The sequence below is a fragment of the Nicotiana tomentosiformis genome, chromosome 10 (genome assembly GCF_000390325.3).
Source record: "Nicotiana tomentosiformis chromosome 10, ASM39032v3, whole genome shotgun sequence".
In the NCBI taxonomy this organism is placed as follows: Eukaryota; Viridiplantae; Streptophyta; class Magnoliopsida; order Solanales; family Solanaceae; genus Nicotiana; species Nicotiana tomentosiformis.
In genome coordinates, this window is record NC_090821.1 from 51,045,381 (window position 1) to 51,117,469 (window position 72,089).

At 37.4% G+C, this 72,089-nt stretch overlaps 1 protein-coding gene across 2 annotated transcripts; it reads left to right on the top strand.

The window, feature by feature from the left end:
• Positions 1-14,062: 14,062 nt before the first annotated feature.
• Positions 14,063-33,322, top strand: LOC104101458 (disease resistance protein RPV1-like). Of its 2 annotated transcripts, none has more exons than XM_070186283.1 (5): positions 14,063-14,626; positions 28,489-29,596; positions 30,181-30,558; positions 30,912-32,510; positions 32,652-32,876. In XM_070186283.1, the coding sequence occupies exons 1-5, from the start codon at positions 14,148-14,150 to the stop codon at positions 32,730-32,732; spliced, it is 3,645 nt and encodes a 1,214-aa protein (XP_070042384.1). In that variant the 5' UTR covers positions 14,063-14,147; the 3' UTR covers positions 32,733-32,876. The 2 variants fall into 2 exon arrangements, with proteins under 2 accessions (XP_070042384.1, XP_070042383.1); XM_070186282.1 differs by having other exon boundaries at positions 14,066-14,626; positions 32,615-33,322.
• Positions 33,323-72,089: the final 38,767 nt, after the last annotated feature.

Sequence of the window (72,089 nt, forward strand, 5' to 3'; positions counted from 1 at the left end):
ATACTAACTCATATACTCATGCTCGCCATTTGTACGCTCAGGTTGAGGGTGTGGAGGAATCAGGTCATATCCCTGGTCCCAAACCTCAAACTGGGCCTCTAGCTAGGCCAAGTATGTCTCTTCATCCCTGCAATGGTCATCTCGCTGGTAATGTATCCTAACACAAGTGGGCAGAATAGGTACAAGTTATGGTCGACCAAACTGGTGAAGGACTCGCTCGGTGGCATGATTCTAGACTATATCGAGACATATCAGTGGGACGGAAGAGCTCCACATAGCTCGGCCGCGGGAGCAATAATCGGGTAAACCAGCTATGAGCGCGTCGTTGTATGGCCTCCATACGAACTATTTATTAAACACAAGAATCATGAGTAAAAACAACACATATTGTAGACGTCAAATTTAAGGTATAATTTTTACTATTTAAGTTATAATCATGAAAAGAATTGACTATATTTTCACTTGCAGCAGCGGTACAAATCTGGCAACATCTCTCTGGGTGCCCATGCACGCCCGACACATCTACCTATACATGTAACCTAGAACAGCTGCACCCTAACTGTAACCAGGTAAATCATCTAGCCGCTCCAGATAATGTAGAAATCTCAAGCTGACTAGGTTTCCCAAAGTGTTCAGGAACAGTACACCACCAAACATCAGCAGTAACAACAATCTTGTGTGCCGGTCGATATCCTCCGACGGTGAATCATCTGTAATCTCTGCATCCATCACCGCCATATGTTGCCATATGTGCGTCAGCTGCAATCGGCTGGCCCCACTCAATGCAGTCGGCTCCGCTGGATGGAAATAGGCAAGCCGCTGCAACATATACAGGTAATGCACTCCCTTATAGTTTCTAAGAGCAAGTGGGTAAGCTACAGGTAATCCATCGACAGGCAGCATGTGATGACCCAAAATGTCATCTTTAAATTTAATAATTAATTTTGTATTCTAAGACATTGAAAAGAACTATTTATCATTCCTCGACTTGCGTGTGTAGTCCGTAAAATTTTCCAAAAAGGTTTTATATGAAAAATAGATTAAAATGTGAATTAGAGCTTAAAAATTCAATTGAGTTGACTTTAGTCAACATTTTGAGCAAACGGACTCGGATTAGTATTTTGACAGTTCCGGTAGGTCCGTATCATGATTTGGGACTTGGACGTATGCCAAGAATCAAATTTCGAGGTCCCTAGCCCGAGATATGGAATTTTGATGAAAACTTAAAAGTTTAAGTTCAAATAGTGACCGGATATAAAATTATGAGCAAATAACCCCAGAATAGAATTTTGATGATTCCAACAGCTCTGTATGGTGATTTAGGACTTAGGAGCATGATCGGAATTTTATTTGGAAGTCCGTAGTGGAATTAGGCTTGAAATGCCAAAAGTTGAATTTTGGGGAAGTTTGACTGGGGGTTGACTTTTTGATATCGAGGTCGAAATCCAATTCTGGAAATTGGAATAGGTCCGTTATGTCATTTATGACTTGTGTGTAAAATTTAAAGTCATTCCGAATTGATTTGATGTGTTTCGGCACAAGATATAGAATTTGAAAGTTCAAAGTTCATAGATTTTGATTTGAGGTGCGATTCATCATTTTGATGTTGTTTGATGTGGTTTGAAGCCTCGACTAAGTTTGTATTATATTTTTGGACATGTTGAAATAATTGGTTAAGGTCCCGAGGGTCTCGGGTGAATTTTGGAAGGTAAACGGAATGGATTTCGGACAAAGAGGGTTGCTGGAAATTTCTGCTATAGAAATTTCGGAGCCAATTTTGAAAGCTTATATCTTGCAATTCATAAGTAAGCAAAAATGTTTCAAAACATGAAAGTTGTAGTCATTTGATTCTAGTTTCCATAAAGTTAAGCCATTCATTATTTGGACATTTGTACAGAAAGTTATGATGGATTTAATGAAGGCTGGTAGAGCAGTTTTGCCAGAAATTTCTAATGCGTGGAGCCGATTTTGAAAGCTTATATCTCGCAATTCATAAGGAATCAGAAATTTGTCAAAACATGAAAGTTATAGTCGTTTGATTCTAGTTTCCAGAAAGTTAAACCATTCATCAATTGAACATTTATTCATAAAATTATGATCGATTGAAGGAAGGCTGGTACAAGCAAGTTCTGGTGGACTTTTAGTGACGGAAAATGGACTTTTAGTGACGGATGTGCAGAAACTTAAGGACAAAAAATGGTCATTTTCTTCATTTCGTTTTTGATTTTTGGAGCACGGTTCTAGGGCGATTTTTGGGTGATTTTTACGGAAAAACATTGGGGTAAGTGTTCCTTATCCTATATTGATTATATTTCATGATTCCATACTCATTTACATCATGAATCTGTGAATTTATGGAAGCAAAATCAAGATTTTTGCAAAAATCTTACAAAAACGAAAATATAAGATTTGGAGTTCGAGTTTTTATCGGAATTTGATAAAATTGGTATGGGTGGACTTGTAATTGAATGGGTTGTCGGATATTATAAGTTTCACCGGATTCCGAGATGTGGGCCCCACGGGCAAATACTGAGCTAATTTCGGATTTTTATTGAAAAATATAATATTTGTTTTATGAAATTGATTACTATAATTTTTGTTGACTGTATCTAATTAATTATGACAAGATACGAGTCGTCGGAGTCGGAAAATCGAGAAAAAGGCATAATACTTGATTAAATTGGAGCAAGTCGAGGTAAGTGACTTGTCTAACTTTGCGTGGGGGAAATTCCCCCTAGGATTGATAATTGTAATGTGTGGAAAGTCATATACACGAGGTGACGAGTGTGTACAAGGGCTAAATGTGAAAGATTGTATTTTAAATTGTGTAGATCACTGTTGCGCATTAATTAAATTATTTCATTTTGTTATATTCTTCATTATTGATTTAATGTTTATATTTTAAATTTGCTTGACCTTTTTCTGCTAATTGTTTTATCTGTTTAGTTGGAACTCGGTTTCTTTTATTCTGTACATTATTTGAAGGTTGATTTTTTTAAAATCAAATATTTTTAATATGAAGTATTTGACATTTTTAAACTTGATATTGAAGCAACGTATTAAAGATTTTGAAATATTATTTTTCTGAATTATTTACTTCTGAATATTTTTGTAAGATTTTCGTACTCATTGTGATGGAGCAGTGAGCTCTTTATTGTGAAAAAAATATTATTATTGAATTATTTTAACATGAGCCGTGAGCTCTTTATTGTAGAAAAATATTATTGTTGAATTATTTTGACATGAGTCGTGAGCTCTTTATTGTGGAAAAATATTATTGTTGAATTATTTTGACATGAGCTCTTTATTGTGAAGAAATATTGTTGTTGAATTATTTTGGCAAGTTAAATTATTTGAGCACTTGAGGTGCAAATTGTGATATATTGTGATATTGATACGCATGCGGTGGTATAAGGTTTGGGTATTGAAACGCATGCGGTGAGATAAGGGTGGCTTGATACGTGTGGCTAGTAGGGGGAACTACTAGAAGTCATGCGGTATGATAAGGATGGCTAAAACGCGGGATGCTATTTCGGAAAAAATATTTTCTTTCAAATAAATTGTGAAGGCTCCCGCAGTGAGATAAGGAAAGGAGATATTGTGAATTTATTTATGATTTGGGACTACGAGACGGTACCTCGGGAGTGCCGTTGTTGATATTTATTTATGGCCGTAGTTGCCTTTGATTTTTGTTGTGATCTTTCTTAAAGTTGAAAAGAAATTTTATTTTGTTTCCACGAGGTATTTATTTGCCATTATTTAGGTGTAATTAAATGTGACATACTACTTGATTCATTTTCATTGTCATTTTATCTTATTATATTGTTTAAACATTTTTACCATGTCATTATTTATTCTCCAGTAGGGCCTGACCTGACCTCGTCACTACTCTACCGAGGTTAGGCTTGGCACTTACTGGGTACCGCTGTGGTGTACTCATACTACGCTTCTGCACATCTTTTTGTGCAGATCCAAGTACATCTTATTAGACCAAGTATCAGTAAACTAGCTGTACGAGGAGACTTCGGGGTATATCTGCCAGTGCCCTCAGACTCCGGAGTCCCCTTCTATTCTTGTTATGTTGTTTCCTTATTTTCTTTAGACTCTATTATATAGCGACATTGGGGATAAATTCTTAGAAGCTTGTGACTTATTTGTACTGGATTTTGGGAGTTGAAATTGTTTGAATTGTAGTTTATTTATTTCAGATATTTATTATTATTTTGCATTGATAGGCTTACCTAGTCTTAGATACTAGGTGTCATCATGACATCCTACAGAGGGAATTTGGGGTCGTGACAAGTTGGTATCAGCGCTCTAGGTTCATAGATGTTATGAGTCACAAGCCGGTTTAGTAGGATCTTGCGGATCGGTACGGAGACGTTTGTAATTATCTTCGAGAGGCTATGGAACTGTTAGAAAATATTCACTTCTTTGATTCCTTATCGTGCGGCGTTGATTTAGCTTGAAATATATATCTTATATTCTTTTGTATCCACTCGTGTATGACATTGTGCACTCGGTATCAGTAGTGCGTCGACGGTTCGTGATGCCGCAGATGAACTACGAGGGAGCCAGAGATGCTCAAACATTGCCTCAACGTGTGGTTCAGACTGAACATACAGGCGTATTGAGAGATCACCTAGTGAACCAATGGGTGGATTGCGGGGTCATGTGTTATATCAGTTTTGGCCTAAAATGTATATATGTGGTACTGAAAGGTTCCCTAAACTTTACACATGTTTAAGGCCTGTGATTTTTTAGAGGATAAGGTTGGGACTTGTGGTATAGAAACAACTCTAAATTACAGAAGGTCTACTCAGCGTGGACGTTACGGTTGCAGAATTTGGGGTGCTTTGGAGGAAGTACAATTGTTGGCGAGATTCTGGACTATGCGGTTCGTGCCAAGATTTGTCTGTATGGAGATCTACTTTTGTGATCGTTGTGTATAAATAGGGGTAAGGGTTACCCCAAAGAAGAATCGAAGAGTATGTTAAGAAATGGGTCAGCTCAACAGTGTTGAGTCAGCATAACAAAAGAAGAAATTTGCCTTGGGAGAGATAATTCTCCATCGGTGTTCGTGGCAAGCCTATGAAGAGGGAAGACCAGCCAATGCAACACCGCCCATTTAGCTCAGTTCTCAGAAACACTTTTGAAAGAGTTTGTTTTCCGGACTCTCCGTAATGCGTGGCGCATAGGGTTTGAACGGCTGCGTCAGGTCACCATTGACGGTGTCAGAATATGCCATCAAGTTCAATACCTTATCCCGTCATACTCTTACTTTGCTTCCTACAGCCAGAGGGCGAGTCCACAGACTCATTAAAGGACTGAATTATGATCGTAAAATTTTGTACGACTCGGGAGCTACAAGCTGATACTTCATTTCTGCTAATTGTACAAATTGCCAAGATATTAGAATTTGTTCGGGGTGAGGAAAAAGGAAACTAAGGATACCAAGACATCTGGAGGTTCTGGGGGATTCAGTGGATTCTACTCTGCAAGTATAAATCATTATGGCGGGGGCTCAGGCAGTCGGCCAGCCCAGTCAGCACATCGGATTACTCGAGGTGCTCCAGTAAGTTCTTTTAATGCACCACCGACATGAGTTCCTACAATAGTTATTATAGTTATCTGGAACAGACTCAATATGAGCAGCCTAACCCGCAAAGGGGTTGTTATGAATACGGTGATACTAGGCACATCATGAAAAAATTATCCCAAACTTGGGAGAGACTTATTTCATTAAATCACTCGGGTTATGTGCCCCATTGCAGTTACTACACCACCCACACGACCAGTAAGGGGTGGAGGACATACGGGTAGAAGGCGTCCTAGAGGTGGAGACCCAACCGTTGATATATTTGTTTTACGGTATGGCGGAGGTCACTACATTAGATGGTGTTGTTACAGGTACGACCTCGATTTAATATAAAGGAATAATTTTCTTAACTTGATTCGGTTTTCAGTATCGAAACGAGTCCTGCTATGATGCTCCACTTATGAGTGAGCTTCGTAATTCTATAATATACTTATGTGTTTACTCCTGTTGGGAGATTTCATGGAGATAACTACGCCTATCATTCCATGTTGGTCACTAATAAGACCTGTGAGGCTAAATGTGGCTTTCTGTTACTCATTTTGGTAAATTTTGATGTAATTTACGGATAATTAATTACAAGTTGTGAATTATATGCCCTACCGGTGTGGGGTTCATTATGTGTTGTGATTTTGTTTAACGGAAATTATTTAGAAGGAGCAAATGAAAAGTTTCGATTGGCACGATGTGCATATTACTTGTGATTCAGAATCGAGGACGAGATCCTCGCATTTTAATATAAACTGATATGTTTTAACCGGGCTACGAGTTGCGGTGAAAGTTATATAAGGACGAGATCCTTGTGAGAAAAATTCTTGTGTTTAAGTTCTCCCTTGTGAATTTTAATTTGTACTATATTTCTAATAGGGAGTCATGCATGTTAGGCTTATCTTAAAATTCTATATGAAATTCTTTGTGCATACTTGCCAATTTTGTGTTGTAATTATTGAGTTTTAACCTACGAGGTAGGTTCCTGCCCAGGTGACATTAAATATGACTCATTAATTCGGGTAAATAATTATGAGGTCTTCATGCCTCGTATCTCGTTATCAGTATTGTGAAGGTTTGAAATGATATTTTTGTTAACATGAAATTAATTGACGATTTTGTAATTGATTATGAATAACTATTAAGACCAGATTGACCCAGAAGGGTGCTCCGTTCATATGGACCGAGTAATGTGAGGAGAGCTTCCAAAAGCTCAAGACAGTTTTGACTACAACCCCAATGTTGGTATTACCTACAGGTTCAGGGTCTTATATTGTGTATTCTGATGTGTCGTGTATTGACCTCGGCGCAGTGTTGATGCAAGATGGTAGGGTGATTGTCTACGTATCCAGACAGTTAAAGGTGCATGAGAAGAATTATCACGTACACAACCTTGAGTTAGCAGCTATTGTTCATGCCTTAAAGATTTGGCGGCATTATTTGTACGGTGTCCATTGCGAGGTCTACACCGATCACCAAAGTCTACACCATCTGTTTAAATAGAAGGATCGTAATTTACGGCAGCAGAGATGGTTGGAGATGCTTAAGGATTATGATATCACCATTCTCTATCATCCTGGGAAGGACAATGTAGTGGTCGAGGCCTTGAGTCGTAAGGCGGAGAGTTTGGGCAGCTTAGCATATTTACCGGTAGCAGAGAGGCCTTTAGCCTTGGATTTTCAGGCCTTGGCCAACAAGTTTGTTAGACTGGATGTTTCCGAGTGGAGCCGAGATTTGGCTTGTGTGGTTTCTTAGTCTTCTCTTTATGACCGTATCAGGGAACGTCAGTATGATGACCCCCATCTGCTTGTCCTTAAGGACACAGTTCAGCACGGCGATACCAAGGAAGTCACTATTGGAGATGAAGATGTATTACGGATGCAGGGCAGGCTATGTGTGCCAAATGTAGATGGTTTGCGTGACTTGATTTTCCAGGAGGCTCACAGTTCGCGGTATTTTATTCATCCGGGTGCTGCAAAGATGTATCAAGACTTGAGACAACATTATTGGTGGAGGCGGATGAAAAAAGACATAGTGGAATATGTAGCTCGGTGCCTAAATTGTCAGCAAGTGAAATATGAGCATCAACGACCGGGTGGATTACTTCAGAAGTTGGAAATTCCAGAATGGAAATGGGAGCGGATCACTAAGGATTTTGTTGTTGGGCTCCCACAGACTCGGAGGAAGTTCGATGCAGTATGGGTGATTATGGATAGATTGATCAAGTCAGCTCTTTTCATTCCTGTGATTACTACTTACTCTTCAGAGCAGCTGGCTCAAGTATATATTCGCGAGATTGTCAGACTTAACGGTGTACCAGTATCTATCATCTCTGACCAGGGTACATAATTTACCTCACGATTTTGGAGGGTTGTACATTGAGAGTTGGGTACTCGTGTGGAGTTGAGTACAACATTTCACCCTCAGACGGACGGGCAATCCGAATGCACTATTCAGATACTAGAGGATATGCTTCGTGCGTGTGATAGATCTTGGGGGTGCTTGGGATCAGTTCTTACCACTTGCGGAGTTTGCTTACAATAACAGTTGCCAGTCAAGCATTTAGATGGCTCCGTATGAGGCCTTGTATGGTAGGCGGTGCCAGTCCCCAGTGGGTTGGTTCGAACCGGGCGAGGCTAGGCTATTGGGTACAGACTTGGTTCAAGATGCCTTGGAAAAGGTTAAGTTGATTCAGGATTGACTTCATACAGCCCAATCTAGATAGAAGAGTTATGCGAATTGGAAGGTTCGTGATGTTGAATTCATGGTTGGTGAGAGGGTATTGCTCCGGGTTTCGCCTATGAAGGGTATGATGAGGTTCGGGAATAAGGGCAAGTTGAACCCTAGGTATATTGGGCCTTTTGAGATTCTTGAGAGAGTTGGAGAGGTGGCTTACAAACTTGCACTACCATCTAGTCTCTCTGCGATTCATCCGGTATTCCATGTTTCCATACTTCGGAAATATCACGGCGATCCGTCTCATGTGTTAGACTTTAGTTCGGTTCAGTTGGACAAGGATCTATCTTATGTTGAGGAACCAGTGACTATTTTGGATAGGCAAGTTCGAAAGCTGAGGTCAAAGAACATTGCTTCCGTGAAGGTTCAGTGGAGGAGTCATCCGGTCGAAGAGGTGACTTGGGAGACCGAGCATGATATGCGCAGCTGTATCCACACTTATTCATCAGCACAAGTACTTTTTCTAACTCCGTTCGAGGACGAACGTTTGTTTTAGAGGTGGAGTATGTGAAGACCCAAAATATCATCTTTAAATTTAATAATTAAGTTTGTGTTCTAAGACCATGAAAAGCACTATTTATCATTCTTCGACTTGTGTGCACAGTCCGTAAAATATTCCAGAAAGGTTTTATATGAAAACTTGATTAAAATGTGAATTAGAGCTTAAAAACTCAACTGAGTTCACTTTAGTCAACATTTTGAGCAAACAGACTCGGATTAGTATTTTAACAGTTCCGGTAGGTCCGTATCGTGATTTGGGACTTGGTCGTATGCCAGGAATCAAATTCCGAAGTCTCTAGCCCGAGATATGAAATTTTGATGAAAAATTAAAAGTTTAAGTTCAAATAGTGACCGGATGTCAAATTTTGTGAAAACGTCCCTGGAATTGAATTTTGATGATTCCAACAGCTCCGTATGGTGATTTTGGAGCATGATCGGAATTTTATTTGGAAGTCCGAAGTGGAATTAGGCTTGAAATGCCAAAAGTTAAATTTTTGGGAAGTTTGACCGGGGGTTGACTTTTTGATATCAAGGTCGGAATCTGATTTTGGAATTTTGAATAGGTCTTTTATGTCATTTATGACTTGTATGCAAAATTTGAAGTCATTCCGAATTGATTTGATGTGTTTCGGCACAAGATATAGAATTTGAAAGTTCAAAGTTCATAGATTTTGATTTGAGGTGTGATTCATCGTTTTGATGTTGTTTGATGCAGTTTGAAGCCTCGACTAAGTTCGTATCTTATTTTGGGACATTTTGGAATAATTAGTTAAGGTCCTGAGGGTCTCGGGTAGATTTCGGAAGGTAAACGGAATGAATTTCGGACAAAGAGGGTTGCTGGAAATTTCTGGTGCGTGGAGCCAATTTTGGAAGCTTATATCTCGCAATTCATAAGTAAGAGGAAAATTTTCAAACATGAAATTTGTAGTCATTTGATTCTAGTTTCCAAAAAGTTAAACCATTCATTATTTGGACATTTGTACAGAAAGTTATGATGGATTGAATGAAGGCTGGTAGAACAGTTTCGCCAGAAATTTCTAATGCGTGGAGCCGACTTTGGAAGATTATATCTCGCAATTCAAAAGGAATCGGAAAATTTTCAAAACATGAAAGTTGTAGTCGTTTGATAATTTCCAGAAAGTTAAACCATTCATCATTTGAACATTTATACATAAAGTTATGATCGATTGAAGGAAGGCTGGTACAAGCAAGTTCTGGTGGACTTTTAGTGACGGAAAATGGACTTTTAGTGATGGATGGGCAGAAACTTAATGACCAAAAATGGTCATTTCCTTCATTTCATTTTGGATTTTTGGAGCACGATTCTTGGGCGATTTTTGGGCGATTTTCACAGGAAAATATTGGGGTAAGTGTTCCTTATCCTATATTGATTATATTTCATAATTCCATACTCATTTACATCATGAATCCTTGAATTTATGGAAGAAAAATCTAGAGTTTTGCAAAAATCTTTCTAAAACGAAAATTTAAGATTTAGAGGTCGAGTTGTTATCGAAATTTGGTAAAATTGGTATGAGTGGACTTGTAATTGAATGAGTTGTCGGATTTTATAAGTTTCGCCGGATTCCAAGATGTAGGCCCCACGGGCAAATTTTGAGCTAATTTCAATTTTTTATTAAAAAATATAATATATTTTTTATGAAATTGATTACTATAATTTTTGTTGATTGATTACTATAATTTCCTCGATCGGAGTAGGAAAATCGAGGAAAAAGCATAATACTTGGTTAAATTGGAGCAAGTCGAGGTAAGTGACTTGTCTAACCTTGTAGGGAGGGGGAGAGTGGGGAGAATTCCCCCTAAGATTGATAATTGTAATGTGTGAAAAGTCGTGTAGAAGAGGTGACGAGTGTGTACACAGGCTAAATGTGAAAAATTATGTTTTAAATTGTGTAGATTATTATTGCGCATTAATTAAATTATTTTATTTTGTTATATTCTTCATTATTGATTTAATGTTTACATTTTAAATTTGCTTGACCTTTTTCTGCTAATTGTTTTATCTGTTTAGTTTAAACTTGGTTTATTTTATTCTGTGCATTATTTGAAGGTTGATTTTTTTAAAATCTAATATTATTAATATGAAGTATTTGATATTTTTAAACTTGATATTGAAGAAACGCATTAAAGATTTTGAAATATTAGTTTCCTGAATTATTTATTCCTAAATATTTTTGTAAGATTTCCGTACTCATTGTGATGGAGCAATGAGCTCTTTATTGTGGAAAAATATTATTGTTGAATTATTTTGACATGAGCCGTGAGCTCTTTATTGTGGAAAAATATTATTGTTGAATTATTTTGACATGAGCCGTGAACTCTTTATTGTGGAACAATATTATTGTTGAATTATTTTGACATGAGTCGTGAGCTCTTTATTGTGGAAAAATATTATTGTTGAATTTTTTTGACATGAGCCGTGAGCTCTTTATTGTGGAAAAATATTGTTGTTGAATTATTTTGGCAAGTTCAATTATTTGAGCACTTGAGGTGCAAATTGTGATATATTATGATATTGATACGCATGTGGTGGTAGAAGGTCTGGGTATTGAAATGCATGCGGTGAGATAAGGGTCGCTTGATACGCGTGGCTAGTAGGGGGAACTACTAGAAGTCATGCGGTATGATAAGGATGGCTAAAACGCGGGATGCTATTTCGGGAAAAATATTTTCTTTCAAATAAATTGTGAAGGCTCCCGCGGTGAGATAAGGAAATGAGATATTGTGAATTTATTTATGATTTGGAACTACGAGGCGGTACCTCGGGAGTGCCCGTGTTGATATTGATTTATGGTCGTAGTTGCCTTTGATTTTTGTTGTGATCTTTTATAAAGTTAAAAAATAATTATGTTTTGTTTCCACGAGGTATTTATTTGCCATTATTTGGTGTAATTAAATGTGACATACTACTTGATTCATTTCCATTGTCATTTTATCTTATTATATTATTTAAATATTTTTACCATATCATTATTTATTTTTCAGTAGGGCCTGACCTGACCTCGTCACTACTCTACCGAGGTCAGGCCTGTCACTTACTGGGTACTGCTGTGGTGTACTCATATTACGCTTTTACACATCTCTTTGTGCAGATCCAAGTACATCTTATCAGACCAGACATCAGTAAACTAGCTGTACGAGGAGACTTCGAGGTATATCTACCAGCGCCCGCAGACTCGAGAGTCCCCTTCTATTCTTGTTATGTTGCTTCCTTATTTTCTTTAGACTCTGTTATATTGAGACATTGAGGATAAATTCTTAGAAGCTTGTGACTTATTTCTATTGAGTTTTGGGAGTTAAAATTTTTTGAATTGTAGTTTATTTATTTAAGATATTTATTATTATTCCGCATTGATAGGCTTACCTAGTCTCAGATACTAGGTGCCATCACGACATCCTGCGGAGGGAATTAGGGGTCGTGACACAGCCCGAAAATAACTTTCACGTCCTCAAGCGTGATGGTAGCCTCGCCCATGGGTAGATGAAATGTGTGCATCTCTGGTCGCCACCGTTCTATCATAGTCGTGATCAACGCCCAATCGAACTACAACCGGTCGATCTCTATGATCCTGTAGAAACCCGTATCCTAAAGGCGTCTATCTATACGAGGATGGACTAGGTTGTCCCTAATGAACTCCCACATATCGTCTATACGTCTGGGGCGGAATGTCTGGGCCAGACACTGCCCATCCCAGATGTATGAAAACCTATGGTTGCCATGTAGAAATAACAGCTCTCGAGATGCAGGTCCGAGATGCATAAGGGGAACCTACATGACAATGTCTGTAAACTAAACAATATTAATTAGAGTATTTATCTTTTTAACTCCTTAACATATTTAAACATATTGCAATATCTTTTATATTAATATTTAATCGATATTTTTAATATATTATTACTTAGGTTGATACATTTTCTATATTATTATTTTATAAGTTAGTTTATTACATTATTTTATATGTTAGTTTATTATTTTATATGTTTGTTTCTTACTTAGTTATTTTTTGGGTATAATAGAATTAAATAATTAATTTTTATAACTATATATGTTATAATTAAGTATTCATATAAAATACTTAGTTTGACAAATATTGTTGTTTTTATGTTATTTTCTTACATTTGTTAACTAAATTTCGAGAGATTTTGTGTTTGAACTATCATTTATTTCGAGATATTTTTGGGGTTAAGAGATAATTAAATGATTAATTTTAATAATTTAGTAATTATTCATATAACATATACTTAGGTTGATAAATTTTCTATATTAATATTTCATATGTTAGTTTCCAACATTTTCCCACTAAAGTAACACTACTCAAAATAGTCATGAACAAAGTCAACTACCAATAGCTAAAATTTATTATCACTTTGATTACTCTAAAGGGCACTACATTATAATTACGGGTACTATATTATAATTACGGGCACAACATAACACAAAAGGGCACTAAACAACAATAAAGTGACATATTAATATGCGTACAACAACAAAATCCAAATAACATTAATTATTCAGAAAATAATAATTTATCTAAATTACTAATGTTTAAGCACATAAATAATTTAATCCGTATAAATAACAACAAATTAATTAAATCACAAAAAAATCACGAAAAAATATAGACCATAGTAAAAAATAACTAATAAATATTTTTTTATAACAACTAATAACATTAATTAATTTATCTATTTTTAGCACATAAATAAACTAATCTGGTTAAAAAATAACAAATTAATTAAATCACAAAACAATCATGGAAAAGCATAGACCACAGTAAAAAATGACTAATACGCATTTTTTATACATAAGTTTTACCAAAAAGTAAGGCAGAATACATCGATTTAAAAAATTTTGAAAGGTGAAAATTTGATGATTTGGGGGCAAAAACGAGCAATCCACTACGCGATAACCACTTAGATCCGATGTTAGCTTGCTACAATACGAAGAAGATATACTTTTTGTGGGACGAGTGAGCTCGCTTTTTTTTTATGTAGGTATAGCCCATATATAGGATGCGCTATACTATAGTGCGTCCTATATGTGCGCTATACCTCCCGGCCTTTTTGAGTTCAAATATAGCGCGATACCTTAACGATTAAACGTGCCGATAAGGTATAGCGCGGTGAATAACCGCGCTATATATAAAATGATACACAATATTTTTTAATACCCATTATTTATGTCTTTTGAGTATAAAAGAACCACAATTTCTTTCAGCAATCTTCATTTTCCCGCTGTCATGTCATGTCTGTAATAGTACATATGCGTACAAGTTTCAAGTGGGCCAAAACCAACTAATGGACTATGGCGGAAGAAGAAGAAGAGACGTGGTCCTTGACCTCAGGGCATAGGTTCAATTGGGACATATTCCTCAGCTTCAGAGGAGAAGACACACGCCACGGATTTACCAACAAACTCTACAATGAACTCGTACGGAATGGTGTACGGACATTCATCGACGACGAAGGCCTGGATCGCGGCGAAGAGATCGCTCCGAATCTCTCGGCCGCGATCGAAGATTCGGCAGCTTCGATCGCCGTGATTTCACAGAACTACGCCTCTTCGAAGTGGTGCCTCGAAGAACTGGTGAAGATCTCGGAATGCAAAAGGCTATTGCTGCCTGTTTTCTACGGAGTTGACCCGTCGGACGTGCGAAGACAGAAGGGTCCGTTTGAGGAGCACTTTAGGAAGCACGAAATTGTGGTGGAAGCGGAGAAGGTTTGTCGGTGGAGAGAAGCTATGAAAAAAGCTGGTAATATCTCCGGTTGGGATTCCATGATCTGGTATGTATATATATCCTTCATCCCTCTTTCTCTTCAACTGTTATCTACAAACAGCACAAAAAATAGTAAATGGAGCGGTACTGGTAAATAAAGTGGACGGACACTCATGAGGCATCATTTTCAAATTTTAGCCAAGTCAAACTAATCTGTGATTTTTTCACATATGCCTAAATTTTGATCGGTGACGAGTAACATATATGCATGTACTGTAAAGGTAATTGAGGTGCGTGCCTAAAAATAGATTAGAATTTGTTTTTGTTATGAATCGACTGAATTTGAATGTCTAACACTAAGTATGAGCTTAAAAATCAAGGACGATAGCAAAAAGCTAAACACTTCAAATTGCATTGTGTGTGAGATAGTAATATTTTACACTTTTTCGTATAAATCTTAAAGAGTTTAACTTGGGAGGCTTAAAAATGAATTACTTAACAGGTAAATATATATAAGAAAATGGGATTAATAAAATGAAGGAAAAAAAAATAAGGCAAGTTGCCAGCAAAGAAATAGGTTAATTTACATTGATACAATAGAAGTTTTTTACACTATTGGTGTTTATAAGTTAGATCTACGAAAGAATTCCCTGTTTAAAAAACTAAATTTCAGATTCTTCATTCATTTTTCTAACTTCCACTGGAAGTGATTTAGAAGTTATATCGGCCAATTATGAATTCCCTGTTTAAAAAGGTAGATTTCAGATTCTTCATTTTTTAACATCCACTGGAAGTGATTAACAACGATTTCCTACTTAACGGTGTGACTAACCCTATTGGTCGGAGGTGGAGGAACTTCACCATTTAAAAAACCGTTACTCCTTTCACATTCATCAAATTATTTTTTGTTTATTGGTGATGGTCACGCTTTTCCTATCATTTCATGGTAACCAAAAGGCACGTTTCGGAAAACGTGACAAGTAATTGACTTTCTCTAGTTGTTTTTTGAGATTGGAACGAGGGCCAATGGTTTGGTTTAGTGTTATTCTAAAACATTATATTATACCTACTTTTCGGTTAATTTATCGTGTGTAATCAATCATACCGTTCGATTTGATTTAATTAATTTTTAATATTTTATTTTCAAAAATTTAGTCTGGATACTAAAGTTATTAGGATTTTCATTTGTCATCTACAGCTAGCAAATTTCATTATACCAGAAAGTTTTTATAATTCTCATGTTAAGAAACAAATAGAAGAAATTATTGTAAATTCTGTAGGAGCATTATCCTTTACCATCAATCTAAGTTGCTCGGACACATTCTAAGATTCAGGAATACGGATCTTAGTGCAGATACGGGTGCGAGAATCCGGCTAAAAATAATTAAAAAATTAAAAATATAAAAATATATCTAAATTATGAGAAATTTTGTGAGAACTTACGTATAACTTATAAAGTGTGAATTTCTTTTTTATTCTCAAACTGTAAATTAATAAAGAATTGATCCTAGATAAAATATGTTATTTTTTTCAAATTTGCCCGTAGTTTTGGTTTTGATTTCGAGAATCAAATTATATTTTATCTCGAAATTTTCCATCCGTTATGGTCAAAGTACCCAAAATTATTTGACCAAATCCGATAGTATCGTGTCGATACGGGTGCGGTACTTAAACTGACATGTCGGGGCAACTTAGCCATCAATGCATATCAATGAAAGTTAACCTGAAGCTGATTGTGGTTTTTGATCTTGTTGCAAGAGAGATCAACAACCAGTTTCATCTTCTTATTGTAGAAGTTTAGACCACGACTAAAAATTTGGATTAGCATACACATACACTATGAGAGTGAATATTTCTTGATAATAATTTTTCATCCATTTACCAGCTGCATTGACCTGTGGTTGACTGGCGAGGAGCGTCAAAATTGATAGAATCATATTCAACTTCCGAAAATTGTTCCCACAGTGCAGCTTTGATGCAACTGTTAATCATTGCTCTACAATTCTGAAAATGTTCAAATCCATTGAACCCTTTCCAACTTTAATCATGTAACGTTCAAAGCTTCGATATTAAGAAAAGCTTTTGAATATACAGTGATAGTCATGTAAAGAATTTTCACTCTTATTTAATTACTTGAGAAACTAGTTATACATATATATTAACAATGGATAATAAGTACAGATATTTTTAGTGGGACCGAAAGTAATTTGAGAAAGAAATTATAATTATGTTATGTATTAGTTGAGCTATGTACATAGTGATTTTCACTATACATACTCCAATATATACAAGTTAAAGCATAAGAAATACCTGTAAAAAAACTGATTCATTTTATACTCTCATTTTACATTGAGGCTGAGGACTTGCCACAATTTATAATCAGCTGAGCCAAAGTTTTGCATTCATTATCCACTATCTTATGCATGAATAAGGTTTCTATAAGTTTAGTACACTACTTATACACTATAAGGGAAGTAAATAGACTAATAGAGTATCAACCAATTAAAAAGCTTTCACCAAAAATTGCATGTTGTACCCAGACTAGGTTCTTGATCTGGTTCTTCGTGACAAAATAAAAAAAAATGGAATTTTAGTTGGAAAATGTCACGATCCCAAAATCCCACCTTAGATAGTCGTGATAGCACCTAGTCTTTAATGCTAGGTAAGCCTAACACACATTGATGATTTAACAGAAATAATGACTAAAATATTAAATTAAACTGATAAATATCATAATAACACCAAAGGGAATAACAATCACAAAATTTTCAAAATCAGTGGAACTTAGTCATAAGCTCTACTGATATGTACTAGAATCTCTAATACAATATTGTTTTGAAATGAAAATAAATAGTAGAAAAGATAATAACAGAAGGTGACTCCAAGGCTTGCGAGTGTCAAGCAGGTATACCTTGAACTCTCCGAAATATCTAGATCAACTCACTAGCGTCCGACATGAGCAGAAGTACCTGAATCTGTACAAAAATGTGCAGAAACATAGCATGAGTACACCACAACAGTACCTAGTAAGTATCAAGCTTAACCTTGGTAGAGTAGTAACGAGGTCAGGTCAAAACACTTATTAGACATAGAAAACTAAGCAGAGTATTAATATAATCTAATAATAAAAAGTAAAGAATTAAATAACAACAAACAAAATATGATATAAGGCTAACAACGGAATTTAAGGCAATAAAGAACATCAAAGGGTAAACATATGATAAGAACAACAAGTAATCAAATACAATCAAAACTCAAGTAAAACGAATGAAGGAAAAACCACAACCGTTCAAATCAACTAGCCTTTTCAACATAGAGTGTATAACAAGACCCACATCCCACGTACCGCACCTCATATTCACATTTCACAAGTCGCAATCACAATCTTCCTTATATCGCCGCGTGAGCCTTACATTTATTTTTAAGAAAATATTTTTTTTCTGAAATAGCTACATACGCTTTAGCCCCCTTATCTGCGTGGCTTAAAGTAATTCCCCTACTAACAACACGCGTATAAATCCCACCTTATCTCGTCGCATGTGCATCAATACCCACCCTTATACCACCGCATGCGCATCAATATCACAACACAATAATTGACTCGCATCATATGTGCCCATATGCCACAACATTACCAAAATCAATAATACCAATATTTCCATAACACATAGCTCACAGCTCAACCATAATGTGTACATGAGTCTCAATAACAACAAAAGAACGAGAAATAACTCAACAACGAAAGATATTCCAATAACCAACAAATTCCAACCACAAACGTATTAATAGCTCTCAACAATTACAACTTCAATAACTCAACAATGAATGTATTTCCATAAAATAGCAATTTTAATTCTAATGCATAACATCAGATTAACAATAAAAGAGATAGTATGAGATAGCAACTACGACTATATGCATGAGAATAACTCAAAAATAAAAAGATTAGCAAGTAACAACAACTATTGATAAATACATATAAGAGTAACCTCGACAATGAAAACTAAAACATGTAATAACAACTTCAATTAGATGCTTATAAGTAGCCAAAGAGTCTAAACCAGTTAACTTTCACATATAAGCCTGTGCACATACTCGTCACCTCATGTACACGTCTTTCACATAATTTAAATAGTACAATCAATCCATACAAAGTTAGGCAAGATACTTACCCAATTAGGTCAAATCAATACTCAAAAGAAGAACTCGTTTCATTCTCAAAACTTTTTTTTCTTTTTCAAGTTCAAAAATGCAACATTAATTTAAGATTGTGGTATTCAAACTTAACTATTGAAAATTTATTGAATAATAGTTTAAAATCCCTCTGGCCATGTTTGTTGATTATTTTCTTCTGTTATGGCAAACGAGGACAATGTCCCGTCAGTCTTTTCATCTTCATCGTGATCATCATCATTTTCATCCTCATATGCAGCCAAGTGTGTTAGGATTTTAAACTTGTGTAGCTTAAAGAGCGTGAATGAGAAATGGAGGGAAAATGAAATATTTGAGTTTTTCTCCTTGGCAAAGGGACATATATAATTGGAGGAAGAAAAGGCTTTTGATGGGTATATATATAATTGCTCTTCTTCTAGCTCTTAAAGAGTTAAGAAGAAGGCAAGCCTCGCGCCGTCGTCATCGCTCGCTCGGCTTCGGATTTGGTCAAAGATTGATTGATTAATCTTTTTGGACAAAATTCCTTTCAATTATTTAATTAAGTAATTAAATAATTAACGAAAAATTCAATCCGGAATAACCCATGACCCGCTACCCGGTCCGATCAGGCCCGTTTTCTTTCCCGAATTATTTTAAATCTGTTTTCCCGCAATATTTCAAACAACCTGTTCCAACAACCATGGCTGTTTCTGAAAGGTTGCAAACCTTTTCAGAAACAATGCCAGCAACTCTATAAATATACTTTGAATCCCAGAATCTTTCCTTACGAAATGTTCTGATCTTCTTCTGCACAAAAATTCCAGTGTGTTTTACAGCCTTCGAGTGGCTCGTTGTTCACCGGCGTTTTTGGTACCAATATTCCGGTGAGTTAAATCGTTCTATCCTGGGAGGATATATTACAGCACCTTGGGTACTTGAGGGGAGTAATTTCTTGAAGGACATACTGTATATTCAGTGGGCTTGATTTATTCCTATACTATTTTTTCAGAATTTATTTCGTTAAACAAGTATTACTAACTTTCTGTTTTGTTTATATATTTCAGAAAGTTTAATGGTTTAATTGTTTATTACAGCAATACAAATTTATAACAATCTTAAGGAAATTATTTTATTATATTCTGTATTTTATTTGTGGAGATTAAAATCTGTGTGATTTTCTACTCCTTTTGAATTTTACTATTCTGATTTGAAGATATAAAAACATCATTAGAGTATTGAAATTCAGAAAACGATTTAAAAAACATAAAAACTTCATTGTTTTCTGTGAAACAATATATAAAAACTTCAATTTTATTTATTATACATACTGTTTGTTGTTAATAACAGTATTGTTTACTGTTCTGGTTTTGCCATTAATTGAACTCTTCTGTTGTTTACAGTGAGAAATGGCAATTGATAACGAAAATTCTTCTGCGACTATTGCGGCAACGACGATAGCCTCGTCAAGCCGGACTGTTGTTCCACCGGTAGAGAAATCGGGAAAATTTTCCGGAGCCAACTTCAAAGGATGACAACAAAGGTTGTTCTTCTGGCTTACCACACTTGGTATGCAGAAATTCACTAGTGAAGAACCTCCAGTGCCTGCTGCGGACATGCCGGACAACGAGAAATTCATGATTGTTGAGGCGTGAAAGCAAGCAGATTTTCTTTGCGCTTTAGAGGATGACTTGTACAATGTGTACAGTGCGATGAATACTTCGAAAGAATTATGGGACGCACTTGAGAAGAAGTACAAGACTGAAGATGCATGCTTGAAGAAGTTCGTGGTTACCAAGTTTCTAGATTATAAAATGATAGACAGCAAAACTGTTGGAACCTAAGTTCAGGAGCTTCAACTTATTTTTCATGACCTTATTGCTGAAGGTATGGTCGTGAATGAAGTATTTCAAGTGGCTGCAATGATTGAAAAATTATCTCATTCGTGGAGAGATTTCAAGAACTATCTTAAGCACAAGCGCAAAGAAATGAAGTTGGAAGATCTTGTGATTCGTCTCAAGATTAAGGAAGACAACAAAACAGCCGAGAAGAAGTCTCTTGGAAATTCAACGATCATAGGAGCAAATATCGTTGAGGAAACTGCTCCAAAAAGTAAGAAGAGAAAGAGGTCTTCTGGACAGACTAAGGAGCAGAACAAAAATAAATTCAAGGGTAGCTGCTACAATTGTAGAAAAACCGGTCATAAAGCCCTTGATTGTCGTCTCCCGAAAAAGGATAAGAAGAAGGGACATGCCAACATAGTGGAGAAGAATGATGACATTGATGATCTGTGTGCAATGCTTTCGGAATGCAACCTAGTTGGAAATCTGAAGGAGTGGTGGATTGACTCTGGAGCCACTCGACATGTTTGTGCTGTCAAGGAAGCATTTGCGACTTACTCTACTGCTGGTCCCGAATAAGTGCTTTTCATGGGAAATACTGCAACAGCCAAGATTGAAGGTCATGGGAAGATATTCCTGAAGATAACTTCCGGCAAGGTGTTAACGCTCAACAACGTTCTTCATGTTCCTACTATTAGGAAGAATTTAGTTTCTTCTTCTTTACTTGTTAAGAATGGATTCAAATGTGTATTTGTTTCTGATAAAGTTATTGTAAGCAAGAATAAAATGTATGTTGGAAAGGGCTACCTCACAGAGGGTCTCTTCAAACTAAATGTAATGGTTGTTGACAGTATGAATAAAATTTCAGCTTCTTCTTATTTATTGGAGTCAAATGATTTATGGCATATTCGTTTAGGACATGTCAATTATAAAACCTTGCGGAAGTTAATTAATTTAGAAGTATTGCCTAAATTCGAGTGTAATAAATCAAAATATCAAATATGTGTTGAGTCTAAGTTTATAAAACATCCTTATAAGTCTATTGAAAGGAATTCAAATCCTTTAGACTTAATTGATACTGACATTTGTGATATGAAATCGACACCATCTCGAGGTGGGAAAAAGTATTTTATTACTTTTATTGACGATTGCACTCGATATTGTTATATTTATTTACTTAATAGCAAGGATGAAGCAATTGAAACATTTAAGCAATACAAGAATGAAGCGGAGAATCAATTGAATAAAAAGATCAAAATGATTAGAAGTGATAGAGGTGGAGAATATGAATCTCCGTTTGCAGAAATATGTTCGAAATATGGAATTATCCATCAAACTACTGCACCTTACACACCTCAATCCAATGAAATTGCGGAAAGAAAAAATCGGACATTAAAGGAAATCGGACATTAAAGGAAATGATGAATTCTTTATTAATAAGTTTCGGATTACCGTAGAGTTTGTGGGGCGAAGCTATCCTTACAGCTAACCGAATACTCAACAGAGTACCCCACAGCAAAACGCAATTTATTTCATATGAAAAATGGAAAGGAAGAAACCCAACTTGAAATATTTCAAAGTGTGGGGGTGTCTAGCAAAGGTACAAGTTCCTTTACCTAAACGGGTTAAAATCGGACCAAAAACTTTTGATTGCGTTTTCATTGGATATGCTACAAACAGTAAAGCATGTCGGTTTTTGGTTCATAAATTCGATAATCCCGAAATTCATGTTAATACGGTAATGGAATCAGATAATGTTGAATTCTTTGAAAGCATTTATCCGTATAAAACTGAATGTGAGTCGTTAAGTGAAAGACCTAAACGACCTCGGGAAGAACCAAAGAAAAATACTCCAAGTATAGAAGATCCAAGGCGTAGCAAACGTCAAAGAACATCTACTTCCTTTAAACCAGATTTTGTGACATTCTTGCTTGAAAATGAGTCTCAAACTTTTAAAGCAGCTATGTCATCTTCTCATTCAGCGTTTTGAAAAGAGGCAGTCAATAGTGAGATTCAATCAATTTTGGATAACCATACATGTGAATTGGTAGATCTTCCTCCAGGAAATAAGCCTTTAGGTTCGAAATGGATCTTTAAACGGAAAGTGAAAGCTGATGGCACTATTGACAAATATAAGGTAAGACTTATTGTCAAAGGTTATAAACAAAAGAAAGGTCTTGATTACTTTGACACTTACTCACCAGTAACGAGGATAATATCTATTAGGGTGTTAGTGGCACTAGCGGCCGTGTATGATCTTGAAATCCATCAAATGAATGTTAAAACAGCTTTATTAAATGGAGAATTAGAGGAAGAGATTTACATAGAACAACCTGAAGGTTTTGTGGTTCCTAGTAAAGAAAAGAAAATGTGCAAACTTGTTAAGTCGCTTTATGGACTTAAACAAGCACCCAAACAATGGCATGCCAAATTTGACCAAACAATGTTGGCAAGTGGGTTTAAAATCAACGAGTGCGATAAATGTGTTTACATTAAAAACACTCCAGGTTATGAAGTCATTGTTTGTTTATATGTTGATGACATATTGATAATGAGCAAAAACATGGCAGATATAAATGCTACTAAGCGCATGCTGGCTAGCAAATTCGGTATGAAAGACTTAGGAGTTGCTGATGTGATCTTAGGAATCAGAATTTACAAGACTCCACAAAGTCTAACATTATCACAGTCTCACTACATTGAAAAGGTACTTGACAAGTTCAAGTATTTGGATTTCAAAATTGCCAAGACTCCAATTGAGGTGAGTTATGCACTTCAAAAGAATGAAGGTGAATGACTCACAACTGGACTATGCAAGAGTATTGGGAAGTTTGATGTATATCATGAATTGTACGCGACCAGATATAGCATGTGCTATTAGTAAACTGAGTCGGTTTACAAGTAATCCCAATCACATACATTGGATGGCAATGAAATGAGTTTTGGGGTATCTCAAACATACCCAAAATTACGCTTTGCATTATAACAAATATCCCTCCGTGATCGAGGGATATAGTGATGCAAATTGGATCACTGGATCATCTGAAGTTAAATCCACGAGTGGATATGTTTTCACAATTTGGGGTAGAGCAGTGTCTTGGAAATCATCCAAACAAACATGCATCGCCCGTTCTACAATGGAATTTGAATTCATAGCTTTAGATAAGGCCGGTGAAGAAGCTGAATGGCTCCGGAATTTCTTGGAAGATATTCCATTTTGGCCCAAATCTTTGGCACCTATTTGTATATATTATGATAGTCAAGCGGCAATAGGCAGGGCAAGGAGCGTTATGTATAACGAAAAATCTCGTCATATATGACGGAGACACAATACCGTTAGACAACTACTCTCTAGTGGTGTTATCACAATTGACTACATAAAGTCAAGAGATAACGTGTCGGATTCACTTACAAAATGCCTATCTAGAGAGGCAGTTGAAAGATCATCAAAGGGAATGGGATTAAGGTTTAGGACAAGTCATCATGGCGGTAACTCTACCTAGCAGACTGGAGGTTCAAAGATATCAAACAAAGGTATGAATGACGGTTCAACATTATCAAATAACTCAACTCATTCTTGTGATGAAGACAATGTTCAGAAATCGAGGTAAAACATTAAGGCTTTTGAATGAGTCAACAAAGCTTAAAGGTTTTTTAATGATTTGCTAAGTCTGGCAGGATATGACCAGATAGTGTGTCTATAGGATTACTCGTTTAGAAATCACCTATGTGAGTGTGAAGTGTAAGCCGCTTCAAGGGGAATGAAAGTAAAAGCCTATTCTCTAAGCACTCATGAAACCAGGCGGTGTTCATGGCTGAAACGAACACAACCGTGAGAACCATAGATGGTTAAGGATTAATTGTGTGACTTATGTTGTCTGGGTATACAACAAAGTTTGACGGTTCAAAGATATCAAATCTACCGATTGACCGAGTATATCCGATATAAGTTTACTACGGAAAGTTCAAAGGGAAACCTACTTATCCAGATGCAATTAATTCTTGCATATAAAACACACACGCGTCCGTGCATTCCTTTATTTTATAGTCATTCCCCATTCATGTGGGGGATTGTTGGGATTTTAAACTTGTGTAGCTTAAAGAGGGTGAATGAGAAATGGAGAAAAAATAAAATATTTGAGTTTCCCTCCTTGGCAAAGGGACATTGTTCCATATTGGAGGAAGAAAATGCTTTTGATGGGTATATATATAATTATTTTTCTTCTAGCTCTTAAAGAGTTAAGAAGAAGGCAAGCCTCGCGCCGCCGCCGTCGTCGCTCGCTCGACTTGGCCTCGGCTTCGGCTTCGGCTTTGGTCAAAGATAAATTGATTGATTAATTTTTTTGGACAAAATTTCTTTCAATTATTTAATTAATTAATTAATTAATTAACGAAAAATTCTATCCGGAATAACCCATGACCCGCGACCCGGTCCGGTCAGGCCCGTTTTCTTTCCCGGATTATTTTAAAACCGTTTTCCCGCAATATACCGGCGTTTTTGGTACCAATACTCCGGTGAGTTAAATCGTTCTATCTTGGAAAGATATATTCCAGCACCTCGGGTACTTGAGGGGAATAATTTACTTAAGGACACACTGTGTATTCAGTGGGCTCGATTTATTCCTATACTATTTTTTCAGAATTTATTTCGTTAAACAAGTATTACTAACTTTCTGTTTTGTTTATATATTTCAGAAAGTTAACGGTTTAATTGTTTATTACAGCAATACAAATTTATAACAAATAGTGCTTGCTTCATGGCCTCTTGTGCAGCCTTCATTTTATCTACCTGAGCTTTATTGTATCCAGAACCAGACCTTGGTCCTTCTTTAGGACCTTCTTTTGTTTCTTGACATGCTCTTTTTTCTACTCAATTTTCCATTGTGGATAATCTTTGACTATGTGATCAAACTTTCCACATTTATAGCAGTTGTTTGAAGTTAGTCCTTTCCGGAGCCTTTAGTTTGTTAGGAGCTTCACCTTTTCTAGTTCCTTTTACAATTTTCATAAACCATTTGAATTGTCTAGCAGTAGACCTATATCAACTTCTTCTTCTCCATCAGAACCAACTTCTTCTGAAGCCTTAAGTACCAGCCTTTTGTCACTCTTGGGGTCATCTTTCTTTAACTACAGAGTCCTCAATTTGTGTGTCGTCAAGTTTCCAACAAGTTCATCTAGGATGATTTTACTCCACTCCTTTGCTTCCTCAAATGCGGTGACTTGTTTTGCATAAGATGCTGGAAGTATCCTGAGAACTTTCCCGACCAACTCTTCAGATGTAAAAGTCTTCTCAAGAGATTTTAACTCATTTGTGATGACTGTGAACCAAGTAATCATATCTTGGATAGATTCAAAATCCTCCATGGTAAATAATTCAGTCCTTCAAGAGCATCTCAATTCTAAACTGCTTTACTTGAGTGGTTTCTTCGTGTGCCATTTGCAATGTGTCCCAAATTTCCTTTGTATTAGTGCATGTAGAAATTCGGTTGTATTCATCGGGACCCAGGCCGTAAATTAGCATTTTTTTTTTATCCTTAGCATTTTTCTCCATGGTTTTGTGATTAATATTGTTGAATTCACTTTTTCCCTTGGAGACTTCTTTTTCCTCGGTATCAAGTTTGATAGGAACATTTAGTCTGTCTAGAACAATGTTTCACGACTCGTAATATTCAGAAGTTAGGAAGTCCTTTATCCTCGCTTTTCACCAGCTATGGTACTAGTCGTTGAACAAGGGTAGACATATGGTAGACTGTTCCTTATTCATCCCAGGGCCAGGTGGTGCATACATCTTGTAAATCTCTCTAAGGTGTTAGCTTAGTAATTCAGAGCCTACTCCGATACCAATTGTTAATATGGTACACCATTACTAGAGAGGGGGAGGGGTGAATAGTATATCAACCAATTAAAATTTTCTACCAGAAATTTCACGTTGTACCCAGGACCAAGTTCTTGAACTGGTTCTTTCAACTTCTGTAAGTAATGAATGCAAAAATAAAGAAGACATGAATTTTAAGTGAAAAAACTCCTTGATCAAAAGTTTTCTGTGTTTGTTCTCTCAAAGTGAAAATTCTCTCTTGCAATTTTCTGTACCTACCGTCAGTGGTGGACCCATGATTTTGTGCAAGCGGGTTCAATTTTAGAAATACATAACTTTAGTCGTAAAATAGTAGTTGTCAAGTAAGTTCAAATAAAATATTTATACAAAATTTATACAACTTTAATCCTAATTTATACATATACACAGTATTATTTAACTGAACCCGCTTGACACGCGTGCGTCCACCACTGCCTGCAGTAAGTCAAATGCTACACATGTATAACGTACAGTTAGCAGTAGGTTTAATTAAGAGATAATCTCAGAAAATTTTCTAACCGAAATAAAATCTTCTTTATATTATATTTCCCATAAGAACTATACTTCCTTATAAATTTGACCTTTGATTGAGTATTCAAGTTCTGTCAAGATTCTCCAAGTATATACACGGCTGCCATATCATTATAATTAAAAGTCTATCGCAACTTGCGCGAAAATGAATCCGATCATCACTATGATTTCATACTAGATGCAGTACAAGAACCAACAAGTAGAACCAAGGGTCTCAGACTCACTCGACCTAGTCAACCAATTTCTTCAGTTTGTTAATTATCAAAAATAAATTCCAACAGTATCATTGTGAATTCTTCTAAAGTTTTGTATCTTTGATTTTTCCCTTTTAGCCTTTATCCAAATCCACAAAAGTATGTCCACCCCTGATTTTTTATATCATGAATTATTCATATAAACGTGACTGAAGTAGTAAAATCCGCATCTAAATTTATAAATTTGGTCCAAAATTAGGAAGTCCCAACATATAATTGAAGTGCACCGCACCAATATTTTCATGCACATCACATGCACGCATCTTAAGTGCATGAAAAACTTGGTCGCACATCTATCATGTGCGTTTTAAGTACAGTCATTTTTGCACTTAAGACGTATGCGTATAAAGTGCAGCCAATTTTTTGCACTTAACATAAGTTTCAAATATTATAAAGAACAAACTTCAATCATCAATTTGTTAAAGTAATAACTTGAAGTTTGAAACTTGTGCAAGTGATAATGTAGTATAGTGGAGTTTAAAAAGTCTGGTTCGACTCGAACTTCTGTCATGTCAAGCTTCCTGACCTGCTTTGTACCAGCCGGTATTTTGTGTACTTCGGGGCGCTGACTAGCTGAAACTTATACAAATCTACTCCAAGGTCGTTTGAAAGTTGCACAAGTGATACTCCGAAATAGTGTCCTTCAGATTCAATACTTATGCAAGTGAAACTTTTTGAAAAGTAGTTTGAACTTCGTAAATTTTCTTGAAGTTTTGAGCTGCCCATTTTCAGAGCCTTTTTTGCTTGTCCTGAATAATCCATTCCAATTCCCAGTGAACGTGCTTATCCCATTTCTTTTGTTGATCTTCTGAGTTTTCACGAGCAAATTTATAGAACAACAACAACAACAACAAACTCAGTGTAATCACACAAGTAATTTATAGAGTTTCAATATTTGTATGAATCACTAGGGTTTGTGGATTCTTAGTAATGCAAAGAGAAGTAAGTGAGGTTCTTGAAGGAGCTAGAAGGAGGAGACTATGCTTATTCTTATTTCATGGGCAAAAGCGCAACAGAAGAAGAAGCGGGTGTATGTTGCTTCATTAAGTTGTGACTATTTTCTTAATTACTTTACAAACACTGGTTATATTACAATTAGCAGCCCTAAAAGTGGTTGTGAAAATCATCCAGAACATGTTTGTTACAATACTGTGGTTTCAAGATAATTTAGCCTTTGTGACATGGTTTGACAAAATTCATTTAATATGATTGATGTCATAACTTGCTTTTACACATCACTTGCTTATTCTAGGGACAAAAACTTTCTCACCTGACTTGATTGTTGTCGTATTTGTGCCAGGGAAGAATCAGAGTTAATCCAGTCTCTAGTCAAGAAAGTTCTGGAAAAACTCGATAATACACCGTTAGGGGTGGCAAAATATCCAGTAGGACTTCATTCTCGTCTTAATGAGTTACGCAGGAAATTGGACGTGAAAGGAAATGGTGTGAAAGTATTAGGACTATATGGAATGGGGGGAGTTGGCAAGACCACTCTTGCCAAGGCTTTGTACAATCAGTTTGTTGTTTATTTCAAGAAACGTAGCTTTATTTCAGATGTTAAAGAAATTGCAAGGCGCCAAAATGGTATGGCCACTCTTCAAAGCAAACTCATTGGTGATCTTAAGTCAGGTGCTTCGCCAATCATAGACGATACTGCTAAAGGTATCCGATCAATCAAGGAGTCTATGAATAATGAGCCAGTTGCTATTTTCCTAGATGATGTGGATAACGCAGACCAACTCCGTGTGTTGGTTGGCAGGAGAGACTGGTTTTGCCAAGGAAGCAGAGTCGTTGTCACCACTAGAGATCAAAATGTTTTACTCCCAAGTGTTGTAAACGAAACTTTTGAGGTAAAGGAGCTTTCTTTGTCGGAGTCACTTACGCTATTTAGTTATCATGCATTCGGAAGAGAGCATCCTCCTAAGAACTTTTCGGTTCTTGCTGAAGAAGTTGTAAAACTCGGTGGGGGATTACCTCTGGCTCTGGAAGTCTTCGGATCTTTGTTGTTCTACAAGAAAAGATTGAAGGAGTGGGAAGATCTCGTGCAAAAGCTGAGACAGATTCGCCCGGGTGATCTTCAACATGTCTTGGAAATAAGTTTTGGAGCTCTAGATGAACAAGAAAAGATCATCTTTCTTGATTTAGCATGTCTTCTTCTTAATACAAGGCTTGACAGGGAAGATGCAATTGCGATATTTGAAGGTTGTGGCTTTGGCGCTGAAAGTGCAATCACAGAGCTCACAGCAAAATCGCTTCTCAAAATCGTTGATGGGAATATTTTATGGATGCATGATCAGCTCAAAGACATGGGAAGGCAAATCGTACTACGTGAGAATTTTGGAGATGCTGGTAAACGCAGTAGACTGTGGAATCATGGCGATATTTTGACTGTCCTTAAGAACCACATGGTATGGTCTTATGATCTAATTAACACCTTTTGTATTTGCAGTATTGCTTCACTTGAAGTTAGTACCCCTACTTGTACATTGAGATGAAATTTCTTGTTTTCTACATGGTGGTTAAACGGCTAATCAACAAGTGTTCTAGTGTTCTACTTGCTCGTGTTGCTTGCTCGAACACATGTTTCAAATATCTTTTTATATTTAGTTTTGGACTAAGTTATACATTGATAGTGTAGAAAACATTTACATTTTCAGTTGATGAGAGATATGCACAAGAAGCTTCAAGATAACTAGTGTTTTCTGAAGCCAGTAAGCAAAGTGATCCATGAGTTATTTAGTTGATTGTAGCAGGTAATACACCCGCCTTTTCTATTTAAATGATCTATTTGTATAAAAACTTTTTACACCATTAATACATAAAAAATTCCTTAATTTAGTACAAAAGTAAGAAAATGCAGTCAAAAGATACCTTTATGGAACCGAGAAGCATTTTACTTGGCTTATCATTATTTAATTGAGCATTTAACTTTTTGTTATTTGTCTTCTAGCTTCCCCTCTTGATCTTTTGATCTAATCTGAACAAATTCTAGGGGACAAGAACAATTGAGGGCATTGTGCTCGACTCTGAGAAGAAGAATGATCTAAAACCTAAGGAAGTAAAGTGGATCTATTTGAAGAAAGTATTTAGAAAATATATTGGTCAAGGTATAAAGGAAAATGGTGTAACATTTTACACTAGAGCTTTTCAGCGCATGGTCAATCTGAGACTTCTTCAAATCAATCATGTCAAATTGGTCGGAAATTTCAAGCTATTACCTGCTGAACTGAGGTGGCTGCAGTGGAAAGGTTGCCCTCTGGAAGTTATTCCTCCAGAATTACTGTCCCGAAAGATTGCGGTTCTTGATTTGTCGGAGAGCAAGATTACACAGCTCTGGAATAAGAAAAAGTGGAATTGCTACCAGAACAAGGTAAATGAATTACTTCAACCAATCTCCTTTTTTACTAGCTTTGTTTGTTGGTATAAGTAGAAGAACTACATGTCTCCTTTTTGACAACTTTGTTTGTTGGTCTCATGTACTACAAGCTTTGTCAGGTAAGTGGCTAATTGTTTTTATGTCTCTATGAAGCCGAAGCACACAAGGAAAAGGTGCAATTTTTATATCTTTTTAATGGAAATGTTTGTTGGTTTGTCCTCCCTTATCATCCCCCTGGCTCATTTTCCTTAATGTTTATTTTCTTGGCTTTCATGTCTATTGATCTCAAAGTGTTATTCTGCAAGTCGTTTCCTTTTGCAATGACTGAGCAAATCTTCATCTGATAGATGGCAAAGCAGCTGAAAGTCATGAATCTACATAGTTGTCGCCAACTTAAGGAAATCCCTGATTTATCTGGAATTCAATTGGAGAGGCTGATTCTTGAACAATGCAATGAACTAGTTATGATCCATCCGTCAATTGGAGACTTGACTAAGTTGAACTATTTGAACATGAAGGACTGTAAGAGCATTTTGGCATTTCCAAATGACGTGTCTGGATTGAAACATCTACAAATACTTATCCTATCTGGTTGCTCAAGTCTAAGTGAATTACCAGAGGACTTGAGTGGCTGGAAATCTTTGCAAGAGCTTCTTCTAGATGGCACGGCAATAAGAAAGCTACCTAACTCTATCTTTCACCTGAAGAATCTTCAAATCTTGAACTTAAATGATTGCCGATCTTTGGAGTTGCTTCCTAGAGCCATTGGGAATCTAAGTTCGCTGAGAGAGCTTTCTTTTAACGGATCCGCTTTAAAGGAAATGCCTGATTCCATTGGAAATTTGAAAAATCTTGAGGAATTAGGCTTGAGAATGTGCAGGGGACTCATCTCACTTCCTGATTCCCTTGGCGATCTTAAATCTTTAGTAGGACTTTATCTTGATCACAGCTCCATAAAAGAATTGCCATCTTCTGTTGGTTTATTATCTCATTTGAAGTTCTTTACGGCCAGCAATTGCAAGTCCTTGAGTGAATTGCCCAATTCCATGAGTAACTTATCGTCATTGGTTTGGCTTTGTCTACAAGGGACCTCAGTTAGTGAACTAAATTTCCATTTAGGAAATTTCAAGTCCCTTGAGAAGCTTGAGATGAGGAACTGCATTTCAATCAGTTGTTTACCTGACTCAATTGGAAATATGTTATGTTTAACTACTTTGGCCCTATGCAATACATCGATTACTGAGTTACCAGAATCTATAGGCTTATTGGAACGACTTTGGATGTTGGAGCTGAATAACTGTTTGAATCTCCAACGTCTTCCGGCTTCAATTGTAAGCCTTAAGAGTTTGTGTTACCTATATATGGATGAAACTGCTGTCTCCGAATTACCCGATGAAATTGGAAAGCTTTCAAGCTTAAAACTACTGAAGATGAGAAAGAAACCACAGCCTAGAGTGGACGAAAATGAGGATGGTTTACATGTAGGAGAAAGCTCTAAGCGCGTTACTCTTCCAGAATCATTTTCAAATCTATCATCCTTGGAATTCCTAGATGCTCATGCATGGAAAATATCTGGAAAGATTTCTGACGATTTTCAGAAGTTGTCTGCTTTGGAAAAGCTCGACCTTGGACACAATGATTTTTGCAGTCTCCCTTGTAGCATGAAAGGACTTTGTGTTCTCAAGCGTTTGCTTCTCCCAAACTGCAGAAAGCTCAAGTTTCTCCCTCAACTTCCCTCAAGTTTGGAATGGTTAAATGCTGCAAACTGCTCCGCGTTGGAACATATCGCTAGCATATCAAGTTTGGAATATTTGGAAGAACTCAACTTCAGTAATTGCAAGAGGATAATGGATATTCCTGGCCTTGAAAGCTTGAAATCTTTGAAGAGGTTGTATACTCTCGGTTGCAACGCGTGCTTTTCTTCTATAAAAAGGAGGATTTCCAAGGTTCTTTCTCCTCCTCTCCTCCCCCCCCCCCCCCCCCCCCCCCTTAGACAGCAGCATTATATATACATTGTTTTATATGAAGTCGACTAAGATTCTGAATGCAGGATTGTCTAAGGCATATGAAGTATCTCTGTGTTCCAGGGGATGAACTTCCAGATTGGTTTATTGAGGATGTACCTATTAGCTTCTCAACTCGCAAGAACCGCGATATCAAGGGGGTGATCATCGGTATAGTTGTGTCTCTGAACCAACAAGTAGAGGATAATTTCAGATACGAAGTCCCAGCGATCGTGGATATACAGGCAACGATTACCAGACAAGGTGATGTTGAACCTAAACTTAAGAAAACTTTGTACTTGTTGGGAGTTCCTGATACAGACGAAGATCAGCTCTATTTATGTCGATTTCAAGAATACAGTGATTTTACCCTTATGTTGGAAGACGGAGACACAGTGCAGGTTGGAATTAAAGAGCGTCCACGTTTTAATGGCCTCGAACTGAAGAAACATGGGATGTACTTAGTTTTCGAAAATGAGGATGATTTTGATGATAATGATGAGGATTTGTTTGATGAATCTCAGCAGTCTGTGTCAAAGAAACTTGCTAACTTCTTTCATTCATTATGAAACAGCTCATAGCCAGAAGTGAATCCAGCATATTATAGAGTGGACTCCCAGAATCGGACAATATATATGATTTGTACAGAAAATTCAAAGAAGAATTTATAGAAATGTGTATAATGCTTACTAGCTACTGGCAATTATTTTCATAATCGAACTTAGAAACTTGAATATATTTGATTTTTGATGTGTAAGCGCAGTATGCCAGAAGTGCACATATTGATCTAAAAATTCCACAAGACCTCTTGGTTATACTCATTTTCGAGGCAAATTTAAGTTGCCAGTGCTTAAGTGATTCATTAAATATGCACCTCTTCTTTTTAAACCGTTTTGACATTTTCACTAATTTGTGGGCACCAATAAGCACTATATAAACATATGATATTTTCATTATTTGTTAAGTTCTTTCTCGTTTTCATGCTTATTGCAGTCAAAGGGAATATTCAGAAATAGACAAATTCTTTCTAGTGTTATGAGCTTTTCTCACTGATTTCCTGCATCCCAAACACGTTGCCTTTGCTGGGATGAAAAACTTCTAATTAACTTCTGCACTTTTGCAGACACAATGTTGAAGATTGGTATCTAGTGGTTCTACATTTATCTGAAGGGAATCAGCTTAAGAGAAGCATGCATAATAAAAATCCAGCTTTTAACATATACCTAATATGATTCCTATTTGAGAATTCAATTAATTTTCTTTGGTTACAGTATATATAACTCCACTATGTGAGCAACCAAAGTCCCCCGGTAAAAGAAAAAGATTGTAGTAGGCCGGCACCAAGCGTAAAACTTGTCAATTCATGATGAGTCCCGGTAATTACTAAAATAGTTGCAACTTCCCAAATGGCAAGGGTGATATAAAGTGGAAAGAGTCTTATAGTCTCTCATTTGTTTCGGGAACTTGTCTAATTTAGAGTCTAGATTAATTTGATCTCTTTGTATCTTTCTCATTTTATTTCGATTGTGCCCATAACTCTCTTACTTCTTTTTTATAATGATATTTTTATATTATACAATAGTCATAAATGACATCACAAGAAGTACAATATATCTTCTTTGAAAGAAATATCAAGCTGAATAAAATATTGAAGGTATTTGGGTAAGCTTATAAACACTTTTTAGCTTGTTTACATATTTGGTAAATATTAAAAATACTGACAAGTCAAAATAAATCATAAGTTATAAGCGGGTCACCCCAACTTATGATTTTTTTAGCTTATAAGAAACTTTTTATTTGACCAATCATCCCAGCTGTTGCCAATTCATCCTCCAACTTAACTTCAGTGGCTGCTAAGTTGTGGGTTTTATAAAGCATGAATCTCTTGATCAACCTTTTTATGCGGTGTAAATATGGTAGGATCTTGGTGTTCTTAGTAGCCCATTCTCTAAGTACCTGATGTACTAGCAAGTCTGAATCTCCAATCACCAGTAGTTCCTGGATGTTTATGTCAATGGCTAACTTGAGTCCCAGAATACAATCTTCATACTTTGCCATATTGTTGGTACACGAGAACTTGAGTTTAGTGGATACCGAATAGTGTTGACCAGTTTCTGATACCCAGACTGCTGCGATGCCTACTCCCTTGAAATTCGTTGCTCCGTCGAAGAATAGTCTCCAACCATCATAAGCTTCTGCAATATCTTCCCCTATGAACAATACCTTTTCATTGGGAAAGTACGTCTTCAACGGTTCGTACTCTCCATCCATGGGATTCTCTGACAGATGATCGGCCAGTGCTTGCTCCTTGACGCCTTTTGAGTTACATAGACGATGTCGAACTCACTTAGAAATATCTGCCACTTTGCTAGCTTGGCTGTGGGCATAGGCTTCTGAAAAATATACTTCAAAGGGTCCATCCTTAATATTAGGTAAGTGGTGTAGGCACAGAAGTAATGCTTAAGCTTTTGTGCTACCCATGTCAAGGCACAACATGTACACTCCAACAAAGAGTATCGAGTTTCGTAAGGCGTGAACTTCTACTCAGGTAGTATATGGCTTTCTCTTTCCCGCCTGTTTCATCGTGTTATCCCAAGATGCATCTGAATGCTATGTCCAACACAGATAATTACAACAGTGTCTCCCAGGCTCTGGAGGGACAACACAAGAGGCTTGGATAAATATTCCTTGATTTTGTAGAAAGCCTTTTTCAGTCCAGCTCGTTTCAGCATCCTTTCTTAACATCCTGAAGGTTGGTTCATAGTTTATAGTTGATTGTGCTACGGAGCGACTGATGCAGTTAAGACGGGCCAAGAAAATTATCACATCTTTCTTGTTCTTAGGCGGTAGAAAATCCTGAATGTCTTTGATCTTTGATGGATCTTGTTTGATTCCTCATGATTGACGGTGAAACCTAATAACTTTCTGGCGGGGACCTTGAAGGCACGCTTTGCGGGGTGCAACTTCAAGTTGTACTTTCATAGATGGTCAAAGAACTTCCTCATGTATTCTAGGTGATCTGAATTATTTTTGGACTTGATGATGACATCGTCCACATAGATCTCGTTTCCTTGTAGATCATGTCATAAAAGAGTATAGTCATGGCCCTCATATAAGTACTCCTGTCACGACCCAAAACCAACCTGTCGTGATGGTGCCTATCATGATACTAGGCAATCCGACTACGCAAACATTTCCAATACTCTAAAGCTTTGAAAGCAGTTAAAATTTAGAAAAACCTTTTTTTAAAAACAAAACAGAGTAAGAAATCATAATTCAATACAAAATCTCTCCCAAAATCGGGGTTTCACCGAGTACATGAGCATCTACATAAAGATACAGTGTGGTACACTGTCTAGAAACAAAAACAAAAACATAAAAGGAAATATAAGGGAGAAGAGTCAAGGTCTGCGAACGCCAAGCAACTACCTCGATGATCTCCGAAGGTCCGGATTCCTCAACTCAGCAGCCGCCGTGACCGGAAGCACCTGGATCTGCACACGAGGTGTAGAGTGTAGCGTGAGTACGACCAACTCAATAAGTAACAAATTTAACCTTTGGACTGAAAGTTAGTGATGAACTCAGCAGGTACAATTCAACATAGATATAACAGTACAGAAATGTAGGCATGCTTTCAAGTTAAACAATTAAACTCAATTCAATTAAAATAGATCAATTCTGAATGATTTGAGGAGTATTACCTCTCTACATCTACATGCCAATGCATATGCTATATATGATGCACCACGCTGAAAGCCTCGTGTACTCACTCTCAGAATACTCAATCTCTTAGTACTGTACATGGCCAATCTAGCCCAGGGAAGATCCATTCCATATATATATACATCAACTGACAGTCAGTCACTCAGTACTGTATACGTCCAATCTAGCCCAGGGGAAGATCCATCCCCAAATATAAATTATTCGGACAAGATCCATGTCCAGGGAAGATCCATCTCTCAGTATAATCAACTGCTCTCACTGGGGGTGTGTATAGACTCCGGAGGGGCTCCTTTAACCCAAGCGCTATAATAAGCCAGGTCTAGGCATAAATCAATAAATATGTTGTGGCGTGCAACCCGATCCCATAACTGTCACTCTCAATCAGGCCATCTGCCTCACTCAGTCATCAATCACTCTCTCTCGGACTCACAATGTCGTGAAACTAGCCCAAATATTATAATATGATATAAGAATAAATAGCAACGGAGACTGAGATATGATATACAATGAATAAATATGACTGAGTACGAAATTTCAATGTAATCAATAAGTCAACAACAAGGAAATGACCACTATGGGTCCCAACAGTACCAACAATAGCCTAAGCATGATCTCGAGCATGATTGGCAGCTCAATTACTTTATCACATGATGAAAATGCAGATATCAACAAGATAAATCCACTATACAGTTCTATAGAATCGACCAGGTCATAGTTCTTATGGTGCACGCCCACACACCCATCACTTGGCATGTGCAGCACCTCAACACCAATCATATAACACATAATTTGGGGTTTCAAACCCTCAGGGCCAAGTTTAGAAGTATTACTTACCTCAATCTGGGCAAACCTCTACTCCAACACACCTTTGCCTCACGAAACGGTCTATGAATGCCTCAAAGGTAATCAATTCCATAAGGGCATACTAAGTTATTAATCAAAAGTCAAAAGTCGACTCAAAAGCCGCCCCCGAGCCCACGTCTTGAAATCCGATAAAAGACACAAAATCTGAAAGCATATTTAATCACGAGGAGAGGGAGAAGCAAACGCACAAGGAGTTCATTATTCAATCCTCACTCATTACCCGAGTTTGGATCATTTTATATTTTCCTTTACTTTAAAAATATTTGTGATGAGTTGCTCTATATCTATGGAGTAATTCCCTTCAGAGTTTGATGGATTTGGTGTATTGATATTTGTTTGTAGATTATAACTCTAGTTTTATGTATTGAAGCATTTTGGATTATTTAATTGTTGCCTCTATATTCACTTGTTCATGTAATCGAGAGAGGCATAACTTGTGATATCCTTGCATTATATTGTTGGTTGAGTTCATTAATTCTTCTTCATAATAGAAAAGGCTAGTTGATTTATTGATTAAACCTAGTTAGGAGAAAAAATGAGAGAGGTTATCCTAAAGACCAATTCACTACACATTCTTGCATATCTTTACGTGCTTAAATTGGTTCATCTTGTGAGGTTGAGACTTAATCGAGAGAGGAGTTTCTATTAAACGTCTGAACTGATAGTTGAGTGAATTCGAGAGACACACTTAAATATTAGAAGTGAATTATCTAGAGTTAGATCCCAAACAATTATCTTTCACATATTTATCAACCCCTATTTTTTCCATTGATAACTTCCTTGCTTACTTTTGTTTCGATTGTCATTAGTAAATAACTTTAGATTCTTAGTTAATTTTAATTATTCATCATAAATCGTCGATTGTTGATTCTCCTGGATAACAATCAACCTAGAAACTATGAAAATACTGTTTAACTCCAATCCCTATGGATACGATATTATAAAAACTTAATTCCTGAATTAGCACCAAAAATTATTTTAAACACTATTGATTTCCAATCCCCGGTAACGACGCTAAAATTTGACGAGCGCAAAACACTACTTTAATTATGCTCGCTAGTCTTTTGAGAAGTCTCACTCTGTTTCTAGTTCGTACAGGTATGAGGATTTATATGGGATAATTCTAACTTTTGTTGGGATGAATACCCTTATTATGACTGGAATGAAAGCAAAGTGAGACAACCACTTCAAGAGGAGAATGGTAGTTTAGAAGCGCTTATGCATAGGTTCATGAATAGTGAATAGTGTTGAAGAACGGTTTATGCAAAATGATGAAGTTATTAAGAACCTAACAACGCGAGTGAGTCAATTAGTAAGTATACTTTCAGAAATCTCATTGCATTGTGATGGTGAATATATGGATGAGATACCTTGTGAGAACAAGCCAACTCAAGAGGATTCCACTGTTCAAGGGGACTCTGATTCAACTGAGATGATTGAAAATAAGGTTGTGGTTGAGTGTGAAGCAACGGAAGAAGAGTTCAAACCCCCATCCACCTTTCCACATTTGCATCCTTTAGTAGAAGAGAATGAGAAATAAATGGTCTTAGACATACCAGAGGAATATTCACCTGACCTTTCTTCTTTGCTTTCTTATTCTAACCTTGATCATGTGAATTTTATTTTTGGGAATTTACAGGAATATATATGGATTGATCTTGTGAAAGAATGCAGAAACAAGTTAAGGATCGTCATAAACGAGCAATTCACCGCTCAAGATGAGGACAAGAAAGAAAAGAGCGGGTCTTGCAGCTATCCTCAGAATAATTAGGCTTAATGAGATCTACAAAAAACTCCCAAGGAGCGAAAACGAGGAATGAATTCAGAATTAGGGGTGGAGTTCATAAGTTCTCGGAAAAGAAGAAAGCTCATGGAAGTTTCCTTTACCTTATGCTTTTTAATTGTGTGTCATGGGGACATGCAATAACTTAAAGTATGGGGTGGTGGATATGATATTTGTATGTATCTATATTAGTTTTAGTTTTCTTTTGTTAGTTGTAGTAGTTAGAGATAGAAAATAATTGAAAAAACCATAAAAATTGAAAGAATTTTGCTTTTTCCCGACGATGGATATCATTCGACAGGTTTCTTGAGGGATTAAAGTCGAAAGAAAAAGACAAAAATATTTTCTTTTGTTAGGTAGTGTAACAAGTCCCCCTTGATTTTTCTTTGTGCTGCAGTTCTTTTCCAATGATTTTGTTTGAACCGCGTGTTGTTTGTTTTTATTTTTGTTAGGAGTAGGAAATCTTGTGCTATGGTTTGGATGGAAGGAAATATCTCTTGACTCTATTGTACCTTGAGAATAGTGTGAGTGCTTTAGTGTGACGCTTAGGCTCAGTATAAGTACCTTAAATTATTTGATCTTAACTTTGCTTAACTGCTTTGACTAAAGTATCTTGATGAGTCCGATCCTGAGTGATTTATGTGCCATATGTGTGTGAGGTTTTGTGTTATTATGTGCATTGAATTTGATATCTAGAACTTGCCCCGTGTGTTTGCAAAGCGAAATAGTAGTTGTATTCAGTCTTGAAAGTGATATAGACATTTCTTTGTTGAGCCAGTTATATGATTTTACTCACCTAATTATTATGTATCGTAGTTAACTCCTTTGAGCCTGTAATCTTGTTTCTTTGACAACCACAGTACAAGCCTTACCCATTTATTTGAATTGACTGTGTATTTGAACCTTGTACCTCTCGTAAGCACTTGAATTTGATATGAACTTTGCAAAAGTTGAAGTGTGGGGTGATTGTTTTGGCTTTTGAGTGGAACTAATGAAATAAGGAGAAATGTGCACTGTTTTGAAAAAAGTAAGAGCCACTTGAATTGAAAAAGAAAGAAAAAAATAATTGTATGATTGTGAATAATATTCCTTGATAGTGGTAACTCTTGATGTAATTATGCTTAAAGAAGTTGGGAGTTGATATATGTTGATTTAAGGGTCGAGTTATGGTTTGACGAAAGTGTGAGGTTTTGAACAATGAAATATATGTATTAAAGTGCTTAGGGAGGTGTAGTCACTCTTATATCTAAATGTATCCTACCCATCCCGCAACCTACATTATAACAGTTAAAGTCCTACTTGATCCTTGACTGAATGAGCTCAATTAGTAGAGTAGTGCACTACGGGCAAGCCTATGGTACGTCTTTTGTGGCATATGAATGTTGTTTCTGAGAGTGATCGAATTCTCTCCATCTTGAGTTCCTAATTGTTCTTAAATTTCATTATGCATGGAACTATTGTTGTGTGAGGGCACTTGATTCACGAAGGAAAGGTAATACTTAACCTCTGTGTTAGAGTAAGTGAGCGGGTTATAAATAATGCGTGGTGCTTTTGAGTCAAATCTTGAGGCTAGGATGTTACAATATTGTACTTAATCTGTTTTAAATATTCTTGGTGTGATGAGTTATGAGGGTTCTTGAAAAAGGTCGTGTCTATATGAAGTGTAGTTTGATTACTCGAGGATGATCAATGGTTTAAGTGTAGGGTGTTGATGGTAGGCTATAATTGCGTATTTTATTCACTTATTGCACTCTAATTCACTGCACTTTACTTGTTTTGAGCTTTAATTTGTAGTGTTTTGCACTTATTGTGTGTTTTATGCCTTGTAGGAGTGATTTCGAGCTATGTAGATGTTATGGAATGAATTCGAGCGATTTGGAGCTTTGAAGTCTGAGTAAATGCCCAAGGGATTAAGCCGGGATCGTGTTCAGGAGTCGAGGACTAAGTCTGGACATAAAAAATCGAAGTTTGATCCGTACTCTGAGAAAATTGCACTACCGCCCCGCACCATGCGTAGCGGGGCGCTAGTGAAAAATTCCTGCAAAATTAAAAAATCATCTCTCTGGATTTCTCCACTAATGCCCCGCATGACGCGTCTCCCCATGCGGCACGCCTGTGTATTATTTATATAGTAAATATCCTATTTTGGCTAGGAAGAAGTAATTTCGTCTAGGACCGACCCTACCTGGTATAAATACATGAAAAACGTTATTTTCTAGACTTTTGAAACATATTAGACCTAAGGAGTCTACGGAGGAGAGGGAGAAGAAAATGCACAAGTAGTTCATCATTCAATCCTCACTCAATACCCGAGTTTGGATCGTTTTATATTTTCCTTTACTTTAAACTTATTTGTGATGAATTTCTCCATATCTATAGAGTAATACCCTTTAGGTTTTAATGTATTTGGTGTATTGATATTTCTTTGTAGATTATAACTCTATTTTTATGTATTGAAGCATTTTGGATGATTTAACTGTTGCATCTATATTCATTTGTTTATGTCATCTAGAGAGGCATAACTTGTGATATCCTTGTATTATATTGTTGGTTGAATTCATTAATTCTTCTTAGTAATCGAAAATGCTAGTTGAATTATTGATTAAGCCTAGTTAGGAAAATAATCGAGAGAGGTTCTCCTAAAGACCAATCTACTACACATTCTTGCATATCTTTACGTGCTGAAATTGGTTCATCTTGTGAGGTTGAGACTTAATCGATAGAGGAGTTTCTACTAAATATTTGAACTAATAATTGAGTGAATTCGAGGGACTCACTTAAACATTAGAAGTGAATTATCTAGAGTTAGATCCCAAATAATTATCTTGCACCTATCCTATCAACCCCTATTTTCTCCCATTGATAACTTCCTTGTTTACCTTTGTTTCGATTGTCATTAGTCAATACCTTTAGATTCTTAATTAATTTTAGTTATTTATCATAAAACCTCGATTGTTGATTTTTCTGGATAGCAATCAAGCTAGAAACTATGAAAATATTGTTTAACTCCAATCCATGTGGATACGATATTATACTATACTATCTTTGACTAGCGAGCATAATTAAAGTGGTATTTTGCGCTCGTCATCAATCAGGATTTGTATATTTGGAAGTGAAAAATCATCCTTGGGACTTGCTTTGTTTAGGTCTCTGTAATCGACACACACCCTAACTTTTTCCGTCCTTCTTCGGTATGGGCACAATGTTTGCTAACCAGGTTGAATACTCGACAGATTAGAGAATTTTAACTTTGATTTGTTTTGTAACCTCTTCTTTTATATTCAGTCTCATGTCCTGCTTGAAATTTCTAAGGTTTTTCTTCACGAGTGGACACATTAGGTTGGTGGATAGCTTATGAGCTACTATGGATGTGCTCAACCCTCTCATATCATCATAGGGCAAAGATGTCCTCGTATTGTTTCAAGAATATGATCTACTCCTCTTTGTCATATGGTGAAAGGGGGACACTGATGTGAGTCTCCTTAACTATTTCTGAATCACCCAGATTAACTACTTCAATTTATTCTAGGTTTGACTTTGGGTTTGTTCTCAAACTCCTCAACTTCTCTGACGATTTTCTCAAGTATTATTTTATTTTCCTAGTCCTCTGAATCACTTTTATTATGTTGCATTGTCTCACAACATATCATAGTTGTAGATTCAACGGGATAGTAAATATAACTATACTGAAAAGTATAAAATAATAAGATAAAATAAGTGGAAAAAATACCTCATTAATCAAAATTTAAATTGTAGAAAAACAAGCATAGCCCTAAATCTCGATTAATTATTTCAAAGAAAAATACCAAATGTCTTAAATGCTGGAAAACTTGAAAATATATTAGTCTACCAAATCTACCCAGGTGCTCGACGAGCCCGGGATAGTGCAACAATCTAGTTTCCCAACACAACTCTATCTTCCACCGTCTGGATAGTATCATCCTCCACTTCCTTGCTCAGAATTGTATTGCATTCCTCATCTTCTTCAGTCAGGAACAAGCTTCTCACCCCAGCTTGGATTTCAACCTCCTCGGAACCCCTAATAGTATCGACTTTGCAGAATATGTAGTACAATGGAAATATAGGCTTGGGTAAAGTATAGTAGAAACCACTCCAGAGAGGTTTCCAGTCTTGATACTCTTGCGCAGTATAGTTGTACCCAAGGCTGAGTATGGTTGTCTGGTATCGCAACCGTACTGGCTCTATTATTCCTTGAAGATGGGGACCGAGACTCCAACCTGGTTCATACCTAAGTCACAAAAGCATGCTCAAAATTTTGTCACTCCACCAGCACCCTTCCTCGACAATGTTCACCCACTCGATGCTATGGAATGTTTCCCCACCTAATGTTTGTTTATGCTCGACTAGTAGAACAGTTTGATTAGTATATATGGTATTATTTCCATCTACGTGAAACCACTTCCTGATGGTCCCATTCAAACTTAACAACCTGATGCATAGTAAAGAAAACAACCTTAGCCATATGTATCCAAGGTCGTCCCAACGATACATTATAGGTTGTAGAGATATCTAACACTTGAAATTTTATGTCGAATGCAGTCGGCCGTATCTTTAAATTCAGATCAATCTCCCCAATGGTTGCCCTCTATGACCCATCAAAAGCTTTCACATTCATACTTCCTTGTCGTATTTCAGAAAATTTTATGCCCAACCTTCTCAAGGTAGTCAAAGGACATATATTCAATATCGAACCTCCATCAATCAAAACCCTGGAAATGAACTTGTTCTCGTATTGCATAAGAATGTGCAATTCCTTGTTGTGACATTAACCTTCCGGCGGAAGCTCATATCCATGAAATGTGATTTTATGTGTCTCTAGTATTTATCCTACCATTTTCATTTTCTCTCTACTTTGATTCCAATGGGTACATAAGCTTCGCTCAATACTTTCATCAGGGCGTTATTGTGTGCTTCTGAATTTTGCAACAGTGGTAGGATAGAGATCTGGGCAAGAGTTTTGTTCAGGTTCTCAATAACAGAATACTCCTTAGCTTGTATCTTTCTCCACAGATCATCGTTACCTGTTTCCACAACTGGTTGCTTTGGTGCAGTTTCCTTACTTGACCCTACTTGGGAATAATTCTATGGCATGTACACCCTGCCACTTCTGGTCATTCCTTGGGCAGTGTCAGCTTCTGCTACTTTGGTTTTTCCTTTACTTCTAGCTTCGGCCTCATAATACCATGGCACATCCTTAAGGTTATAGTCAAGTGGAATAGCCATTATAATAGTGAAAGGTTACCTAGGGAAAGCCACTTTAAACTCAAATGATGCCTTAGCTTGAACCACAACCGGTGGAGGCACTACATGGGGTGCCACTACAATTTACCTATCATGAATAAAGCTAATGGATTCTTTTTGTCCCATTCCTCATCTGTTTCAATCATGTTTACTCTATTTCCCCTATGGTTAGGAAGTGTGTTATTGTGAACGTCCGGTGCGGGCTTCTTTAGTTGGATTACTTTAGTATCTATCAACATTTGAATTCTGTCCTTCAATGTGCGGCAATCTTCAATGGTATGATCCTTCATGACTGAATAATAGGCACAACCTTTGTTGGGGTTGATCCATTGAGATGAATTTTCGTACACCACAGTAGGGGTTGGGTGATGTAATCGACAACATTCAATCTCTGGTACAACTGTGCTATGGGTTCGGCAAGAGAGGTATGTTGTTTGGGTGGCCTGTGATCAAAGTTGGCTCGGGGTCTGGGATAGCTCTTTCGGGAAGGTGGGAATGATTGGTAGTATGTTGCCTCGATATTATATGTGTGGTAGGTGGTAGCAGGGTAGTTTAATTTTGGAGAGGATGGATGATATACAGGTGAAGGTGTTTGGTAATTGAGTGGAGATTTTGGTCCTTGGACGACCATCACAGCACCAACCTCTTTCTACTTAGAAATTCCTCCGGACTGCAAGGTCTTGTTAGTAGCTTGCAAAGTCTCAAAATTAGTGACCATGACACTCTTTATGCCTTCTTCAATCCTTTTGCCTAATTTGATGATGTTAGAGAATTTGTAATTTTCTATGACCATAAACCTCTCATAGTATTGAGGATCTTGAGCCTACATGAAGAACTTGTTCATCTATTCTTCTTCTAATGGTAGCCTCAGACCTCCGTCTAGTAGCATACTTATAGACTATTTCTGTGGGATTTTATTTTTGAGATTCTGAATGTAAAATATTATGTATTGAATCTAAATTCGTACATAAATTTAACGCCATGCTTACCCAATTATGTCATTTCTTCGGGTTTTGACCGATATACCAGGACATAGCATCTCCAGTAAGACTTCGCGTAAATAGCTTCATGTAGATTTGTTCATTCTTTCTCACTCGTAATAGGTTCTTAGACGTTTTTTGGAGTCACCAGTGCTATCGAATATTTTGAACTTCGGAGGTTTGTAACCTTTGGGAAGTTCAACATCAAGTTGAATGTAAAGGTCTTCATAGTTTAGACCTTAAATGCATTCCCCTCCTTCTACACTCTGGACCCTTTCGGATAATATTTTATTTCTTTAACCGTATTCTTGATGAGCAGGTCTTTCTTAGTAAGTTCGGGTGTAAATTGGGTTTTCAAGGGTGTATATGGTAGGGTTTTCACATAAATGGGGTTTGTTTGATGGGTCCCAATGATTTTGGGATATAAATGGTCATTGATAGATACTTATGGAGGATCGTGGATATGGGAGATGGGTTATGATGTGTTCTGAGGGAGGGGTAGATGGTGTTTTACGGATATTGTGTTGGATTAATGTGATGTTGTAATGGCGGATGATTCAAATTTTGTGGGACAGGAAATGGGGGTGGATTTTGGGGAGTAGGCGGGTTTTTGATAGTGGTGGTTTGGTGGTTCATATTTGGAACATTGAGGGTGATAGATAGATTGGCAAGGATGCGGACCTGCTCTAGTTCACCCTGTAACTCCAAGATTTTCTGTTCTAAACGTAGAACCATCTCGTTCTACCCCGACACACTTCTTCCTTAAGATGTTTCCAAATTCTTCCCCAAAGTGGGAGCATTATCCTTATCGTTTTCGCTTACATTGTCCATTTTGCCTTTGTTTTTTCCGTTGTTTCTAGGAGGTGGAGGACCTTTAAATCTTGTGTGATATTATTATGTTACCAGACTACACGAATCAACCTTTGAGAAGGGTAATAATTAAAATAAAAAAAAAAACAAAAAGAACCAAGTTAGTATGGTAGAATAAAATATGAAAGAGCAAAGCATAGAAAATGCAATATTTGAACAAGTAGCACAGAGGATATTTAATTATCAACGTCCTAATTTGGGACCTCGTTGTGCCCGAGGTAGGCCTAAAGTGACAAGTAAATTTGAAAATATTTTTGCCAATATGTTTCATTCCATTAAATCGAAATCAATCAAATTGTTCTATTCCCAAAATGAAATACTAAAATCACTATTGGCTCAAGACCTTATTACATCATTCGTACAATGAAATCTAATACTAACGATAACGTCACTAGTGGCTCAAAGACTTATTATATTTCATTAATTAAAGATAGAAAATAAGATGCTCCTAATCTACTTGGTCCAGATGGTCTTTTGATGTGCTTTGCCTTCTTTACACCAGCGATCATATTTCTAATGTCGTGCATGCCAATCATCAAATAATCCATTGCCAATTTCTTACCCACTTCATATATCAACTCCTGCATGTTCCAAAGCCTCTTCCTCATCTTCTCTTCTAACTCTATCAATCTTTGCTCTAGATATTCTACCTTTTCTGTTGCTTTCTTTGCTATCTCTTTCCATTCCTTTATAGCTTCCATGTCTAGCTTGTGCTGTTCTCTATGTTGTGCTTCAGATTCAGAGACCCTCTTGCGCAACCTCCTATATATATATATATATATATATATATATTATATATATATATATTTATAATTCTTCTTTTTAACTTGATGCCCAGTTCGTTGTCCTCAGTTATGTCATCTTCTAGCCATGAAGGATAGTAATACTGTTGATACCTAATTTTTCTCTCATATTTTCTCGAATAGTATATATACTTTCAAAACATCATTTGGCATCATTATTTAGTTACAAATCTATACAAGCATTTTTCTATAATTTTTCATAATTTTTCAGAGCTTTAAAATTGATTTTCCTGTATTTAAATTACTTGAATATTTTTTAATTACTCCTTTCAATTATTTTGTGATGGCTTCATTACGTAAAATTATTATTTTGCATCTATAATACTTGCTTCAAATATTTTACTCTATTTTCTTTATAATTACATTAGTATTTTTAGGCGATTTTCACAATCTTGCAATAATAGCATGTATTTTATAATTTTATTGCATTTGTCATTTTATTTAAGGTCAAACTAATATCTTATATTTTTATAATTTTCTACTATTATTTTAAAATATTACTTTGCATAAATCGCATTTTTGAATAATTTGTTTAATTATTTTATTAAATTATTTTTACTTTAGTTTCTTATTTTAAAATCTGACCCAAAATTGGGGTTAATTTCGGACCAGACAAGCCCCAAATCCCTGGCCCAATCCCCAAGCCCAATCCAAACAACCCAACCCAGCTCTTCTTAAACCACAACCGTTGATCAGACCTGTCTATTTGCCTATTTTTGGCATGTACCAGACCTGTAATTATGTAGAAATCGTCTTCAATCTTTAAGATCTAGACGGTAATCCATTTATATACATTTATATCAAGGCTATATGGGTCCTATTAGCGAAGATCTCCTGCCAATTTTCGATTTCTGTCAACTAGGGTTTACCTAGTTTTTCTCTAATCCGACTTTTACTGATTCTGTATGTTATTATTTCCTTATTTATGTTGATTTTACAGTATTTCCTTGATTTGTTTGTTTTATTTCTACTATTACATAAACCTCTCCTCTTTCCCCTTTGATATAGACTTTTGGAATCACCCGGATTCACTAAAAAATCAAAGCTATTACTCTATTGTTCTCTTATTCTCTTGTTATATACTTTGGTTCTTGGCCGGTAGAAAGCCAAGGTCATCAGAATTCGATTTTTAACTTTTCTGAGTGCGAGCACTGCCCGGGGTTCATTTAAAGCCCTTGGGAACTCTAACTCACTAAGAATCTGGGTTCTTGCTCTTTGTTGACATTCAGAGCACTGTGGAATTTGTTCTTTCTTGTTGTCTATTTATTCAACTGATAACTGGTATGTCTCTTAGAATTACGATTTCATTCTTCTGTGTTTATGTCCTGCATATTCACGCCTCTGAATTTCATGACCTAATGTGTTCTTAGACCATCTCTGTGTGTAACCTTGCTAGCATTAAACTTGTCTTATGATTTGAACCTCTTTAGCATTTGATTTTTACCTAAAATTTTCATTTTTGAGAGATGTTATTTGAATATGCTTCCCTTGAATAATTTAGACCTTCTTAAGTTCATTTAGCCTAATGTAATGGTACCTGAATGTCTACATTTCTGTTTGACATGAGTTTGCTTTCCTTCTCTACTTTGAATTCCTGCAATAACTGCCTCACATTTGCAATGGGTTATAATCTGTGACTAGCTCCCCTGCTATTGTATCACTCAGCATGTCTTCGGTTTACTTGATTCCATATCCCTTTAGTGATTATTGGATACTTTAAGAGTGGCTATCTTAATCTGTGTTTCCTTACAATGTTTGAGACTGTTTGTCTTAATGATAAATTGGCAGGTCTACTTTCTGGTGTTGTGATGGATATTCAGCATGATTTGGACCCTTATGATTTAAATGCTTTAAGTTAGTACTCTACTTAGACTCGTATGGTATTATGCACCTTTGTATGCTAATCTTGTAATCTCAGAAAAATTTGATTCTCCTCTGACTCTCTCAAGGTATTGTCTACTAATGTGTTACTTCTTGCTAAGTGTTAAACCTGTAATAGCAACCTGCTTCTAACTCTTGTTGACCCTCTTAACTAGCATGTTCTGTGTTTTAGGCAACTTTGCTATGTCTGCTTTCGAAAATACAAGTGCATCTCTCCAAATTCTGTCCCTTAATCATTGTTCTCTCCCTCTCATAGGTTACCTACACTATTCTGAATCTATCACTCCTGGACGGCTGAAAGCCAAGGTCACTAAGACTCTCTCTATTGACCTCCCTAGTGTGAGCACTGCTCAGGGTCCATTTTAAACCCTTGTGAACTCTGACACACTAGGACTTAGGGTTCTTTGGCCACTCTCTTTGCTACTGACACCTTAGCTATCTCTAATAGCCAGTTCTTCCCTCATTCTATCTATGAATCTGCATACTAGATTGTGTAAGTGATTTATGTGTTTGGGTCATATGGTAAATCTGTGGCTGTTTGTTTGATTTGAGTTCCTCTATGGTTTCTGGGCTATGCTAATGAATATAGTCCCCTGTTGGGATCCGAGTATGTTATTGGTGAAGAAAGAGTTTGTTGAAGGCCCAGGAAATACTGGGTATCTCCATTTGGGCCTGCTATAGGCCTACTGTTATTGGTTGTATAATATTTTGTAATTACATTCATCATTGAGTCTGTAAAAATTTTCTAATAAACAATTGTGGTGTTAGTGAAATTGGGGAAATTGGCATACTCTAATGTTTGCATGAAAGGGTAGAAAACATGCCTATAGGGTTCGTATGATCTACTTGTAATTTTATCCAACCCTCTATATATGCCATTCAATTTCCATGTGCACTGGTAGCAATCACTCCATTAGGAAAATCACACACTCACACAACTTGCCTACTATCAAAGCATAAGTATTTTATTTATTCCTATATCTACTGCTAGACAACATGCCTATAGGAAATAAAATGACAAGGACCATTCTTTCAATTTGCATAACTACAGCATATCCATTAGAAATCATGCCTATAGGGTTTTAATTTCTTATTATTATCATACTGCTCACCTGGAAAAACATGTCTATAGGGGCTAAGTATAAAGAATTAGTTCCAATCGCCAATAGGTAGAAATCCTTCCTATAGGGTATTACTACTCGCTCTAGAGTGTTAATGCTAAACATTCCATACGCTGTTTTATTGCTTAGCCACGCCACTAATAGAAAGCATGCTTATAAGATCAAACTGAGTAATTCTGAATATTTCCAATGGTTATCACTGCCAACTACTGCATAAATCACTTAGAGATCATGTCTATAGGTTTAATCACTTATAACCTGTAATTTCAATAATCAGCATGCAATACCAAATACCCCTAAACTGTATAGTTGTTTGAAAATCATGCCTATAAGTTTAAAGTGGCACCTTGCATGTGAAACTACCTGCACGTTTAAATCCAAAGTCATATAGAAACCATGTCTATAGGGCTTAAATGGGTTTAATTCGCCTCAATTCCGAAACTGTCTAACGCCTAATATGAGAATTTGTTTGCGTGCATTTATTGTGTAAGTGTGGAGGCTAACTTGATCCCTTAATTATCTTTACATGAAGTCCAACTTTTTTTGTATGTCACCTAGTTTTATCATTTTGAGCAACTTATGAAAAGTCTAGAACCACCCTAAATAGAGGTCCAATGCCTCCTGGACCATAGGTATGGGACGGACAATGCACGCATAGGGGACAACATAGAATTCAATTAGAGCGCTTAAGTAAACAACTTTCAATATAGTAATCGGGTAGCAGGAGATGATAGTCTGTGCCCGCTGAATAGTATGAGAAATTCCCTACCTCAAGGGAGTTGCGAAGTATTATTTATGTTGCATGGTGTGATCCTTTAGGCTAAAAAACTTAGGACCCCCCTTTCTTCTTTATACATTTAGCCGTCTAATATAGATCGTCATATTTATATCCTTGTAATCCTTATTTCTCATTGTGTTATAATAAATTTCTTTGACCCTTACTATCTTTGTTTATCTTGCCTAATTTTAATCCACATAATCCAAAGTTCGGCCGGGACACACAGTTGTGGACCTTGAAGAGTGCCTAACACCTTATCTTTGAGGTAATTTGAGCCCTTACCCGATCTTTGATGGTGTTGACTAGTCAAACAGAGTTATTTGTATAATAGGTGTCCTAACACACCTCAAAAACTGTTAGGTGGCGACTCTTCTTCTTTTAACACTTTACTTCCCACTCAAAAGAGTTGTCACAATGTCGAAACCCGCTTTCGCGAAAAAATAGAGCGCGACAGCATGGCGACTTTATTGGGGAAATACTTAGGCTCTTACCATAATGAACTTGGTTTATGTGGATTATTTTATTTGTTATAAAATACACATCTCTTCCCTGCTCCACCGTTATTTGTTTAAATTTGTTATAACATGCACATCCCTTTCCTGTTTGCCATTATTTCCTATGACTGCTCTTCATTTTTATTTAAAAGACTGCTATATCATACCTCTCCCACCCCTACTCCCTTACTTGTTTTATTACATTTTCGCATATATTCCACAAACTAACTTCTTTATTTGTCTTTCTTTGTTAAGTTTTCATGTCTTACCTTAATACCGTATTTACTACTTTTATATATTTATCATGCAAATACTTGGCAACGTGTTATTATCTCTGCATAAAGCATGCTCCACATCATACTCCACTCGTGCCAATTATCAACATAGCGGTGCTTGATGAGTGTCCGCGCTCTTCCAGAATTACCCCTTTTAAATCAGAAAGGCTTATTTGCCGTAGACTAGTCGATCAACAGTGCAGTTGATGGTCTCATCCCTTTCCATCTCAAGTTGTCCACTTGAGAGTACCAGTATAGACCATTCTAGAAACCTTACTCCAACATCAAATGTACATGCATCATGTTAAACCTAGTACGAGTTATGTCGTTGTTAATGTAATAGCCCGCTAAGATAAGCCTTGTCCAAAGTCCGACGGAATTTCCATAATCCTAATGGACACTACCATGTTGTGTGCATTACTTGGAGAAAATATGCCAATATGTTGATCATTATTGTGTAAATGGTCAAATCTGGATGGGGAAAGGGCTAACTTTATTTGCTTGCAGAAAATGAAGCACGAAGTCCCCAGGTTCGGCATGGTCCAAAACATCCCACCTCTGCTATTTGATTGGTGGAAAAATCTCGTGCCTTGTGACAAGAATCATGTGAGAAGGGTCCTTGGTAATTTACCATCCTTGCTAGACATCCGACCAAATAAGACATTGATCAAGGCCGCTACCATGTTTTGGGATGAGAAAATGGCCGTCTTCCGCTTTGGTGACATAGAAATGACTCCTTTCTTAGAAGAAATAGGAGGCTTCTCTAAGCTGCCATGGGATAGTCCAGGGTTATTAGTGCCAGAGAATCTCACTCCCCGCGGTTTTCTAAAAATGCTAGGTTTCAAGAAAAATGATGAGTTGTTTGGTTTGAAGAAGTCATACATCCCATTTGAATTCCTTTATGAGCGTTACGGGCATAATAAGTTATATCGTCTTCATCATGAGGAACTTGCCATTACCTCCTTATGTTGGACGCACCGCCGAGTTTATGTATTCATTATTTGCTTCTTGGGTTTTTTGATATTTCCAATGAAAGGGGTAAGGATTCACACTCGTTTAGCTATGGTTGCAAGAACTTTAGTGGAAGGAATCGAGGGGAAAACTTACACCATCATCCCTATGATCCTAGCTGAACTGTACCGCGCTCTAGATCAGTGCAAGCAGGGGTTCAGACATTTTGAAGGTTGTAATCTATTATTGTAAGTCTGGTTATTGGAACACTTTCAGAGGGGAAAATATCGCCAAGAGCTTCTGCGATGACCGTTGAATGACTACATAGCTTACCATCACCCAAAGAAAATGACATTCATCCCAGATAGGTTTGCACAGCCCGGAAGTGCTGTAAGTTGGGTACGTTTCTTCAGTAATCTGACAGACGAGAAGGTACATTGGATGTTTGAGTGGTTTCCTAGCAGCGAGTTCATCATCGGGTCGAGGGATACTACTCATTTGGTATTGATCGGGTTGCGAGGCATTTATACTTATGCTCCTATAAGGGTAATGAGACAAGCAGGAAGAAAATAGGTCATACCTCGGGTTTCCAACATGGTCCAATACAAGGCAGATTTCAAAGGAGACATCATTCCTTTCAAGTTCGAGGCGCAACATATGTGAAACCAGAAGGTCATTGTGGAAAGAGAGAATATCGAGCCATACAAGTACCAAGCCGCTCATGTGTATTTCTATCCATCATGGTTGGTAGATGATATAGCAGGAGACGTCAAGCCAAAGGTCAATTTGGAAAATAGGGTTATTGATGATGCTGATGAGGCATAGGTCAAGTATATAAGGCTTCACAAAAGAGTTTTTGAGTCTGAAGCTAGACATATGGAATAACATAAAGTGGACATGGAGGCAACTAATGAATGGAAAGAAATCACCACTAAGTCCAGCGAGAGATTGGAATATTTGGAGCAAGGGTTGATAGAGTTTGAGGGAAATATGAGGAAGAGGCTTTAAGATTGTCAGAACATGGATGTCAATGAATGAGGAAATCTAGCAAAGGCTTACCTACTGTTGGATATGCGCGACCTGGAGAACCTGATTGACGAATTCAAGAGAGCCAAGCATGGAGAAGGTACCTCAGGGACCAAATAGATTTAACAAATGATGTTCTTTACTATTTTCTAGCTTAGTTTAGATTTCAATTGTAATAAGGCTAAACGCCATTAGTAACTTCATTATTATTGTCAATTTAGTAAACATTTGGCTCGTTTTCACATTAATGAAATGACGCATTATTGGAATCCATTTTCTCCAAGTCTATGTATCTCTTAGGCCTACCTCAGGCACAATGAGTTCCCTAATTAGGACGCAAATTATTGCATGATTTTACAGAACATGTTTAAATACTGCAAGCATTCTTTCAAATACCCCTTACTGACTTGGTTTCATTTTGCTTTTTCTTTCTTTTGATTATTCCCATTTCCCAAGGTTGGTTCGTGCATACTGGCATCATCTGCATATCACACTAGATCTAGAGGTCCTCTGCCTCCTTCTCCACCAAGTGATCTTAAAGGCAGAAGTAAAGGGTAAGGAAAAATGGATAATTTGAGTTGTATCAGAAAAGACAATGCTACTATGGTAGAAAACGTTGAAAATTCAGATAGCCGAAGTACTCCGGCACAGAACGAATTAGTCTTACGCCTGAAATAGAAAATCCTGGAGCTACAAGGAGAACTTGAGAAGGTCTGAAACTTGGCAAACCTTTCCCTCACCCTAAACGACCCTGATATCAACCAACAAAATCTAAATGCACAAAACCCGACACCACCCCAAAACACACAGAACCATAACCCTCCACCGGTACCTACTCCCCAACAACGCCACCATCATCTGACTCAATACCCGCAAACCCCCACTTATCATACTCCCTAGAATGCACCGCAACCTACTCCTGAAGCCCAAAACTCAACCAATGACCACCCTTATGCCCAGATTCCCGGAGTTCACCAAAGCAATCCCATATATGTGGAAACTTTACCCCACACCCTACAACAAACCCTATATATGACGGAATCAACCGAGAAGGATTTGCTCATCAAGAACATGGCATAGTAACTCAAGAAGCTCACTGACAGAGTTCATAGCGTTGAAGGTGTTAGGGGAATTGAAGGTTTGAACTACGAGGACTTGTGCATTCAACCAGATGTAGAACTGCCGGAGGGTTACTAACCTCCCAAGTTCGATATGTTCGATGGAACAGGTGAACCAACTGTACATATAAGAACATATTGTGACAAACTTGTAGGAGTGGGCAAAGATGAACGAATCCATATGAAGATGTTCATGAGAAGCCTCACAGGAGATGCTTTGTCTTGGTACATCAGTCAGAACCCGAAGAAGTGGATTAATTAGGTGAGCATGGCTTCAAACTTCATGGACCGATTCAGGTTCAACATAGATAACGCACGAGACATTTTCTACATTCAAAGTCTCAAGAAGAAACCAACGAAAACCTTCCACGAGTATGCTACTTGATGGAGATCTGAAGCTGCTAAAGTAAGGCCAGATCTTGAAAAAGAACAGATGAATAAGTTCTTCGTCAGAGATCAAGAACCCGCAATACTATGAAAGGCTGATGGTTATTGAAAACCATAAATTCTCAGACATCATCAAGCTGGGTGAAAGAATAGAAGAAGGGATCAAGAGTGGAATGGTGAAAACCTTCGAAGCGCTACATGCCACAAATAAAGCTTTGCAGTCAGGGGTTTTTTCTAAGAGTAAAGAAGTGGGTGCTGTAATGGTGGCCTAGGGTCCTAAGTCTCCTCTCACATACCAAACACCTCGACCCACATACCAACCCTCACCCCCCAGATACCAACAACTTTCCACCACATACCACGCCTATAACACCCAACCCGCATATTATCATTCACCACCACCCGCCCGCCAAAATTACCAAAAACCAAGACCAAACTTCCACCACAGACCACCCAGACAATACACTCCAATCGATGAACCCATAGACCAACTGTATGAGAGACTGAAGGCTACTGGTTACGTCACTCCCATTCCCGCCATCGCTATGGAAAACGCTTCTCTGTGGATTAACCCAAACAAGACATGTGCCTATCACTTAGGCATGAAGGTCCATACCATTCATGAGTGTCGCACTCTGAAGGACAAAATTCAGACATTGATCGACACCAAGGTCATACAGGCAAAAGAAGCCGCACCAATGTTCATAACAATCCTCTCCCGGATCATAGAGGTGAGGGAGTGAATTTGATAGAGACTGATGAAGAATGGGACTCGGAGGGGTCAATTAGACTCATTCGGGAGGGGGATGATCCTAACACATCTCCAGTCACCCTAACGCCCATTGTGGTACAAACCCACGCACCGCTTGAAGTCGAGGTAACCACAACAACACCATTTGAAGTTGAGGTAACCACACCCTTCACTGTGATGGTAGCACCCACGCCATCTTACAAGTCTGATGCTATACCATGGGATTATGTTGTGGAAGCGAGAAGGAAAAGAAAAGTGAAAATGGAAGAAACATGTACAGTACAAGGCATTACTAGAACTGGCAGGGTTTATACACCAGAGCACTTGGGAGGAACAAGCAAAGAAGTTGCATCTAAGCTGCTTGTTGTTGAGACTGGTCCTGATGGCTTTGGAGAAAAGTACAAGTGAGAGAATACTCTATGGTTGACCATTTGAACAAAACTCCCGCTCAGATATCTATCTTGTCACTACTACAAAACTTTGAGACACACAGGAATGCCCTGATGAAGGTGCTGAGTGAAGCCTATGTACCCACCAACATCACTAGTGGGGAAATGGCCAACATGGTCGGGAAGGTACTGGAAAGCCACAAAATCACCTTTCATGAAGACGAGCTATCACCAGAAGGACTAAGTCACAACAGGGCACTATATATCACAATGCAATTTGAGGATAAATTCATCACCATGGTCCTGATAGATGGGGGTTTGAGTCTCAATATATGTTCACTAACCACTCTGAAGAGGTTGGGTAAAGGCCTGCACGAGATACGAGCAGGAAGCATAAATGTAAAGGCGTTTGATGGATCTAAAAGTGCCACAATCGGAGAAATCAACCTCAGCCTACAGATGGGCCCAACCTAGTTTGATGTTGAGTTTCAAGTGCTGGATATATCTACTACCTACAATCTATTGTTGGGACGACGCTGGATACATGCAGATGGGGGTAGTGGCCTCTACTCTGCATCAGGCCGTGAAGTTTGAATGGAACCAGCAAGAGGTGATCATCCACAGAGACGGAAGTAATCCCATTTATACCAATCAGACTGTTCCGGTCATTGAGAATAGAAAGAAGTTAGGTGGAGAAACATACCATCGCATTGAGCGCGTCAACGCAATTGAAAAGGACAAATGGTGGAGCAATAAGATAGAAAGCATACTGCTATGGACATGGTATGAACCTGGCAAAGGTCTCAGCAAGAATCTCCAAGGGATCACCAAACCGTTACAACTGAAGCGTCATGGTACAACTTTCAGACTTGGGTACGAATATACTTGGAAAGAGTGCCAGGATTGGTCGCCACCATGGCGCGGTCCTTATTATCCGCTAGAATAACTGGTACCACATTTACAACAGACATTTTATCAAGCTGACATGATGTGGGAGTCTGAGGAAGATGATGTCTTAGCTGGCATAAGGAAGCTGTTTCTGGATGACGAAGACATGGATGGCAGTGCGATAGTTGAGGAGGAGGAGGAGGAGGAGGAGGAGGAAGAGCTTACCATTCAGACCGTTGAAAAAGGAGTTGTTCTCAAGAATTGGACTGCTGCACCATCCCGGGCCCGTCGAGTTCCTGGGTAGCCTGGCAATTAGCATCAATTATTTTAAAGTAATTTTTTGAGCATCTAAGACATTTTCAGTATTTTATTTTTTGAAATAATTGCTCGAGTCATCGAGCCGTACTTGTTGACGTTTTCAAAATTTTATGAATGCATTGCTATTTTTAGTATTTATTATTATTCTTTACAATTTTCTCTTTACACCATTATTATTACCTATCCCGATGAACCTACGACTATGACATGTAATAAGGAAACGCGACATAAGGATAATGATTCAGAGGATCTGGAATACGACATAATACCTGAGGAAATTGTTAGAGAAGTGGAAAACTTTGGAAACAAGCCTAAGTCTAATTTAGACGAGATTGAGACAGTTAACTTAGGGGACTCCGAAAAGGTCAAGGAAACACATATAAGCATTCACCTATCACCATCATAGAAGGAAGAGTATGTACGATTCCTAAAAGAGTATGAAGATATCTTTGCATGGTCCTACGATGATATGACTGGTTTGAGAACATCTATACTAGCTCACAAGCTACCTACCGACCCCATGTGTCCACTGGTAAAACAGAAGCTCGGAAAATTCAAGCCGGATATAAGTTTGAAGATAAAAGAGGAGGTCACCAAGCAAATCAAAGCCAAGGTTCTCAGAGTGGTTGAATTTCCGACTTGGTTGGGCAACATTGTGCCGGTTCCGAAGAAAGATGGGAAAGTCAGAGTGTGTGTTAATTACCGAGATTTAAAATGGGCGAGTCCCAAAGATGATTTCCCATTGCCCAATATACACATATTGATCGACAACTATGCCAAGCATGAACTCCAGTCCTTTGTTGACTACTTCGCGGGGTATTATCAGATCTGGATGGATGAAGAGGATGCCGAAAAGACAGCCTTTATCACATCATGGGGGATGTACTGCTATAAAATGATGTCGTTTGGTTTGAAGAAAGCTGGAGCCACTTACATGAGAGCCATGACAACCATTTTCCATGACATGATACAAAAGGAAATAGAGGTGTATGTGGATGACGTCATCATCAAATCCTGAAGAAGCACATATCATATAGTAGACTTGAGGAAATTATTTGATCGGCTTCGAAGGTACAATCTGAAACTGAATCCTGCAAAGTGTGCCTTCGGAGTCCTTGCCGGAAAATTGCTAGGATTCATCGTCAGTCGTCGAAGGATTGAATTGTACCCATCAAAGCTATCCAGGACTTTCCACCGCCAAAGAATAAGAAAGATGTGATGAGCTTCTTAGGGAGACTCAACTACATCAGCCGTTTCATAGCACAATCAACTGTGATCTATGAGACGATCTTCAAAATGCTAAAGAAAGATGCTGCAACAAGCTAGACTGAAGAATATCAGAAAGCCTTTGACGAAATCAAGGAGTATTTGTCTAAACCACCTGTTCTTATCCCACCAGAACCAGGAAGACCTTTGATGCTTTATTTGTCCGTTCTAGATGGAGCTTTTGGTTGCGTTCTGGGACAACATGATGATACTGGAAGAAAGGAGCAGCCAATATATTATCTGAGTAAGAATTTCACACCTTACAAAGCCCAATACTCTTTGCTGGAGCGCACCTACTGCGCTTTGACATGGATAGCTCAAACGTTGAGGAATTATTTCTGTGCATACACCACATATCTCATATCAAGCATGGATCCGCTGAAATACATCTTCCAGAAACCCATGCCTACGGGAAAGTTAGCAAAATGGCAGATATTGCTGAGTGAATTCAACATCATCTATGTAACTCAGAAGGCAGTCAAAGGGCAAGTGTTGGCAGATCATTTGGAAGAAAATCATGTAGACGGAGAATACGAACCATTTAAAACGTATTTCCCCGACGAATAGGTATCACTTGTAGGAGAAGATATCAGCGAAGCATATGATAGTTGGAGAATGTTCTTCGACGAAGCTGCAAACTTCAAAGGAGTAGGTATCAGAGCTGTCTTAGTATTTGCAAAACTCAGGTTTCCATGTACCAACAATATGCCAGAATATGAGGCTTGCATCTTGGGACTCAGGTTGGCCATTGACATGAATGTTCAGGAGTTGCTGGTGATTGGATATTCTGATCTTTTGGTGCATCAGGTTTTAGGAGAATGGGCTACCAAGAACACCAAAATATTACCATATCTGTACTATGTACAAGAGCTGATCAAGAGGTTCACAAAGATAGAGTTCAAACATGTTCCGAGGATTCAGAACGAGTTCGCAGATGCATCAGCCACTTTATCTTCCATGATACAACAACCAGACAAGAACTTCATCGATCCGATCCCAATAGAAATTCATAAACAACCGGCTTATTGTGCTCATATTAAAGAAGAAAGTGACGGAAATCCGTGAGTATATGACATCAAAGAATACTCCAAAGGTTAGCCAACCATTTCTTTCAAAGTAGAGGAATTTTGTATAGAAGGATTTCAAACCTGGGATTATTATGGTGTGCCGACGCCAAGGAAGCATCCAGATTGCTCGAGGAAATACATGCTGGAACCTGCGGACCGCACATGAATGACTTTATCTTAGCCAAGAAAATACTAAGAGCAGGGTATTTCTGGATGATTATTGAAACATACTGCATTAAGTATGCCCAAAAGTGTTACCAATGCTAGATACATGCTGATATGATACGAGTGCCACCCAATGAACTTAATCCAACAAGCGCACCCTGGCCTTTCTCCGCTTGGGGCATGAATGTCATCGGTCCAATCGTACCCGCTGCTTCAAATGGGCATAGGTTCATTCTAGTGGCCATATACTATTTTACAAAGTAGGTAAAGGCTGCATCTTACAAAGCTGTAACTAAGAAGGTCGTCGCAAATTTTGTTCGGGATCACATTGTTTGTCGGTTTGGAGTACCTCATCACCGACAACGCCGCCAATATCAATAGTGATTTAATGAAGGCCATGTGTGAAACTTTCAAGATCAAGCATAAGAATTCCACATCATACAGGCCACAGATGAATGGGGCTATAGAAGCTGCCAACAAAAACATCAAGAAAATACTAAGGAAAATGGTAGACAATTACAAACAATGGCACCAGAAGTTGCCCTTTGCTCCGCTCGGGTATCGTACCACGGTTCGCACATCAACTGGGGCAACTCCTTACCTGCTGGTCTACGGTACGAAAGCGGTTATCCCTACTGAAGTAGAAATCACTTCTCTAAGAATCATACAAGATGCTGAACTCAGCGACGCATAATAGTTACATGGCCGGTATGAACAACTAGCTCTCATCGATGGAAAAAGAATGAATGTCGTATGTCACAGTCAACACTGCAAGAATAGAATGGCAAGAGCTTTCAACAAAAAGGTTAGACTAAGACAATTCACATTGGGGCAGTTAGTGCTAAAGTGGATCTTCCCACATCAGGACGAAGCCAAGGGGAAGTTCTCACCCAACTGGCAAGGTCCCTACATGGTTCATCGAGTACTAACAGGAGGAGCACTCATACTTGCAGAAATGGACGGAGAGATTTGGACAAAACCTGTCAACTCAGACGCAGTCAAGAGATACTATGTTTAGGATTGTTTACATTTCTTCGCTTGATGTAACTGAACTACGCTTGACCTGATTCCCATTTAAGAGGGGATACGTAGGCAGCCATGTGGATTCGGTCACATCTTAATAAAATCTTCATTTTTCCCACGATCAAAAATTGGGGCAAGATCGCAAGTTCATCCAACTTCGTCATATGTGGAACAACCAAAAGTATTGTCAGAAGTATGCATTTAAACTGGGGTTGAATTTTGAGGGGGACCATCAAAATTCTAAGGCAAGGAGGTCGCAATGTCTCTAAAATGTGTCACAGTCACCAGTTCATCTAAATTATTTGATATCGTATACTATTACATTTCAAATAACTATATTTATCAAATTCATTGCATATTTTTGAAAATGTTGTTTCTATGACAGCCAGATATTGCCCGGGGTAACTCAAACAGGATCCCAAGACAGGAGCAAAGAATGAGCAAGAAGACAAAAGCACGAACCGACCTTCCCCCCATAAAACTCACGATTTTTCTTTGGATGCAGGCACGATAAAACAACATTATTCGTAGATACATAAAGTCACTACCTTCATGACGATAAATTACCTACCGCAGACACCTCCAGCTAAGAGATACTTTACTTTCTCACTGCCTTCTCATCATTTGCATGAGGTTAAGCTCTACCTCCCTTCTTGCATAAGGCTAAGCATTGCCTTTCCCTGCATGAGACTAAGCGTTGTCTTCTCTTCTTGCATGAGGCTAATCATTGCCTCCCTAATTGCATAAGGCTAAGCATTTCCTTTCTTTGCATGAGACTAAGAGTTGTCTCCTCTTCTTGCATGAGGCTAAGCATTGCCTCCCTAATTGAATAAGGCTAAGCATTGCCTTTCTTCGCATGAGACTAAGCATTGTCTCTTTTTCTTGTATGAGGCTAAGCATTGCCTCCCTAATTGCATAAGGCTAAGCACTGCCTTTCCCTGCATGAGACTAAGCATTGTCTCTTCTTCTTGCATGAGGCTAAGCATTGCCTCCCTAATTGCATAAGGCTAAGAATTGCCTTTCCTTGCATGAGACTAAGCATTGTCTCCCTTCTTTGCATGAGACTAAGCATTGTATCCTCTTCTTGCACGAGGCTAAGCATTGCCTACCTAATTCCATGAGACTAAGCATTGTCTCCCTTAATTGCATGAGACTAAGCACTGTCTCCATGAGACTAAGCATTGTCTTCTCTTCTTGCATTAGGCTAAACATTTCCTATCCTTGCACGAGACTAAGCACTGCCTCCTCTAATTGCATGAGACTAAGCATTGTCTCCTTTTCTTGCATAAGGCTAAGCACTGCCTTTCCCTGCACAAAACTAAGCATTGTCTCATTTTCTTGCATAAGGCTAAGCACTGCCTTTCCCTGCACAAAACTAAGCATTGTCTTCCTTTTTGGAATAAGGCTAAGCATTGCCTTATCCTTGCATAAGATTATATACTGTCTCCACTACACTACCTAAAACCTAGCACTATCCCTCTGTTCACCTAGGGCTAAGCACTGCCCTCATCTTACACAAGACTAAGTCATGTCTTGTCTCATCTTCACATGTGACCAAGCATCATATTTTTGCATTTCATGGGCCAAAACATCGCCATTTTGTCCAAAAGCGTCATAGTCCGAAGGCATCATCCTCATAGCCGGGAGACACCATTCCATGGTCTGAGGATCTCTCAAAATTGTACACCATTATTCAAAGGCATCATAGTATAGAGGCACCATCCTCATAACACTGAGGATACCATTTCATGGCCTGTGAATACCTTGTCATACGCTTCATGGCCCAGGACGTCATGGTCTAAGGATATCATCCTCACCGTCCAAAGACAACCTTCATGGTCCAAAGAGAATTTGCATCATGTTTTAAATTTTTGCAATAATCCATATATATATTCGCATGCACCGTGTTTTAAGTTTTCCACGTAATCCAGGAGGTAACCGTTCTACAAACTGGAGCAATCTTCACTCCGATTTTCGTTCACAACGGTCACATCCTTCAATTGTTTCAAACGTAACTGACTACCAACACTACTAGAAATACGGTAAAAACCGACCAACTTTGGTCGGTAATGACCAATAACCATCCAAAATGCGACCATTTACATGTGGACAGTATTTTAGTGGTCGGAAAGGCATACCGACAAAAGTTGGTCGGAAATTACTGACCAACTTTGGTCGGTCAATTAAATTCAAAAAAAAAACATTGCAAAAACAACCGACCAAAGGTGGTCGGTTTTTTAATTATGTAATCAAAAGATTCACCATCTGGGAATTGAACCGGAGTTTGTACTGTGGCAGGATACTATTCTACCACTAGACCATTGGTGCATTTTATTTTAAGACTGTCTTTTATTTGATTTATAATCTTTAATTGTATTTTCGCACGAAAATAACTGACCAAAGTTGGTCGGTTTTATTAAAAAATAAAATTACCGACCGAAGTTGGTCGATTTTTTAAAATGCCCACTTTACTCTATGAACGTTCAGATATTTGCTCTGTGATACATCCGTAACGTTTTATATTCACATGCATGACTCCGTATAAATTCATCCGATACTATCCTACCCAAAAGAGCCCTCTTCAAAACATGCGAACACTCCTATAACGACTCCATCGGTTTCGTTCACCGTTGGGTCCAGAACTACACACGGCCTGATTTCCGGAACACCAGGGATATGTAGGTAACTCAGGAACCAGGGTTCGGTCCTCACTTTTCAAATTGGTCATCCTTTTCTTTACCCGACATTCCTCACTCAATTCGGCCAAAATTGGTCATCATTTTCTTTACCCGACAACTCTTTCATCATTCTCGGGTAAAGAGGAGCAGCTGTTGATACACAATTTAGCCCTCATATTTTCTCGAATAGTATATATACTTTCAAAATATCATTTGGCATCATTATTTAGTTACAAATCTATACAAGCATTTTTCTATAATATTCCATAATTTGTTAGAGCTTTAAAATTGATTTTTCTGCATTTAAAGTACTTGAATATTTATTAATTACTCATTTCAATTATTTTGAGATGACTTAATTGCCTAAAATTATTATTTTGCATCTATAATACTTGCTTCAGATATTTTACTCTATTTATTTATAATTACATTAGTATGTTAAGGCCATTTGCACAATATTGCAATAATAACGTGTATTTTACATTTTTATTGCATTTGTCATTTTATTTAAGGTTAAAATAATATATTACATTTTTATAATCTTCTACTATTATTTTAAAATATTACTTTGCATAAATAGAATTTTTCATTATTTATTTAATTATTTAATTAAATTATTTTTACCTTAATTTCCTATTTTAAAATCTGGCCCAAAATTGGGATTAATTTCGGACCAGACAAGCCCCAAATCCCTGGCCCAATCCCCAAGACCAATCCAAACAACCCTTTTATCCCCAACCTAGTCCAAAAACCCTGACCCAGCTCTTTTTAAATCCCAGTCGTTGATCAAAAGTGATCAGCGACTCACAACACTCTTCCCCATTCTCCTTATATCCCCTCACCCAAACCCTAATCCCCATTTCCTAAAGACAACCGCCCCTATTCTCTGTCACGCCCTTCTCCTTCATGAACCCTAGTCGTCACACCTATAATTATCTCCGTTTCCGACCTTAATTTGGAATCCTCTTACAATTTGCCTTCTATATATATATATATATATTCTCCATCTCCGTGTTACTTGCACGATTTTGGTATTACTTAGTACTTGCCTATTTTTTGCAAGTACCAGACCTGGAATCATGTGGAAATCATCTTCAATATTTAAGATCTAGACGAAATTCCGTCTATATACATTTATATCAAGGCTATATAGGTACGATTAGCCAAGATCTCCAGCCAATTTTCGATTTCTGTCAACTAAGGTTTACCTAATTTTTCTCTAATCCGAGTTTTACTGATTCTGCATGTTATTATTTCCTTATTTATGTTGATTTTACAGTATTTCCTTGATTTATTTGTTTGATTTCTACTACTATATAAACCCCTATCCTTTCTCCTTTGAAACAGACTTTTGGAATCACCCAGATTCACTAAAATATCGAAGCTATTACTCTATTGTTCTTTTATTCTCTTGTTCTATACTCTGGTTCTTGGCCGACTGAAATCCAAGGCCACCGGAATTTGATTTTCAACTTTTCTTGGTGCGAGCATCGCCCGGGGTTCATTTGAAGCCCTTGGGAACTCTGAAGCACTAAGAATCTGGGTTCTTGCTCTTTGTTGACATTCAGAGCACTGTGAAATTTGTTCTTTCTTGTTGTTTGTTTATTCAACTGATAATAGGTACGTCTCTTGGCTTTACGATTTCATTCTTCTGTGTTTATGTCCTGCATATTCACGCCTCTGAATTTTATGACCTAATGTGTTCTTAGACTATCATTGTGTATAACCTTGCTAGCATTAAACTTGTCTTATGATCTGAACCTCTTTAGCATTTGATTTTTACCTAAAATTTCCAGTTTTGAGAGATGTTATTTGAATATGCTTCCCTTGAATAATTTAGACCCTCTTAAGTTCATTTAGGCTAATGTATTGGTACCTGAATGTCTACATTTCTGTTTGACATGAGTTTGATTTCCTACTCTACTTTGAATTCCAGCAATGACTGCCTCACATCTGTAATGGGTTATAATATGTGACTTGCTCCCCTGCTATTATGTCACTCAACATGTCTTTGCTTAATTGATTCCATATCCCTTTAGTGATTATTTGATACTTTAAGAGTGACTATCTTAATCTGTGTTTCCTTACAATGTTTGAGACTGTTTGTTTTAGTGATAAATTAGCATGTCTGCTTTCTAGTGTTGTGATAGATATTCAGCATGATTTGGACCCTTAGGCTTTAAACCCTTTAAGTTAGTGCTCTACTTAGACTCGTCTGGTGTTATTCACCTTTGTATGCTAATCTTGTAATCTCAGAAAAACTTGATTCTCCTATAACTCTCTCAAGGTGTTTTCTGGCAAAGTGTTACTTCTTGCTAAGTGTTAAACCTGTAATAGCAACCTGCCTCTAAGTCTTGTTGACCCTCTTAACTAGCATGTTCTGTGTTTTAGGCAACTTTGCTATGTCTGCTTTCTAAAATACAAGTGCATCTCTTCAAATTCTGTCCCTTAATCACTGTTCTCTCCCTCTCATTGGTTACCTACACTATTCTGAATCTATGACTCTTGGCCGGTTGAAATCCAAGGCCACTAAGACTCTCTCTATTAACCTCCCTAGTGTGAGCACTGCTCGGGGTCTATTTGACACCCTTGTGAACACTGACACACTAGGACTTGGGGTTCTTTGGCTACTCTCTTTGCTACTGAGACCTTAGTTGTCTCTGACACTTAGTTCTTTCCTCATTCTATCTATGAATCTGCATACTAGTTTGTTTAAGTGATTTTTGTGTTTGGGTCATATTGTAAATTTGTGGCTGGTTTTTTGGTTTGAGTTCCTCTATAGTTAATGGGTTGTGCTGATGAATATAATCCCCTATTGGGATCCGAGTATGTTATTGGTGAAGAAAGAGTTTGTTGAAGGCCCAGGCAATACCGGGTATCTCTATTTGGGCCTGCTATAGGCCTACTGTTATTGGTTGTATAATATTTTATAATTACATTCATCATTGAGTCTATAATAATTTTCTAATAAACAATTGTGGTGTTAGTGAAATTGGAGAAATTGGCATACTCTAATGTTTGCATGAAAGGGTAGAAAATATGCCTATAGGGTTCGTATGATCTACTTGTTATTTTATCTAACCCTTTATATATGCCATTCAATTTCCATGTGCACTGGTAGCAATCACGCCATTAAGAAAATCACACACTCACACAACTTGCCTACTATCAAAGCATAAGTATTTTATTTATTCCTATGTCTACTGCTAGACAACATGCCTATAGGAAATAAAATGACAAGGACCATTCTTTCAATTTGCATAACTACAGCATATCCATTAGAAATCATGTCTATAGGGTTTTAATTTGCTATTATTATCATACTGCTCACCTGGAAAAACATGTCTATAGGGGCTAAGTATAAAGAATTAGTTCCAATCGCCAATCGTTAAAAATCCTGCCTATAGGGTATTACTACTTGCTCTAGAGTGTTAATGCTGAACTTTCCAAACGCTGTTTTATTGCTTAGCCACGCCACTATTAGAAAGCATGCCTATAGGATCAAACTGAGTAATTTTGAGTATTTCCAATGGTTATCACTGCCAACTACTGCGTAAATCACCTAGAGATCATGTCTATAAGTTTAATCACTTATAACCTGTAATTTTAATAATCAGCATGCGATACCAAATACCCCTAAACTGTATAGTTGTTTGGAAATCATGTCTATAAGTTTAAAGTGGCACCTTGCATCTGAAACTACCTGCATGTTTGAATCCAAAGTCATATAGAAACCATGTCTATAGGGCTTAAATGACTTTAATTCACCTCAATTCCGAAACTGTCTAACGCCTAATGTGAGAATTTGTTTGTGTGCATTTGTTGTCTAAGTGTGGAGGTTAACTTGAGCCCTTAATTGCCTTTACATGAAGTCCAATTTGTTTTGTATGTCACCTAGTTTTATCATTCTGAGCAACATAAGAAAAGTCTAGAACCACCCTAAATAGAGGTCCGATGCCTCCTGGACCATAGGTATGGGACAGACAATGCACACATATGGCATGACTTAGAATTGAATTAGAGCGCTTAAGTAAACAACTTTAAACATAGTAATCGGGTAGCAGGAGATGATAGCCTGTGCCAGCTGAATAATATGAGTAATTCCCTACCTCAAGGGAGTTGTGAAGTATTATTTATGTTGCACAGGGTGATCTTTTAGGCTAAACAACTTAGGACCCCCCTCTTCTTTATACATTTAGCCGTCTAATATAGACCGTCATAGTTATATCCTTGTAATACTTATTTCTCATTGTGTTATAATAAATTTCTTTGACCCTTACTCTTTTTGTTTATCTTGCCTAATTTTAATCCACATAATATTAAATTCGACCGGGATCCACAGTTGTGGACCTCGAAGAGTGCCTAACACCTTTTCTTTTAGGTAATTTGAGTCCTTACCCGATCTTTGGTGGCTTTGACTAGTCAAACAGAGTTATCTGCATAATAGGTGCCCTAACTCACCTAAAAACCGTTAGGTGGTGACTCTTCTTCTTTTAGCACTTTACTTCCCACTCAAAAGAGTTGTCACAATGTCGAAACTTTCTTTTCGCGAGAAAACGAGGCGCGGTAAATACATATGCCCAGCTTATTATGTATCATGTTCTATGGTTTCCTCCACCACGATAGATTTTTGGTTCCAGATGTACAGATCCTCATACTTACATGGTATATTATCCCTTTTGAATTTTGCTTTGTGTTGTGTCATGTTGGCCACTTATAGTATGCATTGTTTCCTCGCAGCTTGTGTCACAATCCAAAATTACGTGACCGGCACACTACCTGACCCGAGTGAACCAACTCATATATACCCATATATATGTCTAATAGATGCATGCGAAAGCCTTTTCAAATATAATCATTTTAAATTATTAAATCTGTTCATGAAACAAAATTTCTAAATTAACCATTTTCAATAAATGAAAATACATAAAGATAATAATATTCTGTTCATGCATGCCAATGAACAACCATCGATTACAACCTCAAAAGAATGATAATTGTCTATGGAATCTCTAAGACACGTTAATGAAATAATCACTTGGGACAAACCCCAACTAAAAGAAAGTATGATTAGTATGACCGCTACCACATAATAGAAGTGGTGTCACTATATATCTTAGAAAGAGAGTCATCCTAGCCTCATCTGCTTACTATCACTCATCGTTTCCTTGCGTGAGGCTAAACATTGCCTCCCTAATTGCATAAGGCTAAGCACTACCTTTCCCAACATGAGACTAAGCATTGTCTCCCTCTTTGCATGAGGCTAAGCACTGCCTCCCTTCTTGCATAAGGCTAAGACTGTCTTTCCCTGCATGAGGCTAAGCATTGTCTTCCTCTTTATGAGGCTAAGCATTGCCTCATTTCTTTGCATGAGGCTAAGCACTGCCTCCCTTTTTGCATAAGGCTAAGCACTGCCTTTCCTGCATGAGACTAAGCATTGTCTCCCTCTTTGCATAAGGCTAAGCACTGCCTCCCTTATTGCATAAGGCTAAGCGTTGTCTTTCCCTGTATAAGACTAAGCATTGTTTTCCTCTGCATGAGGATAAGCATTGCCTCTCTTTGCATGAGGCTAAGAACTACCTTCCTATTTATATAAGGCTAAGCACTGCCTTTCCCGCTTGAGACTAAGCATTATCTCTCTCTTTGCATGAGGCTAAGCATTGCTTCCCTTCTTGCATAAGGATAAGCATTGTCTTTCCCTGCATGAGACCAAGCATTGTCTTCCTCTGTATGAGGCTAAGCATTGCCTCCTTTCTTTGCATGAGGCTAAGAAATGCCTTCCTCCTTGCATAAGGCTAAGTACTACCTTTCCCGTATGAGACTAAGCATTGTCTCTTTCTTTGCATAAGGCTAAGCATTGCCTCCCTTCTTGCATAAGGCTAAGCACTGCCTTTCACTGCATGAGACTAAGCATTGTCTCCCTCTTTGCCTGAGGCTAAGCACTGCCTCCCTTCTTGCATATGGATAAGCATTGCCTTTCCCTGCATGAGACTAAGCATTGCCTTTCCCTGCATGAGACTAAGCATTGTCTCCCGCTTTGCATGAGGCTAAGCACTTCCCTCATCTTAAAAAAGACTAAACCTTGTCTTGTTTCATTTTGCATATGACCAAGCATCATATTTTTGCATTTCATAGGCTGAAACATTTCCATTTTGTCCAAAGGCGTCATAGTTCGAGGGCATCATCCTCATAGCCGGAAGATACCATTCCATGGCCTGAGGATCTTAAAGTGCACATCATCATTCAAAGGCGTCATAGTCCAGAGGCACCATCCTCATGGCCCAAGGATATCATTTAACGACCTGCGAATCCCTTATTACACGATTCATGGCCCAAGACATCATAGTCTAAAGGCATCATCCTCACCGTCCAAAGACAACTTTCATGGTCCAAAGGGAATTTGCATAATTTTTAAATTCTCACAATAATCCATATATATATATATATATATATGCATCGTGTTTTAAGTTTTGCAAGTAATCCAGGAAGTAACCATTCATCAAACGGGAGCAATCTTTGCTCCGGTTTCCGTTCATAACGTTCACATCCTGTAATTGTTTCAAACATAACCGACCACCATCAATTACCCACCTTTTACTCTATGATTGTTCAGATATATCCTCTGTGATACATCAGTAACGTTATAGATTCACGTGAATGACTCTGCATAAATTCATCCAATACTATCCTACCCGAAAGAACCCTTTCCGAAACATGCGAACATTCCTATAATAACTCCATCGGTTTCGTTCACCGTTGGATCCAGAACTACACGCGGCCTAATTCCCGTAACACTAGCGATATGTAGGCAACTCAGAAACCAGGGTTCGGCCCCCATTTTTCAAATCACATCATTCCTCACTCAATTCGGCCAAAATCGATCATCATTTTCTTTACCCGACAACTATTTCATTATTTCCGGGTAAAGAGGGGCAGCTGTTGATACACAATTTTGCCTTCATATTTTTCCAAATAGTATATATTCTTTCAAAATATCATTTTGCATCATTATTTAGTTTACAAGCATTTTTGTTATAATTTTCCATAATTTAGAGCTTCAAAATTGATTTTTCTTACATTTAAATTACTTGAATATCTATTAATTAGTACTTCAAACTATTTTGTGATGACTTAATTACTTAAAATTATTATTTTCATCCATAATACATGTTTCAAATATATTGTTTTACTTCATTTTATATAATTACATTAGTATTTTTAAGTTATTTTCACAATCTTGCAATAATAGCCCATATTTTATAATTTTTATTGCATTCGTCATTTTTTTCAAGGTTGAAATAGTATATTACATTTTTATTATCTTCTACTATAGTTTTAAAATATTAATTTACATAAATGACATTTTATATTTTTATTTAACTCTATTTTATTAAATTATTTCCCCTTAATTCCCTATTTTCAATCTGGCCCAAAATTAGGATTAATTTCTGACCATTAAGGTCCAAATAAACCCCTATCCCAACAACCTCATCAACCCAAACAATCTAATTCCCCAGCCCAGTCAAAATAACCAATCCCAACCTGTTTTAATCCTAGCCGTTGATCAAAATTGATCAACAGCTCACAACATTCCCCCTCACTTTCCTTATATCCCCTCACCCAAACCCTAATCCCCATTATCTCTTCAGCAACCGCCCTCAAATACTCCTCCCTCCCCCAGAAAAACCCTAGCTGCCCTCTCGTTCTTCTCCGAATCCCTCTCAATCATGGATTCCTTCCATGATTTTCTTGCCTTTTATGTATTATTTCAGTAATACCTGCAAGACCATGGTATCACTTAGTACTTGCCTAAACATGGCAAGTACTATCTCTTAGAATCTGGTCGTTCAACTTAAATCGCTTGAATCTGGACGATATCTCGTCCATGTGCATCATGGCCAGGATATATGGGTTCGATTAGCCAAGATTTCTAGTCAATATTCGATTTCTGTCAACTAGGGTTTAACTATTTTTTCCCCAATTTGATTTATTTTTATTGATTTTGTATGTTATTACTTCCTTATTTGTATTTGATTTTATAGTTTTCCTTGTTTACTTGTTCAATTTCTGTCACTATATAAACCCCTCCCCGTTCCCCTTTGATGGTGACCGGAATCGCTATTTGTTCACTAAAAGTTGGAGCTTTGTTATGCTATTCCCTCATTCTCTTGTTATGTATTCTGGTTTTGTCCGGCTGAAAGCCAAGCCACTAAGATTCTATTATTCAACCTTCTTTTGGTGCGAGCATTGTCCGAGGTTCTTTTGAAGCTCTTGGAAACTTTGACGCATTGAGATTCTGGGTTTCTGTGGATCTCTTGTTCTTTATTGTTGTCTGTTTAATTGGTAAGTTGTTTGACCATTTGCAATTTCATTTTTATGTGTCTCTGATTTGCATGCATTCTCACTGCTGAAATCTATGGCTTAATGTGTCTCTGGGTTACTTTTATGCACAACTCTCTTAACGTTACACTCGTCTTAAGTCTTTTTAGCATTTAACTTCTCCTAATGATGCTAGTTCTCAGATTGGCTATGTCTAACTTGGATAACCTGAACCTTCCTAAGCTCATTTAGCTAGTGTATTGATGCTTGAGTGTTCATGAATATGCTTACCTTGTCCTGAATCTCTGTAGTGAATACCTCACATTTGTAATAACTTGTGAC

Coding starts and splice junctions, on each gene's coding strand:
- LOC104101458 (XM_070186282.1), top strand. CDS start 14,148: ATGGCGGAAGAAGAAGAAGAGACGTGGTCCTTGACCTCAGGGCATAGG. Junction 30,559..30,911: donor GGAATTGCTACCAGAACAAG/GTAAATGAATTA, acceptor TTCATCTGATAG/ATGGCAAAGCAGCTGAAAGT. Junction 32,511..32,614: donor TAAAAAGGAGGATTTCCAAG/GTTCTTTCTCCT, acceptor TTCTGAATGCAG/GATTGTCTAAGGCATATGAA.